This window comes from Magnolia sinica, chromosome 9 (genome assembly GCF_029962835.1).
Source record: "Magnolia sinica isolate HGM2019 chromosome 9, MsV1, whole genome shotgun sequence".
NCBI lineage: Eukaryota > Viridiplantae > Streptophyta > Magnoliopsida > Magnoliales > Magnoliaceae > Magnolia > Magnolia sinica.
The window spans coordinates 7191808-7263896 of record NC_080581.1 but is presented as its reverse complement, the minus strand read 5'-3'; the positions used below and the strand labels follow the sequence as shown (position 1 = coordinate 7263896).

The following is a 72089-nucleotide window of genomic DNA, read 5'->3' as shown; positions in this document are numbered from 1 at the left end:
CCAGCTGTGCATAACGTGTAAGAACCATGTATGCTAGCTGTGTTGTTAGATTTTTTCTAAGTTTAGAGTATTAGCTGGGTTAAGATAATGGTAGATATTTTCTGGATTTTTTCTTTCTTTACCAGCCCCTAGGAAGCATCTAGATGGGGATTTTTTTTGTCATTTCACGTAAGGAGAAAAGCCTATAAATGGCACTAGTGTAATCATTTCTATTCATTCAAAAGTTCAGCAGTTCAGTTCTCTTTCTCTTTCAGTTTTTGTTTTTTTTGTTTTATGGTGGCTGCAGCCACACATCAGCAAGAAGTGGGGTTTTAAACCCAACAAATTGGTATCAGAGCCGTTGATTCTTGGGCCTCATCAGCAAGAAGCAGGTCCCTGCACTCCTTGTTTTGTGTCTGAAAATACCCAACAACAAGCAACAACATTTTCAGCAGCAATAACAAGCAAATGAGCAGTAGCCTTCATCTGCAACCAATTTTCAAAATTGTTCAGATTCTTCTGTGAAAACAACATCTAATTTTTGAACGTTTGCAAGAACGTCACCTCCACCAACTACTTCTCCTCCTTGTTTTGGTTTTGAAAAACCCAACAAACTTCTTTTGGTTTTAAAAAACTTAACAAGCAAAAAAAAAAAAAAAAAAAAAAAAAAAAAAAACAAAAAAATCAGCCGTGAGAAAGAGGCTGAACTGCATTTCCTCGACACGGGTGCAAGCAATTACATGTGCGGCAAAAAAAAACCCTTTGTGGAACTTACAGAAGGAGTTCATGGCGATGTAACATTTGGAGACTCATCAAAAACGCCGGTGAAAGGTAAAGGCAAAATCAAAATCTTTCAAAAGAATGGTGTTCCAAACTATATCTCCAATGTATACTATGTGCCCAACATGAAAAGTAATATATTGAGTCTTGGATAACTCCTCGAAAAAGGGTATGTTATACACATGGAGAACTCTTCTCTTTCCATAAGAGATATGCATGGACGTTTGATTGTAAAAGTCCAGATGGTGAAGAATCATATGTTTCCTCTCCATATAAACACAATGCTTGAGAAGTGTTTTCATGGAAAAGCAAAGAATGATTCCTGGATGTGGCATCTTCGCTTTTGCCATCTAAATTTCAGTGACCTGAAACTTCTGTCCTCATCAAGCATGGTGCATGGCTTGCCTGCTATTGAAGCTTCAGAACATGTGTGTAAGGTGTGCACACTTGGAAAATAACAAAGGAACTCCTTTCCGAGTAGAGTATCCCGAAGAGCAAGAGAACCGTTGTCAGTTGGTTCACACTGACATCTGTGGACCATTAGAGCCAATCTCTCTTGTAAGTAATAAATACTTTATTACCTTCATTGACGATTTCAATAGAAAATTGTGGGTGTATGTAATCAAAGAGAAGTCTGCTGCTTTTACTATTTTTAAAAGTTTTAAGGCCCCTTTTGAAAAAGAAATTGGTCTTAAAATCAAAACCCTCCGATCTGACAGAGGTGAGGAGTACACCTCAAATGTTTTTCGAGAATAATGTAGAGAACATGGCATTAAGCAACAACACACTGCAGCGTACACGCCACAACAAAATGGAATTACGGAATGGAAGAACCGTGGAAGTGGATTGCATACTGAGTAACTCAGTACGGTAAGCGTATTAAGTAAACTCTGTGGGCCCTTGTGTTATTCATATATTATATCCACTCTGTCCATCTCTTTTAGCACATAATTTTAGAGCTTTATTCTAAAATGGAGTATATCCAAACCTTAAATGGACCACACCACCGGAAAAGTGTGAATTGAACATCTGCCGTTGAAATATTCTTAGGGACAATAGAAGTTTTAGATCAAGTTGATATTTGTTTTTTCCCTTCATCCAAGTCTTTCTGATATTATGAACAGGTTGGATGACAAATAAACATCACTGGGGGCCTTAGAAAGTTTTCAACGGTTGAAATCAATACTTCCACTTTTTCCAGTGGTATTGTCCACTTGTGGTTTGTAAATGCATCAATTTTGGTTTGAACCCATAAAATAATCTAGAAAAATGAATGGACGGCGTGGATAAACCACATGCATTCGCGGTGGGCCCAACTGAGTTTACTAAGTACGATAAGAGCGTATTGAGTAACTCAGTACGCAATCCGATTTCAAGAACCGCACCATCATCGACATGATGAGGACCATGCTGAAGGAGAAAAGTTTACCAAAAAATTTCTGGGCAGAGGCAATTGCATGTACTGCCTATCTGCTCAATAGGTGTCCGACCAAAAGTGTCAGATTCAAGACACCGCAAGAAACATGGAGTGGATACAAGCCGAGCGTAACGCACCTTAAGATCTTTCTCTGTGTCACCTATGCTCAAGTTCTAGAAGCGAGAAGAAAAAAACTTGATGATCGTGGCGAGAAGTACATCTTCATCGGCTACAGCGAGGAGTCAAAGGCATTCAAGCTCTACAACCCACTAACCAATAAGCTTGCAGTGAGTAGAGATGTGGTGTTTTGTGAGGAAGAAGCGTGGAAATGGAACGAGGGAAACTCGGCCAAAGAAAAGCAGGTCGAGGTTGAAGAATACGAAGAAAAGAGATATGAGAAGCAAGAGCAGACACCTACGTCACCCCTTTCAGATCGCAGAAGTCCAGGAGTATGTTCCATTTCTCCTAGAAGTACTTCATCAAATCAGAATTCAGTTAACACATCTTCATCCAATTCTCTTTCACCTTTGGCTCCTATTAAAATGCGAAGCCTCAATGGCATCTATGAAGAAACTGAGGAAGTGAATTTGCTCTGCCTGTATGCGGACCACGAGCCTCTCATATTCGAAGAGGCTGTGAATGAAGAAAGTTGGAGAAAGGCTATGGAAGACGAGATTCAAGCCATCAAGAAGAATCAAATATGGGATCTGACCTCACTCCCTAAAGGCCAGAAGACCATTGGTCTCAAATGGGTGTACAAAATCAAGCGGAATGCTAATGGTAAGATCGAACGATATAAGGCAAGGCTTGTAGCAAAAGGTTATAAACAGAAATATAGGGTAGACTATGAAGAAGTTTTCGCCCTAGTTGCTCGCCTTGACATTGTAAGAATGATTATCTCTCTTGCAGCTCATCACAGTTGGATGATCTACCAACTGGATGTGAAATCCGCATTCTTAAATGGAGTACTCAAAGAAGAAGTCTACGTTGACCAGCCTGAACGCTTTGTCATGCAAGAGGAGGAACACAAGGGGTAACGCCCTGAAAATCAGGGGTCGAGCAGGAGCCCAACTCCTGAGTCCCAAAACATCACTTATGCAACATATATGATGATGATTGAATGTTGTCTGTATTAGTGCATTAAACATGAGGGGGATTATACCAAATCAATATATCATACTCCAGAGGCAGTTAAATAACACAAGTGGAAGACTGAGAGATGTACATAAGCATATATGGAAAGTATAGACCATTGTCGGTCTCTAGAGTATGAATACATTGCCAGGTCAAACAATTACATGTATTAGTTCAAAATACAAAATATTAAATATAGTTCAACTACAAATGATAAGCCCTATAGCCCCCATCAATCAGGACGGTCTAAGTAAACCCGCCTGATAACTACATATAGGAGAACTCCTCATCGTCGTCGTAGAAGTCAGGCTCCGCCTCATACATCGCATCACCATCTGCAACTAAGACAGAGTCTGGTTGGTGTTTTAAACAGTCCCAGATGTGGGAGTGAGTGATCAACTTAGTGGAGCTATAAGGCAAAGGTTAACATATTATCAATTCAATCAAGCAGAAATGATAAAGCAGTACAACAATCAAGCCCTAAATACTCTTGTTAATGCAAAGATGGTATGATATGATGCATGCCCTCGCCTGCACTCCCTCTACGAACTTTATCTTACGGTCGCGGCATGCACCACTCCAGACACATGCTACTTCCTCACCAAAGCACCGTGCAATGCAATGTTATGATCATGTTAACCAAGTTCTTACTTAGTTTTATTCATACAGCATGGTTGGGAAGCTAAGGTACCTCCCTTATATCAATTCCCAAACAATGATCAATTCTAGGGTCGTCAGTCCTAGTAAATCTCATACAATGTTGAGTTTCTAGGTTACTACAAAGGGCTCGTCACCTGATTAGTGTAGGCCTAGTTTATACTCTAGTTACTACGGAAAGGCTTGTCGCCTCAACGCAGTCTTAGAGTATGCTCGAGGTCACTACAAAGGGCTTGTCACCTAATTAGTGTAGGCCGATAGCTCGAATACAGTGTCCCATACCATCGTATTCGGCTCACGAGGCGGTGTTACTCACTGGTCACTACGGGGAGGCTCGTTGCCCCAGCATAGGCTGATAGCTGGACCACGGTGTCCCATACCACCATGTCCGGCTCATGAGTCTTAGCGGATCAAGGTACCAAAGTTAAACAGGTTTCTACTGGTGAGCTTGGTACCTTAGATTCAAGCAGTAGCGTCCATACATGGTGAACATACATCGGGCCAATCGGGTTACTTGACAAGCTCGACTGGTACGAGTATACGTCGAACCGATCGAAATGGAGCGCGTAAGCACTCCGCATGGCCTAACCACTGTCGACTAGCAGCGTAGGACTCGGATTCCTCGAACGTGTCTAGTGTGGCGAAATAACCTCGGCCGCTAAACCAGGACCTGTTACCGATTGCCTGGACTATACCATAGTCCCAAACACAGTCCAAAACGATTCCATTCACATGTGATAGTCAAGTACAGCATGTGACGACCAAACCACATAGAGATCTCATTTGAGCATTTCAACAACCATATAGTGCACATGTTAACACACATATGCATTTCATCCATAATTCACGCCATAGTAAGATAGGTTACGTAAAGGAAACTATAACTATAGATTAGGAGATCAAGAATTCTATCTCAACACCCCTATATCATATATTTAAACAAGCATTTCCTCATTCAGACATTTTATCAAACACTTAGACTACACATTTCATCATACATATATTAGACTAGTTGTAACCTACATCCTGGCAAACGCTTTTTACAAAGGAGTTGCCACATACACAACAAGCATATATCCATAGTTAATAATCATGGCAAGCACAAATCCAAATTCCATACTCATTCAATCATATCAACAAACACATGGAATACACCATATTCAACATAGTTCATAAATATGTGTAAAGCGCGGGAAACATCGTATCTAAGCATGTGACAGCATTCAAGTCAGTCATAAATCATTTACTGACATTGAAAGCCCATAACCTAAACATTTATAGTCTGCACCTTTCACCGGTAGACACGTAACAAACTTTGTTCATTCTCTAACCCGTCGTCTACGGCACAACTGCAACCTACAGCGTCGTCTACGGCACAACTGCAACCTACAGTATGAAATAGATTAGTTATTTCATCCTTTACTCTATTTGAAACCCTAAGATATGTTAGGGTTAGGATTTCTTACCCGAAAATAGAACCAGAATTGCTAGTATAGCGATACGGTAGCGGTGATACAGTACGTAGAGCGGCAGGGAAGAATCTCTACAGCAAACCCTAACTTCCCTCAAACTTTCTCTCTCTTTCCTTCTCTTTCTTTTCTCTTCTCTCACCTAGGTTAGTAAATTTGTATGGAGTGAGAGAGAGGGGGTTTTAATCCTTTATATTGGCCCAAGACTGATGGAAATGGCCATAGGGCCAAGGTATACTTAGGTTATATCTAAAGGGCGTCTGTTTCAGTCCAACGGAGCACTTCTGGTGGCCTCCCTTCAGCATGCGGTCGGACTTAAGCTCCCTGACATTGGATATAGGTCAAGCTGAGTTTTCGGTCCGATCGGATTTACAGATCGACCGTGGCGGACTAGTTTCAGTTCAACGGTCACCGGTACTCGATTAGGGCCACAAGTGCACTGACATGAGTTGCAAAATTTTCCTGATCTGAGGATGTAATTAGGTCAAATTCTGACGGTCTGAATCCTTAGATTTGGCCTGCAAGCAAATAACTTAATTCACTTAAATCTGGGTTTGCTTTTTAAAGATATTCGCGTTTCTTACACACTTCGCTCCAGGCTCAAGTTGTGCATTTCTAGACACTTTTAGGACTTGATTTCTGAGATAATTGTCAAGCCTAGCAAATCGATCATATTCATATAGTTTCACGGTCATCGAACTTTCGACGTGCGGTCCAGGTCCGATACGGAGTTTCAACGTGCTCCCGAGAGCAATCGGGTCTAGAGATTGATTCTAGATTTCAGGGTAAAGTAGCGCCAATGATTCTGCACGTTTTGGGTCTTGCAGATCATATTTAAAGTGATTAGTGCTAATTTTATAGGTACTCTAGCGTAGTACTAGGTAATTCTCGTCTAATTTCTAAAGGATTTGGTCCCGAGTGATTTCTGCCTAAGGTGATACTCGAGTCTTTATACGAATTTTCTTAAGATGTTACACAAGGTGTATCGACTTAAGAAAGTCCTATATGGGTTGAAGCAAGCTCCCCGTGCTTAGAATGCATAGATCGACGGCTATCTTCAAGAGAATGGTTTTGTCAAATGTCCGTATGAGCATGTCGTCTACATAAAGAAGAATGCTTATGGTGATGTGCTTATAGCTTGTTTATATGTTGATGATCTGCTGTTCACTAGAAACAGCCAGGCAATATTTGAAGAATTTAAGCAAGCTATATTTAAAGAGTTCGAGATGACTGATGGTGGATTGATGTCTTTCTTCTTGGGCATTGAAGTGAAGCAACAAGTTGGTGGCATTTACTTATCCCAGAAAAAGTACAGAAAGGAACTTCTTGAGAAGTTTCAGATTGTTGACTATAAAGTTGTAAATACACCTGTTACAACAGGCCTGAAGCTCACAAAAGATGGAGAAGGAAGAAATGTCGACTCAACCCTATTCAAGAGCCTAATCGGAAGCTTAAGGTACCTCACAATCACTAGGCCAGATATAGTCTACAGTGTTGGGCTTCTAAGCCGGTGTATGGAAGCCCCAAAAAGTCACACTGGCTAGCTGGAAAACGAGTACTGAGGTATATCAAAGGGACTATTGAATTCAGTCTCTTTTATCCGTATGATGATGGGGCGATGCTGTATGGATACTCTGATAGTGATTGGGGAGGTGACCAAGATGAAAGAAAAAACACTACAGGCTATGCTTTCTATCTTGGGTTGACGACATTCACATAGAATTCAAAGAAATAGAGTGTGGTCGCTCTATCCACATGTGAAGCTGAGTATGTAGCACCTTCATCCATTGTATGTGAGGCGATCTGGCTAAGGAATCTACTAAAGGAGCTGAAGCATCCACAGGAAGAATCTACTGTTATATACGTGGACAACAAGTCGGCAATCGAACTTTCCAAACATCCAGTTCAACATGGAAGGAGCAAGCACATCTACACAAGATATCACTTTCTTAGAGATCAAGTAAAACAGAAATTGGTTAAGTTGGAATACTGTCACACCACTGAACAAGTGGCAGACATCCTCACCAAAGCATTGTCGACTGACATATTCAGGAGACTTAGATCAATGCTCGGAGTGAAGCCGGTTTTGGTTTGAAGGGAAGTGTTGGACATGGTGGTGGATTTGTGCAAATCCAAAACCGCGTAAGGATCTTATGAGCCAGCTGTGCATAACGTGTATGAACTGTGTATGCTAGCTGTGCTGTTAGATTTTTTCTAAGTTTAGAGTATTAGCTGGGTTAAGATAATGGTAGATATTTTTTGAATTTTTTCTTTCTTTAGTTGCCCTTAGGAAGCATCTAGATGGGGATTTTTTTTTGTCATTTCACATAAGGAGAAAAGCCTATAAATGGCACCAGTGTAATCGTTTTTATTCATTCAAAAGTTCAGCAGTTCAGTTCTCTTTCTCTTTTAGTTTTTGTTTTTCTGTTTTATGGTGGCTGCAGCCACACGTTAGCAAGAAATGGGGTTTTAAACCCAACATAAAGAAAGGGTAAGTAGCCAAAATCCCATTTTACACAAGATTGCTAGATTGGGCGGATGTTATTTTAAGCTAGAGTACATTCACCCATGGACTGATGTTATTTAATTAAGCTAGGATACAACTCCCACAAATGCATTTATTTCTAATTCTAACCGTTCTCCTCTTGCCACTAATCGATCTCAACATCCTCATTCCAACTATCTCATCCTATGAACAAGTTGTTATTTAACTATCCAACATTCAATCTATGTAAAGCACACATGGTCGTATACTTATCATCATCATCATCAGCTAAGACTTATCTCAACTAATTGGGTCGGCTACATGAACCCTTATCTCAACTAATTGGGTCAGCTACATGAACCTTTTTTTGTCTTTCTCCTTAAGTATTAAGGACATCAAATCTTATAGTTAGTTTTTATATTTTTTATTTATTTTATTTATTTTTTAAATTTCTTTTAAGTTAATTAGTGGTACATAACAATGTCATTTTATTCAGATTCATGATAAAAGTTATGACATAATTAAGTTTGATATTGACCGAAAACCTAATGCAATCCTCCTTTGCCTAAGCTTGGGACCGACAATGAGAGCACAAGACTCTCATAGGTGCAATGTAATATTAGACTATTACATAAGCTGATTACCATCAAGCGTTATCTAATAGTCTAGCACATATGTTGACCACAATAAAAAATGATCATGATATGTTTTTATTGAAGGTATTAAATAAGTTAATAATATGTAGGTTTATAACCTGTTACTCCTAATGTTCTTCTTGCTTCTCCTTAGCTCGGTGGCATGGATACACATTATTTGGAAGAACCCTATCCTGAATATTCGGATGTTGATGAGCCCTTTTGCTGTCTCGACGCATGCTTGGAGGAAGTATGGTTGAGTGATTTCATGGGTTTTGATTACGAGATGGAGTTTGCAAAATTTATCATGGCAAATGCTCGAGTGCTCAAGAGAATAACTATTGTAGGGGATGACCTTTGTGATGATCTCAAAGCTGCCTTAGAATCAATGCAAAAGGCTTCTTCATATGCATGTATAAATTTAAAATTTTGACACTTGGAAACTAGTAGATCTGAATCACGAAACCATGGGCTCCCAAGCAAAAGAATCTTAATGTGAATGAGGAAGGGGTGTATTACAAAATTCTCACTTTGTATGCTACACAAGCACCTTCTTTTATCACTACATATATCCATGTTTCCAATTCTGATAATCTTGACTATCAATCTATTTTCTTGGTGATAGTCATCCACGTGCAGTGGGATGCAATCAATCTGATGTTGGGATTGTACTTAGAGACAGTAGGTTTCACTATCTAGTCGGTTAATTTATTTGAGTTAGTGTATGCCACGTGTTCAATTTCCTAGCTCCAGCATAACAAGTGTGATAAACAACCAGAGAATCATATGACTCAGGCTGTCAATGGTCAGGATTTGGCCTGTCAAAATCAAGATTTTGAATAGGCCCAACCTGTTCTGAACAGTTTAAAATCCTGTCCAAGCCAAGGCCCGGTCCATTGACAGTCCTAATATTAACTCCTCTTTGAGATTTACAAGCCACTGATGTGGGATGCATGCTAGAACACAATCTACAATAGCATAGGGAGGGACTAAAGCTATTGGATTTCTGATCATATTTGGATCAAAACCATTTAAAAGATGGGCCATGTCCTTCATAGGGGATACTAATTAACGATGAAACTCTTCACTTGGAATAGTTTAGCACTTTAATTATCCAAACTTTTATATAGATTATGGACCGTTCCGTTGACGGTTGCTTTATAGCCATTGCTTTCAAGGTCTTTGATTTTCTAATCTTAAGATTTTTGAGTCAATCTATTTATGTGATGGAATTGATAGTTTATTCGTCGCTTGGCATGAATCAAGCTTCACAAGTGAGAAAGTTGGTGAGGTCAGTAGTCTATTCATCTCTTAGTAGAGACCAAACTTTGTTTGGGAGATGGAAGTTGGTTGATGGAACAACTATTATTTAGCACTAACAGAAAAGCTCTATAGTTTTTCATTTGAAATTGAGTGATTTTCCTTATGATTAGATGGTATGATTGTGGAATGATAAATTAAAGATAAAAGCTACGGATCATGCTAATGAGCGATGAGGAACTAAGATAAAATAAAATAAAAATATAAGTGTCCATGAGAGATAGAGATAAGCAGCAACTTTATACTAGATTTTATTGTTTTGACAAGAGAAGCCCCGAATTCTTCATTTTTCTTCTCTTATTTATAAACTTTATAGGTGGTTACTGGAGAATTGATTGTGTAACAATTTCTCGGCATGTCTTTAATTATCATGGTACGGTGCAAATTCCACTGCATTGGGCCATGGAGGATCATGTTGAACCACAGAAGGGTCTATCATGAATTGAGATTGACCCAGATCAAACGATCATATATGCCCACTTATTAAGAGCCTGTAAAATGGAGTGGTAAGATTGTTTTCAATCTTACCGTCCAGGTAGCAGATAAACAGTGATTCAGGACTGTATGTCTACTACTTATCATGGATGGACCAAGGTTAAAATTTTTCTCCAAAAACGGTTCCAAATGGGTGTGGATTAGGTGAAGCAAGGTAACAGCTTAGTGGGTGAGGCCCTGACCATGGGGCCCACCTCGATGCATATGTTGCACATCCATGCCATCCCTTCCTTTTGGCATGTCATTTGAATTAATAATTTTCTTTTTCAATTTCTCAGCGCCTGCATATCAGGCGTGCTACCCAATCAAAATCATGTAACTCAGCTGTCAATGGGGTTGACTTGGGCCAGGCAAAATCAACATTTTGATTAGGCCCACCTTAACTGAATAATTTAAAACTCCTAGCCAAAGCCAACTGGTTGGTTTGGGATCAATTCAGATGAAGTGATCCCCTGTTATATATATATATATATATAATCTTTTTGTAATTAGTTCATGAGCATCATGGTGGCCCCCTATTTTATGTAAAGGGGTGCCCAGCTGTAAAGGTGGGGATTTTTTTTTTGAAATGAACAAAGACAGTAACAAAATTTAATTTCAAAAAAAAAAAAAAAAAAACCAACTGAGGCCCAGCCCCGGCCCTTTGGATCAAGTTAATATTTGTGTTTTCCTTTTATATTATGAACACCACCTATGCTTTAATTATATAGATTAATTTGATAGGTGCATGGGAAGGTATTTAGCTCATAACGCCTATTCGTTTAGGTAGGATTGGAATGGTGGAAGCCGAAACTTAAAAGGATCCAATCTGCTATGAATGTTGATATCCTTTTTATTCTATATTTGGGTATGACACAAGTTTTTTGAAAAATGTATTTTTTCGTCTTCTTGTCTCATTATGCCTCATGTCCTTCTCCAAGGAGTATATAAATGAGAAGTAAGCCTCCCATAGTAAGGGCACTACTCTTTCAGAGGCTTTTTCTTTTCTTTGTGCATAAGAATAAACAGAACAACAGTCACAAGGTTTAATGTAGGTTGAACAAGATTAGCTTAGGTGAGTTTTCAGCAGTGGTTGTCATTATCTCTCTTATTTTGGAAATGGGCTTGAAGGTTAAGAAATTCATTGATGATGATAATTTGCAAAGCAATTTGATTTTGTCCTACCTATGAGCTTGGCCGAAGTCATCTGTTTCCAATATCGGGGTCCACATGTTGAATCGAACCAGATTTAATTTTTGGGAAAACAAGTAAAATGTCCGACCAACCTGATGGATGGATTGGATCTCGTACCTATGAGCTTTAGTGCACACATGTGTGCGCTTAGCAAAGCTCTTCTCTATATGTACGTGAAGCTTTTGAGAATATCCACTCATCCTATCCACAAACTTTTGAAAATTGGCCCATTATATTGAATAAGATCTAGCTTAGCATGTTAATTGACGCATTGCTAAATTGCAGCTTAACTAGAGGTAAGTTAATTTTGCCGGTCAGCTATGCTCATGAAATTCTCACACTACAGCAATTGGGAGTTTTACCAGCGCTCAAAAGCGCCTGTAAAAACCCCTAAAAGTGCTGGTTTTTCTATTACCGGATCTATTTTCCGGCGCTTTTATGAGCGCCGCCAATTTTAAGAATAAACGTCGGTAAAAGTCATTGCGAGCGTTGTTAAAAGTGGTTTCTGGACACATTTCTCATGGAAAAGCGCCGTAAGATTTCTACACAAGCGCCGGTAAAATCCTTTGTATGGATTTGAGAGGCCCTATCATGCCAGTAATTTTTTATTATTATATATAATTCAATCGAAACCTGTACTTTTTAATATTTGAAACATAAAAATGATGCAATACAAATAAAACTGAATATTAAACAAAGTTTATATTACTAAACAATAAAAAAAATATAATATTTATTACAATAAATTGAAAATGGTCTTGAATATAAATAAATAAATAAAAATAAATCCTCCATATGGTCTACTCCTAGTACTAGTGGCGTCAAAAGGCTGAAGTGATTTGAACTCTCACTGTCACTGACAAAATCTGCCACATGTTATAATGAGAACACTGTAAGCAACCATAATGGAAGCAGAACAGTGCATGTCTAAATACCACAAAATTTCATGATATTTGGTATAACCAAACACACCTGAATGCAGGAAACCTAAAAGGAAATGGTGCTCATGTATCATAAACATCTGCACTTTGGTTTCATAAATTTCAAGAATGAAGGAATAGTCGAAAGTTCTAAGGTATTCTGGAGGTTTGGAGTGCTAATAACGCTAATAGGGACCCAGGAAGGCAAAGATAAAGGATATCTTCTCGATGTTGTTTGAACCTTGAGTCCATAAGAGAATAGAAAAACTCAATTTATTTTACTATAGTTCACCTCTAACATGAGCTTACAGAGCACCTTGGTTTCATAAATTTCAACAATGAAGGAATAGTCGAAAGTTCTAAGGTATTCTGGAGGTTTGGAGTGTTAATAACGCTAATAAGGACGTATGAAGGCAAAGATAAAGGATATCTTCTTGATGTTGTTTGAACCTTGAGTCCATAAAAGAATAGGAAAACTCAATATATTTTACTGTAGTCTGCCTCTGACATGAGCTTACAGAGTATTAAACTATGAAACTCAATCCTACTTAAAGGTTGAAAACATAAATTTTTATTTTCAACCCTTTTATTATTTGTAACATATTCGTCACCTTTGGTTACTTTATTATTTTTATAATTTTTATAATAATCCATCATTAAACTTACCTTTATTTCACAAAATTTCATTTCATTTAAAGTTCCATAAGAATTATAAAAATTCAGGAAGTACTAGTTGTCTAAAACCAACGATTTTCCATTTGTCTGTAAAATATCATTACTTCTTGTAACATTCTTCATACTTAAACTAAATTATTTTTTTTTAAAATTTTTATTGTGATTCATCATTAAGTTTTAAAATGTTTATATTTATTGTAACAATGCTTATACTTTTAGTACTTGAATTTTTTTAAAATTTTTTATAATGATTCATCATCAAGTTTAAATCCATCCCAAAAATTTCATTTCATTTAAAGTTGAAGATAAATTATCAAAATTCTAGAAGTAACCACTGTCTGAAACAGATGATTTTTGGACAGTTGTCAAATCATTTTAAATTTAACTATATTATAATTATTATTTTATTTTTATATAAAACTAAACTTATTAAGCTTCAATCTAGCTTTTAAATCACCTAAATCGGAGTTATAACGAAGGAGATATGAAATTTTGAAATCGACCCAAAATTGCAGGAAATTTCGGCGGGGCAACGCCGAAAACTGGCTCCCCGGGCGGGGGCCACGTGGGCCTCTGGTCCTAGGTAGGGGCCATGCGAGCTAGGCGAGGGCCATGCAGGCCTAGCGGGGGTCCCTCTGGATTTGGCTATCTGGACTGTCGGACCTTACCACATCCATATCTCGACATGCTATATATGAATTTGGGATAGGAGAAGCTACTCTATCTAAATAACCCAGTTATTTCATAAGATTACATTATGTTAATGGTCAAAAATCTATTTTATTCACATTTTTACTATTTATAATAAATTTTTATTTGATTATAGCTTTTTATCCTTTGAGCTTTGTAGTTATGTCCAATTTAAAAGTACTTAGAGAAATTAGAAGGATAAAGTGGTGAAAAGTGAGATTTTTTGAAAAAAATGGGTTGGAAGGAGGAGTTGAGACTTAGGGATTAATTTTTATGAGCTTGGGAAGAAAATGGGATGATGATTGAGGGTGAAAGGGGTAGGATTGGCAAGAAATGACCATAGGGAGAAGCCTCTGGGGCCTTTAAGGAGCTTGGAGAGGCAATGAGGGGGTCCCCACGTGTGGGAGGGCCCCACCTATTCGTCGGGCCAGGATGCACTAGATGTTGGGATCGCACAAGCTACTTCAGCAGCTTGAACCTATCGCATTTAAGTCGGGTCGACTTAAGTCGTCCAACCTTCCAATTAGAAGTGATTTGGATCACTTTACACAGTTTAAGTCTTTCTATTTGTAAACCTTGACATTTTAGTCTTTGGACTTGCCAAATGGCATGATCCTGAGATCCTATAAATGTCTCTAAGTTCGATCGCTCCCTCCTAAGTTAGTGAATGCGTTATGGCGAGTTCATAATACACAGTCCAATTTAATCCAAACCATTGCTTTGATACCATCTGTAACACCCCGGGTTTTCAGGGGCCGTATAAGAACTCAGCCTCCAAATTCTCAGGTGTCGCTTATATCCTAATTATGGTGATTTGTATATAAATCAGTTTAAATGAGCAATAAAAGAATTGGCTGGAACATAAACCACTACCACAACTAATCTACTGAAATAAATGTGACTAAGAAATACAAGTTTATAAGAATATCAAATAGGTCACACAAGGCGTCGCCCGATAAAATTTACATAAAAATGCCCAAAAAAATGGTGCGTTAGATCCCTACTCAACAACCCATAAATAACTCGCACAATCTACGATGATCCATCCATAAGCTGGAAGTAAGAAAGCTCTTCTTTCCTATTTATACTCACCTTGCTCGGCTCGTCGAGCTCTGCCTCACCTGTATCTAGTAAAGGGTCTGATTAGTGTTTTAAAACACCATCCCAGAGTGGAAGTAAGTAGCTACCACAATGGGTGTCATTAGCCATAAGTTACATCAAATAACAATTTCATGGTGAATTTAATGAAAATCATAAATTCATAAATCACTAACTAATCTTTGTTAATGCGTATGCATGAGTTATGTATGATACATGACCTCACCCACAACAATCCCTCGAGCGACTTCGTCTCATGGTCGCGCATGACCAACATTCCCTCATTGCGACCTCAACTGTTGAATCGCCAAATCCTATCTAATGCGATGCGTGAATAATATTAACCAAGTATTTAGTTAATTTCGTTCATCCAGTAGGTTGGGAAAACTGGTGCACCCTGGTGATATCAATGCCCTTATCTCTTTTTGTGAGATCGTGACCCCTCAACGTGCGAGGCCAAGGTCCCACGATCCTTGATCCCATCGGGTTCCTCACCCTCGAATACAAGCATGTGAGGAGTGCTGAAAAGCAGGACGCTTACGGACCACCATGGGGAGGCTCGTCACCCCAGCGTAGGCCAACATCTCGGACACTGTCCCATTCCACCATACCTGGCTCACGAGGCTGTGGATCAAATTACTAGTCGTTATTAGTGGGTGCCAGTGGGCTAGGGGTGTTTCAGGTTCCAAACAGGAGTGAGCAAGCATGGTTAACAAACACGGTTGGTCAATCAGTGGACTAGATTGCCTTAGTTTAGGCGAGCACGAAACGCACGACATCGGGTGTAAGCAACCCTTATAGTCCTACCACTGTCGCCCATTCGCATCCGCCTGTACCAGTTAGTCTAGTCATAGGGCGGCTCAACTAATGGGACTACCCTTACAAATCTCGGATTCCTGACCAACCTAAAAGGTGGGCTATATTTAATAATATTCTAAGCAGTCAAGAGTTTATCTTCAAGCGCAGAAGGAATAAAACGTAAAACAAATCCACGCATAAGATTTTAGGATATTAACATGCATGTGACTACTCTTAATAGCATAAATTAGATGTGTGCGGGTGGTGTTGAACTACCTAAGAAGCAAAGATCACACATTATCCATAGTACAAGAAATTACAAGAAAGCATACAACATAGAACAACGTGTAAAGATGTTAGATGCAAGAAGGTACACACAACACGAATCTCATGCCCAAAAAATTTGAGAATAAGATCAAACAATCCATTTATCATTTCATGCATGTTGGGTGTACTCATCATATGGATTCCTAATTTAGGATTTTTCCTTAGATTTTGTATGTTCATCAATCTAGCATCCAAAATCATTAAATTTAGCCTAACATTGGTACTTAGCCACCTAAGGATAATGGTCCGCACCTTGTGACGAACCACTCGATTCATGGCGCCTGTAGGGTTAGAGTGTTAGGAAATCATCGTTGAAATGCTTAAATAAGCATACAAGCTTGTAAGAATTAGAAGGAATTAAACACAAGACCTAAACCTACAAATATAACTTAATAGTTACCTTTAATCGCTGCCGAATCGACACCAATGAATGACAATGTTGCTATAGAGGAGATGAGAGGGTGAAGGTGCACAAATTCTCATGCTTCCAAGCTCTCCCTCTCTCTTTCTCCTCTTTCTCTTCTCCCTTTCTCCTTTTTTTTTCTTATTGAAATTTGTAAAAAAAAAAGGTCCTTATATAGTGTCAGATTTTGTATAAATGGCCCCAAAGGCTAGGTTTTTACTATATTAACCCTATGAGAGGGTCTTTCTAACCTCTAGGGCCCACTATGGGGGGTACATGTCGATATACACCATAGGATAGTTAGCCCTAATGATGATCTACGTATGGACATGTTCGGCCCGCCATTTGGATGTGTCAATCGACAGATATGATTAGAAGTCTGTTCAACGGTCATCGATGGTCGATCGGGGCCCCGGCTATACGGATATGAGCAGAAAAATATCCTTACTCCATGTATGGAGTTTGGTTGTAAACCGACAATTCGAAATCCTCAACTTTGCATAAGAGTGGACGACCCAATTCACTTAAGTTTCAGCTTCTTCCTTTAGGGTATTTGCACTTCTCATACACTTGTCCCTCGGCTCAAGTTGAGCAGTTCTGGACACTACCCAGGTCCAACTCTCGCGATGGACATCGAGCCTAGTAAGACAGGCATTATTTTATAGTTTTGGAACTAGTGGCCCACTAACGAGTGGTCTAGGACTTGTTCGAAAAATAGGGACATTTATAGAATGAATTAGGTATTGAGATTTATCGTGGGTAATGATTAGGGTTTAGATTAATTATATTCATAGTGTGTCCTATTTATAGGTAGTGAAAGTGGAGATTTGGTTATGATTACTCTAAACCGTCAATTTTAGGCTAAAAGAGTAACGGGGTTGATTTGGTCTATTAGTTAAGATCCGGGCCTTATCCAACTCAGCTTCGGTTAGATCTTTAATTTAGTTATGATTGTCTTGATTAGTTAGCGATAGGTCGATTAGATTTGGGTCCTATGTGAGTAAATCATGGGGCTAAACTTGATGTTCAAGTGATCAGGCGGATTCGTTGGCCTCCCACGGTTGATTAATCTGACTTGTGCGGTTCTTTACTGGTACCACCCGTGTATAAACTAATATTTAGTGCTAATAATCAATAAGTGATATTATAAGTTAATTACAAAAAAAAAAATTCAAGGATTTTTAAAAATTCAAAACAATGAAAATCCAGGACGTTACAAAAATCGAGATCCGTGGGAAGCCCAACTTGCGAACTTTAGAACCAGATTAAGACTCTGCAGTAGAATCAGCAGACCCTTGCTCCGACTGCGGTAGAAGCGATGATGGAAAAAACTAAACCTCCATTCACCAGTGATAATATGAGCTCGACAATGCCTCCGAGGTTCAGGATGCCCCCTATCATTTAGTACTCAGGGTCTGGGGACCCAACAGGGCACGTGGAGTCTTACCGCTCGTGGATGCAGATTTAGTCAGCATCAGAGGCGATGATGTGCAGAGCTTTCTTAATAACCCTTACTGGAGCCGCCAGGAATTGGTATCGATAGCTGAAGCCCAAGTCAATCAGCCCCTTCGCCGAGCTCAGTAGATCGTTCCTGACGCAATTCATCGTCGGAAAGAAGAGTTGGAAACCATTAACTCACTTACTTGGCCACAAGTAAAAGAGCGGATAGTCATTGAAAGATTACATCTCTAGCTTCAATGAGGAGGCTTTACAGGTGGATGACTACTCCGACAAGATGGCACTGTCTACAATGATCAGCAGGCTCAAGGAAGGGAGATTCCTCTTCTCGATAGGGAAGAACCCACCGATTACTCTAGGTAAACTCATCAATTGCACCCAAAAGTATAGAAATGTTGAGGAGTTCTTCAGCTCTCACAAGAGCAACCAAACCTCGGAGCACTCATCTAAAGAGAAGAGGCGGTAGAGGTGAAAGGATGAAGTGCCTCAACAAGCAAACAAAAGGAGGTTGGACGACAATGCCTCCCGAGACCGGAGGCCAAGCAGGAGGCCCAAGAGCAAGTTCAGCTCGTACATTCCCCTCAACATGTCTCCGGATCCTTCTGGATATCCAAGATCAAAAGCTACTGCATTGGCTGAGTTGCATGAAGGCGAAGGCTGGATAGCGAGATAAATGCAAATATTGCCGCTTCCATCGCGATTATAGGCACAACACCAGTGATTTTGTCGACTTAAAGGAATAGATTGAGACCCTCATTCGCAAGGGTCACTTGCGTCAATATGTGACGGAAGAGAAATAAGCTTGGAAGGATGACCAACCAGGCAAAATTGCAGACGAAGCTACGGAGATCCGAACAATCTATTGTCGTCCGTCCAAAGGCGGTGACTCAAATCGAGCTCGTAAAGCCTATTCCCGAAGCATCGACCCCGAGCACTATGTCTACTCAGCCGATGGACAATGGAAAGAACTTTGAGTAAGTTCATGCAGCCTAACATTTACAGAGGATGATGCATGGGGAATTCAGCATCCCCATGACGATGCCTTAGTGGTCGCAATGACAATAGCCAACCACAAAGTCTATCGTATCCTAGTTAAACCGGGAGCTCGACTGATATATTATACTCAGAGGCGATCGACAAAATGGGGATAGACAGGTCGCGCCTCTGACCTGTGAAGACACCGCTGCATGGATTCGTGGGTGATAAGGTGATCTCCGAGGGCGCGATTTCTCTCCCAGTCATAGCAGGGGAAGGGCAAAATCAGGTGACCCTGCTGGTAGACTTCCTGGTGGTAAATGTATCATCAGTCCATAATGCCATCATTGGGCGAGTGTCCCTTAACGCCATGAGGGCAGTCATGTCCACATACCACTTGATGATGAAGTTCCTTACTGACGGAGGAGCAGGCTATGTTCGAGGAGATCAGCGAGAAGCCTGGAGGTGCTATTCGATAGTAGTCAGAAAGGGCTCAGCGAAGCAGGCCCTCACAATAGACGTGCTCGACCCAAGGGGAGATACTTCCGCAGAGGGCTCCCCCATCGAGGATCTTGTGACGGTTCCACTCAATGACTCTGACCCAAGTAAAACAGTTCAACTTGGATTATCATTGAATGCCGAGCATCGAAGCCAGATGCTGACCTTCCTGCGACAACATGGAGACGTCTTCGCATGGTCCCACCAAGACATGCCGGGTATCTCTCCATAGGTCATGATCCATAAGTTGAATGTGGACCCAGCGTATAAACCGGTAAAGCAGAAAAAGGAGAGCTTTAGAACCCGAAATGTACGCGACAATAGCCGACAAGGTTTCTAAACTCCTCGCCCGGGTTTCGTCAAAGAAATCCATTACCCTGACTGGATCGCGAATGTGGTCTGGTAAAGAAGGTCAACGAGAAATGGCGGGTTTGCATGGATTACTTAGACCTGAACAAAGCAAGCCCCAAGGTCAGCTTCCCCCTACCTTGGATTGACTAATTGGTTGATAGCATGGCTGGTAAAGCAGAAAAAGGAGAGCTTTAGAACCCAAAATGTACGTGGCAATAGCCGACGAGGTTTCTAAACTCCTCGGCCCGGGTTTCGTCAAAGAAGTCCATTACCCTGACTGGATCGCGAATGTGGTCTGGTAAAGAAGGTCAACGAGAAATGGCGGGTTTGTGTGGATTACTTAGACCTGAACAAAGCAAGCCCCAAGGTCAGCTTCCCCCTACCTTGGATTGACTAATTGGTTGACAGCACAGCCGGACACAAGCTTCTCGCTTTTATGGATGCATACTCTGGTTACAACCAGATAACAATGTATCCTCTGGATAGACAGAAGATGACCTTTGTCACCGACAAGTGGCTCTAGTGCTACCGGGTCATGCCCTTCAGCCTAAAGAACGCTGGTGCAATGTATCAGAGGTTGGTCAACCAAATATTTGCCCAACAAATTAGATGGACCATGGAGGTCTATGTCTATGACATACTCGTAAAGAGCGTCAAAGCATCCAACCACATCACAAACCTCGGAGAGACCTTCTCAATCCTGTGGGTGTATTGTGTGAAGTTGAACCCAGCCAAGTGCGCCTTTGGTGTAGGATCAGGTAAATTTCTTAGTTTCCAGGTTACTCAGAGGGGTATTAAGGCAAATCCCGACAAAATCAAAGCTCTACTAGACATGAGCTCACCTCAAACGATGAAGAAAATCCAGTGCCTCACGGGAAGAGTCACCGCACTCAGCCGGTTCATATCCAGAGCCACCGATAAGTGTCTTCCCTTCTTCCAGCAGTTAAAAGGTCACGAGAAGGCTGAATGGACCTCGGACTAGAGCAATCTTTTAGAGGTTGAAGCAATACCTAGGGTCACCATCATTGCTGTCCAAACCCGAAGAGGGGGAGCCCTTGTTTCTCTACTTAGCAGTTTCTGCCTTAGCTGTCAGCTCGGCACTAATCCGAGAAGTTGAAGGAAAATAATGCCTTGTCTATTACACCAGCAAGGTTATGGTTCTAGCTGAGACCAAATACCCGAGTATGGATAAACTAGCCTTAACTTTGGTCGTCTCTGCACGGAGGTTGCGCCCGTACTTCCAAGCTCATTCCATCATCATTGTCATGGATTCACCCCTCCGACAGGTACTCTAGAGGCCAGAAGTGTCCGGGCATCTGACCAAGTGGGCAGTGGAACTCGGAGAGTTTGATATTCAATATCGACCGAGGACTGCGATCAAAGGATAAGTCATGACTGACTTCATAGCTGAATTCACTGCCCTAAACTGCGGGATCGGGGACACCAGCTCAGAAGCATCATCAAGTTTGGAAATGGGCTCTGTTATTCCCCCACCCTTCCTCTCCTCAAGAACATCGAGGCGGAGGCAGGAGGTGATAGATGGACCCTATTCATAGATGGGTCATCTAATTCGAAACAAGGAGGAGCAGTGATCATCCTAATCGCGCCCGACACGACCACCATTCAATACGCAATCAGGCTTGGTTTCAAGGCATCTAACAATGATGTAGAGGATAAAGCCCTATTGACCAGACTCAGACTAGCTACTAGTGTGGGAGTCTAGTTCCTTGATGTGCGGTGCAATTCCCAGAATGTTGTGAACCAAGTATCAGTCGAGTACGAAGCTAAGGAAGCAAGGATGATAGCTTACTTGGCCGAAGTTCGGAAGTTGTAACACCCTGGCTCTCATAACCCGAGGATAGCTGCTCCTCATTGAGAACCCGAGTATTACGTTATAAAATGGACCATCATACAACTAATAAATGGTAATTCTCATGACACAAAGTGAGGTAATTGCTATGCAAGCTAAGGATATTATGAGAAACAACAAGGGAGTTACATACAAGTAAAGGAAAGAAAAATGAAATCTCACAGTAGGGAATTATTATTATAATTCAAGCAAATACAAAATCTAAAGTACAAAAGCAGGTAAATCCTAGAGCTCCACTGGCTCAACTACATTCACATAGTGTACTTCCTCGCTAAACTCATACTTAGCCACCCCTGGGATCCCGTCATAGGGGTCTCCACCTGTCATCAAACATACGTCTCTTTGGTGCAACCGCACGATTGGGTGGGTGAAAACTCAGTGGTAACTTCCCGCAAGGATTTATACATTCCATGTCATTCCAAAACAGTTTAAACTAGACATAATCAATCATATTAAAGACAATGTGAATTTAAATATAAATATATGGATGTATAAATGTATGCTCAAGTCACAGATCTAGGGATGCACATCTAGCTGTCAAAATAAAGGGTCGCCCAAGGCAAACTAGTCACCAGGAAAAATACTCATAGATACGCCCAAGGAGAATTAGCCATCCAGAAAGACAATGTGGGTGAGTGCGCCCAAGGATACCTCCTAAAAAAATACATGGATCTAGGGATGTATATGGATGTATAAATGTATGCTCAAGTCACAGATCTGGGGATACACATCCAGCTGTCAAAATAAAGGGTCGCACAAGGCGAACTAGTCACCCAGAAAAATACTCATAGGTACGCCCAAGGAAAACTAGCCACCCAGAAAGAAAATGTGGGTGAGTGCGCCTAAGGATACCTCCTGAAAAAATACACAGGGTATGCCCGAGGAGTGTCTAATCCCGAAAAAGCCTCATGTAAAGAAAGAGCACCTAAAGTGGCACAATTGCATAGGTTCTGTGAGTTAAATTAAAGTGTTGGAACTTTCAGTAAATCGAACAGAGTGTGGCTTACATTGGGCACTCGGAAAAGCTCATATGTCATGCGTGAATGTCATGTACCATGATGCTCATGCACATTCCATAGGATTAACCAGATTTCCCTCATAAACATCATCAATTCTTGAGGTCTTTTAATCAGATATCAAAACATCAAACACAAGTTCAATCATAAATCCTAATAATTCCTCTAGGCTCAAGTAAAGGCCCAAAAATGCGGTATGTCAATCTCAAGTATGGTTAAACAAGTTGAAATATTTAAAAGTCCATTCAACATCTCTTACAAAAGAAGACATTGTAAGTGCGATGTTTTCTAGCTCCTTTGTTTGTCAATTTTTGTAGTGCTAAAACCTATTGGAACTCTTGTCTTGTCTAGCACCTCTACATATTCAGGTCTGTGCATCTTATGTACATGAATGCAAGTCAAGTTCTTTGGTGTCAAGCTTCAATATACATCAAGTGAAGATAGTTCACTCCTTCAAGTTTTGAAGTACTAAGTGTCAAGGCTTCGTCTAAAGGTAAAGCTCAACTCAAGCTCAATCTTCAATGAATGTCAATTTCAAGCTTTAGAAGTCTTAAGTTCAAGGTTCTCTACATGACAAGACATCAAGCTTCATAAACCTCAAAGAACGACTATCATCTGAAGGAAAAGAAGTTCTCAATGTTCATACTTCACTAACAAGGTATGAATGACCTTATATTGACCTTAGGATAGGTCATTTTTGTTGGCGTGAGCTGTCATTGTAAACAACCAAGAGGTTGTTGGCGTGAGCTGCTATTGTAAACAACCAAGAGAGATTTTAAGCATTTGAAATTTGTAACATCCCGTAAATAAGGGAGTGTAGCGTGAGTCTAGGAGACGGAATTGTATAGTAAAAAAATAGGTTTTTAGTTATTTTTATTTTTATTTTTTTGAAATGTATATAACCTATGGCTAAACAATAAAATGGAGATGAAAGAGACAATTTGTGACATGGTATCAAAGCCAAACGAGTTCTGACTTCCTGTATTGCACCCTAACCATACCTCCATTCATAGCGGACTCTGATAATCCGAACTCCTTTGGCGACACATCCAGTCTCTCTGACTCTATCCTTGAATTGACTACAAGGATGACCGAGGTTTTGAACAGCGCTCAGACCCCGACCATCACCACTGAAACATCCACTACTCCGATCGGCATTAAGTTGGATGGTTCCAACTATGCACTATGGTCCCAAGTTGTCGAGATGTATATCTCTGACAAGGATAAACTGGGGTACATTAACGGTGACTTTCCCCCGCCGCTACCAACTAATCCCTCCTTTCGTAAGTGGCGCACCGATAACGCCATTATTAAAGGTTGGTTAATTTCTTCCATAGATTCATCCTTAATTGACAATTTTATTCAGTTTCCTACGGCAAAAGCGGTTTGGAATTCCATTGCAACTACCTTCTTTGATAGTAGTGATACCTCACAAGTGTATGATCTTCGACTGTGTGTGACATGACTGAAGCAAGCTGCTGGCTTGCTGGAAAAATATTACACTGAGTTGTAGGGTTTATGGCATGAAATTGATTTCTGCCAGCTAAATCCTATAAAATGCTCTGTTGATATTCAGCACTATAATCGGATCATCCAGGAAGACCATGTTTATGTGTTTTTGGATGGTCTTGACGATCGGTTAGATAAAATACTGGCTGATGTTTTACAGATGAAACCGTTTCCTACTGTCGAATAAGCATATGCACATGTTAAACAGGAAGCTATTCGACAGCAGGTTATGACTTCTCATGACACCAATGGCCTCCAGGGGGTTGTCTTGGCTTCCAAAGCCCTTGCGTTAAGTACCTCTGCCTCTGGTAAATCTTCCAAGACCCGGAATTCTACTGATGCGAAAAAATGTTCTCATTGTGGAAACCAAAAACACACATGTGAAAACTGTTTTAAGTTGCATGGGTACCCTGAATGGTGGCATGATCTTCAAGCCCATAAACGTCCTGATGGAACCGGAACTAATGGAAGTTCAGGCACAGCTGTTGCTGCTACTGCAGAGCCCCATCTTTCTCTTATACAACCAGCTGTAACGTCCACTGATGCTCCTCCCAACTTGAACTCAGGTACCCCTGGCCTTGCTCTTCTTACCTCCTGCAGAGATGTGGACTGTAGTGCATGGCTCCTCGACTCGGGAGCCACTGACCATATGACCTTTGTTACCTCGGACTTCGCTCAGACCTCTCTTTCGCGATGCACCAGCATAGCTAATGTAAATTGTGTTATCTCACCAGTCACTGGAGCTAGCTCTATGACCTTATCTCCATCCTTGCATTTATCTAATACTTCACTTGTTCCGTCTCTATCCCATAAATTGTTGTCTGTAAGTCAGCTTACTGCAGACCTTGGGTGTGTTGTACTTATTTATCCAAATTTCTGTCTTATTCAGGATATTCTCACCAAGGAGATAATTGGATGTGGTACTAAAAGGGGGGAGGGGGGGATTATATTATGTGGAAGATATCAATATCGGCTAGGGCAATAACATGAATCATCCGCGTGCTGATAAAGAGACACAACTTTAGTTGTGGCATCGACGCTTGGGACACCCATCTTTTCCTTATTTGAAACATATTTTTCCTGATCTGTTTAAGCATTTACAGACATATGATTTAAAATGTGACACTTGTATTTTGGCTAAGAGCCATCGCGCTACTTATCCATTAAGCATGACTAAAAGTGACACTCCATTTGCATTAATTCACTCTGATGTATGGGGGCCCTCACCTGTTACTAATATGTCTGGCTTTCATTGGTTTGTTATTTTTGTGGATGATTGTACCCGTATGACATGACTCTACTTGATGAAACACAAAGATGAGGTTCTCAGTGCCTTTGAAACATTTCATGCTATGGTTGGTACTCAGTACGGTGCCACCATGAAGGTTCTCCGCTCTGATAATGGTGGTGAATATGTCAATCAGCACCTTAAAGCATACTTTACTGAACATGGTTTAATTCATGAAACTTCATGCTCACAAACACCTCAACAGAACGGTGTCGTCGGAGGAAGAATAAACATGTTTTTGAGACTTCTTGTGCTTTGCTTCTTGGTGCTCATATGCCCAAACAGTTTTGGACCGATGCCGTCTCAACTGTTGTCCATCTTCTCAATCGAATGCCTTCCAAGGTTTTATCTTTTAAAACACCACTCTAATGTCTTTCTACTTATGTGTCACTACCTACCGCACTGATGCTTCCTCCTCGCGTCTTTGGGTGTGTTGTCTATGTGTATCTCCACAAGAACCAGTGCACTAAACTTGATCCGTGTGCATGTTGGTGTTTGTTTTTGGGCTATGGCGTCCATCAAAAAGGGTACCGGTGCTATGATCCTACCACTCGCAGACTCTATGTGACTATGGATGTCCAATTCTTGGAGACTGATATGTTTTTTTCCTCTTCGGCACCTACTTCTCTTCAGGGGGAGATACATAATGAAAAGTTAAATTTGTTCCAACATGAGATGCCGAATGAGTTTAATTGGTTCAGACATGAGGGGCCACGTGAACATGAGGTGCAGAATCATGAGAAGCCGCAAGAGCATGATGGGCCAAATGATAACTCAGGCGTTGTGAACTGTGAAGCCGAGATATATCCATATGAAAATGAGGGGCAGAATTATGAGAAGCTGCAGGAGCATAATGGGCCGAATGATAACTCAGGCGTTGTGAACTGTGAAGCCGAGATATATCCTAATGTAGAGCATGCAACATCTGAGACCGAACCTATATCCCCTCCCTCTGAAGTGTCAGCCGAATCATCTTCTGAGAATACTCTTGAGGTAAGTACTGTTATTACACCCTTACATACTGATGATATAGATGCTTCTGCGAGATATGTCTTACCTCACAGGTACAATCGTGCCAAGCCACCTAATAGATACTCTCCAGATATTGAAAAATGAAGGTCGAGGTATTCAATTGCTAACTATGTATCCACCAAGGAACTCTCTGAACCTCTCAAGAAATTTACACAGGAACTCTTCATATGTTGGATTCCTATCAGTGTTCATGAGGCATTGGCAAATCCAAGATGAACTCGAGCTATAGAGGAAGAAATGGAGGCACTACTTAAAAATGATACATGGACTCTTATTCCATTACCTGAAGGAAAACAAACCGTGGGGTGCAAATGGGTGTTCTCCATTAAACACAAAGCAGATGGATTTATTGAACGGTACAAAGCAAGACCGGTAGCGAAGGGATATACACAGACATATGGTATCGATTATCAGGAGACTTTATCACCTGTAGCCAAGTTGAATATAGTTAGAGTGTTATTGTCTCTTGCAGCAAATCTTGATTGGCCTTTACATCAATTTGATGTAAAGAATGCTTTTCTCAATGGTGATCTCCAAGAAGAGGTTTATATGGATGTTCTTCCAGGTTATACAGTATCTTCAAAGAATGGAGTAGTGTGTAAATTGTAGCGAGCATTGTACGGACTGAAGCAATCACCACAAGCATGGTTTGAAAGGTTTAGCTTGGCAATGAAGAAATATGGCTTCCAAAAAAGTAACTCTGACCATACTTTGTTCTTAAAGCATCAGTTGGGCAAGGTAATTGCTTTGATAGTCTATGTAGATGACATGATTATTACAGGAAATGATGAAGAAGAAATCTCTCTGCTTCAAAAGCAATTAGTAACTGAATTTAAGATGAAAAATCTGGGAGGACTCAAGTATTTCTTGGGAATTGAAGTTGTCAGGTTTAAGCAAGGTATATTTCTCTCCCAATGGAAATACATATTAGACTTACTAATCGAAGTAGGGATGTTGGAGTGTAAACCTGTAGACACCCCTATGGTTCAAAATTACAAGCTTGGAGAATACCCAGACCAAGTACCAACAGATAAAGGAAGATACCAGAGGTTAGTTGGTAAACTCATTTATCTCTCCCATACTCGTCCAAATATTGCATACGTTGTAAGTGTTGTAAGTCAATTTATGCATAATCCAAGTAAGAGTCATATGGAAGGAGTGATTCGAATACTTCGATACTTGAAGTCATCCTCGGGCAAGGGGCTTATGTTCTCAAAACATAATAATCAGTTGATGGTTTATGGATATACGGATGTGGATTGGGTAGGTAATATCACTGACAGAAAGTCCACCTCAGGATATTTTACATTTGTTGGGGGAAATCTTGTAACCTGGAGAAGCAAGAAACAAAAAGTGGTAGCTTTGTCAAGTGCTGAAGCTGAGTTTAGGGGAATGGCTAAAGGTCTTTGTGAACTCCTTTGGCTAAGAAAGCTACTCACTGAAATCGGGTTTGCCCCCACTTCCGAGATGGATCTCTTGTGTGAAAATAAAGTTGCAATTGCCATTTCTCATAATCCTATTCAACATGATCACACTAAACATGTGGAGGTAGATTGACACTTCATCAAAAAGAATCTTGAAGCAAAAATAATTAGGTTTCCGTTTGTGAAATTCGAAGATCAGTTGGCAGACACCCTTACAAAAGCTCTATCTAGTAAGGACTTTTACAACTCACTTGACAAGTTGGGCATGCGAGACCTCTATGCATCAACTTGAGGGGGAGTGTTGGCGTAGCTGTTATTGTAAACAACCATGAGAGTTGTTGGTGTGAGCTGTCATTGTAAAGAACCAAGAGAGATTTTAGGCATTTGAAAATTGTAACATCCTGTAAATAAGGTAGTGTAGCATGAGTCTAGGAGACGGAATTGTATAGCAAAGAATAGCTTTCTAGTTTTTTTTTATTTTTATTTTTTTGAAATGTATATAACCTACGGCTAAACAACAAAATGGAGATGAAAGAGACAATTTGTGACAATTTTGTATACATAAGTCAATTGACTCATTTTATAAGTGAATAGTCTGTTTTTCGACTAGTCTTGAACTCTGTTCAACTAGTCCTAGCACTGGCTCGACCAGCCCAAGATATTCCATGACCAGTCCTAAGTTTGTTGCAAATTTTTAAAATTTTTTGTTAAGCCACGACAGTCCTGGAGACTGCTCGATCGGTCGTGTGAACAGTACTTGACTCGTTCACAACCAGTCCTATAGTTACGATTCAAAGTTTAGCAACTATTTCAAGTTCCACACGACCAGTCGTGAAGGTCCCTCAACCGGTTGTGGAGGGCATACGACCAATTGTGGAACGGCTTTATCTTATCGCGCTCAAAATTTTAAAAATCAGTTGGTCCTACGACTAGTCGTGGTGTCCTCATGACCAATCGTGAACGTAATTTCTTCACCTATAAATAGAGCACGAATTTTAGAGTTTTTCATTTAATTCAAGATAAATCAATACGCCACTCTGAGAGATAAGTTAGTGTTCTTTTTAAGCTATATTGTGCTTATTTAATATTCTCTTAATTTAGCTTTTCTATATTTGATTTTGTATTCTTTATTCCAATCATATTTGAAGAAGGGATTGAGGATTACCCTTTTCTTGGAATCAAAATCAAATAGAGCTAGCCCAACTTGATTTAATTTAAAATCAATTTAGAACCTAGAACCATTTCATAAGTGAGTTTGGATATTGAACTTTTACGCTGAAATTCTACTCCGATTTGGTTCTTCCGGGTGGCATCAAAAAGAGAATATCTAGGTATTTTACATTATTGTAAATTTCTGTTTTGGTTTTTGATATTGTGCTAGAAAATTCTCTGTTTTGGTTTGTCTAAGGTGATCCAAAAAACTCAAAGTGTAGAGTTTTTTTGAATTGTGTAAGCATAACTAGTACATGTAATCAAGTATTTACAAATGAGGCATAAGGAGTGTAAGTGCTATAGTTTATATCCCTGTTTGTTGTCAAATTTGTAGTACCAAAATCACTATTATACTCTGTTATACATAACCTGCTTAAGTGAAGCTCTCTCAAGGATCAACATACATGAACAAGCTAAGCTCACATCAAGCAAAGCTCTCAAGTACAAGACTCAGGATCTTGAATGAAAGAACTGATCACAAGACAAGACTCTTAAATGTAAGAACTGCTCACAAGACTCAAGCTGAAAAGAAAAAGAAAGTACAAGGCAAGACTCAAGCTGAACTCAAGACTCAAGTTGAAAGTCAAGCTGAACTCAAGACTCAAGCTGAAACTCAAGCCACTTTCATGATTGAGCTACTTCAAGGTTTAGTCTACATCAAGACTTCAAGGCTCATTCTTCATGGTCTCTTGTTTCAATGTCCATACTTCATGATTGAGGTTTGTTTGACCATAGGATGACCTTAGAAGTAGGTCATTTCGGATACATAAGTCGAATGCTATTTTACATGTGATTGGTCTGTTCTTGACCGGTCTTAGGTCTGCTCGACTAGTCCTAGACTTGCTTCGACCAGACTAAGAAATTCCTGGATCGATCGTAAGTTTGTTACAAATTCAGGATAAAATCTATTAGCCTTCGACAGTCCAGGAATCTGTTCGACCGATCGTAGGAATAGTGTCGACTCTTCGACCAATCGTAGAATCTACGACTCGAAGTCTAGCGAACTTTTGCAGGACCTACGACCGGTCGAAGGAAACCTACGACCCGGTCGTAGGTGACTACGACTCGACGTAGGACTACGAGTCGTAGAACGGCGCGCTTATCCCGCCTAATCTTTCAAATATTCTGTTATGGCTTCGACTAGTCGAAGAGCACTCTAGACCCGTCGAAGAACTGATCTTCTCACCTATAAATAGAGCACGAATCTCAAGAAATCATCGATTTAATTATAGTATTCAAGCCAATCTTCGTCGAACTTCTGAGAGATAATTCTGTGCTCCATTTAAGCTAAGTGTGCTTATTTAATATCTTCTTTCCTTAGCTTTATTTTAATTGATTTTGTTTCTGCTATTCCAATCTGATTTGAAAAGAGGAATTGTTATTCCCTTTCTTTGGAATCAAAATCAATTAAGGCAAGCCCTATTTGGTTTAATTTAAAATCTATTAGAACTAGAACCATTGTAATCGAGTACTGGACATTGAACTTGGACATTCAATCATCTACTTTGATTTGGTTCTACCGGGCTGCTACAACGAAGAAGATATTCAGGTATTTTACATATTGTAAATTCCTTTCTATTATTTTGGTTTCTTTCAAGATTTGCCAGAAAAATCTTGTTATATTGGTTATCTGAGGAGAGCCAGGAAAACTCAGAAGTGGGGGTTTTTTAATTGTGTAAGCCCACATACAAAGACACAATTGTAAGGGTTTTGGGTGAACCTGGGAAAACCTATTTTTAGTGAACGCTAATATCCCCTGTGTGAGGATATTAGGAGTGGAGTAGCTTTTTGTGTGGCTGTTGGATAACAGTTGGTGAACACACAGGCGAACCACTATAAATCCTTTGAGTTGTGGTTGATTGATTTACTCTTCTAATTTTTATTCTTTTTGTGGGATGTATGTATGGTGGTGAATGTTGTAATTATTTCAAGCTTTGTGAGAATGTTGTAATAGCTTAGAATTTACTTTCTACTATTCCTTTATAAGCTTGTTTTTCAATTTCATTTTGAAAGTTGTTCCAGCAAGGTTGCCCTGCCATTTTTATGGTGTATGGCTGTCCCTAGAACAATACATCTTTAATTACAAGTTATTTCAATTCAGTTCATATTTGTTTTTGTATTCCTCTTCGATTTGAGACTTGATACAAAGACCTTTCTAGAAATAAGGTTGTCCTACCATAAACTCTGTTTTTGGTGTAAGGTTGTCCTTAGAATAACGTTTGTATCAACCTCTCAAGATCTGAATTTTGAGGTTGTTTTTCTTTCCTGCATTATTATTTAATTTGGCTATCATTTTCTTTATTATTCCGCTGTTATAAGTTTTTATTTGGCATTGTCCTATTCACCCCCCCCTCTAGGACATATAGCTTGGCCTTTTCAAGTGGTATCAAAGCCTAATAGCTCCTTTTAATTCTTGGATTTAATTCCTGAGCTAACGATTTAAGCTATTTAAGATGTCAAATTTTGATAGCCTTTCAGTCACTAGGCCTCCACCCTTTGATGGCTCCAACTATGCTTATTGGAAAGCCAGAATGAGGATCTTCCTCAAATCAATGGATGAAAATGTGTGGCAAGCCACAGTGACTGAATGGAATCCTCCTATCATGGAAGTTACTGGGATTGATGGTTCAAAATCTATGAAAGACACACCATATTACCAATGGACCACTCTTGAGAAAAGTGAGAGTAGTGCAAATGCTAAAGCACTAAATGCAATTACTTGCGCACTATCACCGGATGAGTTCAAAAGAATCATTTCCTGTGATACTGCAAAGCAAGCTTGGGATACATTAGAAATGACACACGAGGGTACTACAATTGTCAAAAAATCTAAAGTCCAACTCCTCACAACCAGATTTGAAGAAATTCATATGGAGGAAAATGAGATGTTTATGGACTTTTACACTAGATTGAATGACATTGTAAACTCAATGTGGGGTCTTGGCGATAAAATCCCAGAAAGTAAAGTATGTGCAAAAATATTACGCTCACTTCCTGAACGGTTCAATTCTAAAGTAACCGCAATCCAGGAACTTCGTGATACGGATAATATGAGGGTTGAAGAACTAGTTGGTTCTCTACAAACCTACGAGTTAAACTTTAAAGCTCCTAAAGGTAAATCTATCGCTCTAAAATCTTCTAAATGTAGTTCAAAAGAAAATCTGATTCAGAAGATGACATGGCTCTTTTAGCTAAAAAATTTTACAAAATTTTCAAAAGCAAGAAAAGAGTTGATTTTCAAAAATCAAATGACAAAAGAAGTTTAGACCCAAATCTCGAAAATCTTTGAAAGATAGTCAATGTTACAACCGTCTAGAATATTGGCACATAGAAAAAAGATGTACTAAAAGGGACAAACCCAAGAAGAAGGGTATGTTGGCTACATGGGATGAATAATCAGATTCTGAAGTTTCTTCTGAATCAGAAGATTCTGAAACCGAGTCGGGCAATGAGGTCAAAGCTCTTATGACTCTAGCCAAATTCACATTTTCAGATAATGACTCTACAAGTGAAGAAAATCTGAATAGTGAATGTGAAAATGAAGATGATCTTCAAGATGCTTACAATGCCCTATATAAGGAAAGTTGTAAAATTGCTGTCAAACTTAAACTTCAAAAAGAAAAGTTTTCTAAACTCAAAAATTGTTTTGAATCGCTTGTCTTAGAAAAATCACAAATTTCAGATAATTTTGAAAAATCAAAATGCGATTTGGAATTTAAAAACTCTCAAATTGTTGATTTAAAATCTGAAATTGAGAAACTTAAAACTGAAGTTTCCTCTCTTCTGAGTTTAAAGGACACATGGAAATATGCCCAAGGTGATCCAAAGTTAGAAAAATTGTTATCCGGATCAAGAAAATGTGGCGATCGATCCGGGTTGGGCTATGATAAAAATCAACCTCCTAAACAAAAGTATACTCCTCCTATGTTTGTTAAAGGAGAGTCCTCAAACTCAAAAGGGAAAAGTACTTATCAAGATTTTTCTAAAAATTCAAAAACCTAGAAACAGCCATGTCAACTTTAATCAGAATCGAAATCCACTAGCTGAAAAGATAGTTGATTTACTCAAGGAGCTATTAAAATCTAACTCTATAGGTCATTCCTACAAGTATACACAAAAGAAGACAAACTATGTTCCTAAACCCAAAACAATTATGAAATGGGTTCCTAAAGTCACCTGCTTGGTTGCTCACACCGCTTTCAAAGCAACAAGTCATTCAAAGTGGTACCTAGATAGTGGATGCTCTAGGCATATGACAGGTGACAAAGCTTTATTCACCGATCTGAAAGATATGACTGATGGGTCAGTCACATTTGGTGATGGTAGCAACTGCAAGATAATAGGCCAAGGTACGGTTCAACTTTTTAATCTTCCTGTGTTTAAAAATGTTTTATATGTTGAAGGCCTAAAGCACAACTTGCTTAGTATATCACAAATATGTGATAATAACCATAATGTTCGGTTTTCTAATCAAAGCTGTGAAATATTAAATAATAAGGGTTCTGTAATATTAACTGGACGTAGAACGTCTGAAAATTGCTATATTATTAGTGAATCCAGCTCATCTAATCAAACATGTTACATGGTCCATACAGACGAGACTGATTTATGGCACAAACGTCTTGGACATGTACATTATCGAAATCTATATCGATTGAGCAAACGAGAACTTGTAAGAGGTTTACCCAAACTTCAGAAATTAGATAAAATATGTGGTGAGTGCCAGATAGGCAAACAAACAAAGAACTCACACAAAATGGTGAATGCAAATACCACATCAAGACCACTCGAACTTCTCCACATGGATCGATAGGACCTGCAGCAGTAAAGTCGAGGTGGGAAAAAGTACATCTTGGTAATAGTTGATGACTTTACAGATTCACTTGGGTAGTCTTCTTAAGGGATAAATCAAACCCTTGAAGAAGTAAGAAAAGTTCTCAAAAGGATTCAAACTGAAAAATCCTCTCAAATCAGTAAAATTCGTAGTGATCATGGATCTGAATTTGAGAATAGCAATTTTGAGAAGTTCTGTACCGACCAAGGAATATTACATGAATTCTCTGCTCCCAAAACTCCACAACAAAATGGAATTGTAGAAAGGAAGAATAGGGTGCTTCAAGAAATGGCTAATGTCATGTTGAATAGCATGAAGCTCTCTAAAAATCTTTGGGCTGAAGCAGTCAACACAGCTTGCTATATTATTAACCGAGTCTACACAAAAAAAGATAATAATAAGACGGCTTACGAATTGTGGTTCAATAAAAAGCCTACTGTTAAATACTTTCGAGTTTTTGGCAGCAAGTGCTATATTTTACGTGATCGTGAAAATTTGGGAAAGTTCGATACGAAGAGTGATGAAGGTATTTTTCTAGGATACTCTTTAAACAGTCGAGCTTATAGAGTCCTGAACAAAAGGACTGGTGTGATTCAAGAATCCGTCAATGTTGTCATTGATGATCATTTAAACACACCAACTTCTAATTCAGATAATGATGAAGTACTAATCATTGATAAACCCGATACTTCATCGAATCAGACTGATTATTAAGGACTGTTAAAGATCATCCAACAACACAAATTCTTGGAAACCCTCTCACCGGTGTTCGCACCCGTAGACAACTTGAGGATATATGTAATTATGTATGTTTTATATCCCAAATTGAACCATCTAACGTAAAAGAAGCGCTTACTGATGAGAACTGGATTGTTGCGATGCAAGATGAACTCAACCAATTCATAAGAAATGATGTTTGGTATCTCGTACCAAGACCTAAAGATAAACACATCATTGGAACAAAATGGATTTTCAAAAATAAGTCTGATGAACGTGGAAATATAATTAGAAACAAGGCTAGACTGGTGGTACAAGGTTATACTCAAATTGAAGGGATTGATTTCGATGAAACCTTTGCACCAGTATCACGTCTTGAATCTATCAGACTATTTATATCCATTGCATGTTTTAAAAATATAAAGATCTATCAGATGGATGTAAAAAGTGCTTTTCTAAATGGCGATTTACATGAAGAAGTCTATGTTGAACAGCCAATGGGATTTGAAGATTCCAAAAATACTGATTATGTGTATCGGCTTAAAAGGCACTTTATGGATTAAAACAAGCACCTAGGGCATGGTATGAGAAACTAACGAAATTTCTTTTAACTCATAATTTTCAAATGGTATCTGTTGATAAAACTCTGTTTGTTAAAAAACAAAATGATCATATCTTAATAGTACAGATTTATGTTGATGATATCATTTATGGATCAACTTGTACTGACTTGACTACTGAGTTTGCAGATTTGATGAAATCACAGTTTGAAATGAGCATGGTTGGGGAATTGACTTATTTCCTTGGATTGCAAGTAAAGCAACAATCTGAAGGAATATTCATTTCTCAATCTAAGTATGCCTTGAATCTAATCAAGAGATTTGGATTTGAGAATGGCAAGCATTTCGATACTCCTATGAGTATTACCCTGAAACTATCAAAAGACTCTAATGGTAAAAATGTTGACTCAAAACTTTATCGGAGTATGATTGGTAGTTTGTTATATCTAACTGTAGAACTGATATTTCTCTAAGTGTTGGTATTTGCGCAAGATATCAATCGATCCAAAAGAATCTCACTTGATTCTTTGTCAAGCGAATTATTAGATATGTCGCAATTTATTGTAAATCTCGGTCTCTGGTATCCTCATGAAACCAATGTTCAATTAGTTGGGTACTCGGACTGGGATGGTAATCTAGATGATAGAAAATCAACCGGTGGTGGTTGTTTTTTATTGGAAATTGTCTAGTTTCTGGTTTAGTAAGAAACAAAATTCTATATCACTTTCAACAACTGAAGTGAATATATTCGTTAACCATGTATGTACACAGCTTGTTTGGATGCAACGAATGCTAAGTGATTATGGAATTAAACAGAATTCTATGTTATTACACTGTGATAATTCCAGTGCGATAAATATTTCAAAAAATCCTATTCAGCATTCTCGTACTAAGCATATTGACATTAGATTTCATTATATAAGGGAATTAGTAGAAGAAAAAGTTATATCTCTAGAATATATTCCTACTGAAGATCAACGTGCTGATATTTTCACAAAACCTCTTGATAAAAGCAGGTTCAAAAAGATGAAATTTGATCTTGGCATGTGCATTTTAAATTGATAATTTATGCCTTCTTGTATAATATTGTATATATTTGCTAGATTGAATTCCTATTTTTTATTTAAATTGCAAGTAAAATTGAATTTTTGGGGTTTATACGACCAGTCGTGAGTATACACGACTAGTCGTACTACGACCGGTCGTAGATACCCACGACCAGTCGTGGAGCACGGGTTTCACTTCAAATGGTATCTATGCTATCTCAAATGGTACTCAGATTTGTTTGCCATCCTTAATCTGTCATTTCATTCTTCAGTTTCGACTCCATCCTGGTCATAGTGACATTCCATTTGCATACTTTATGACTGTATTGGCTACTCATATGTTAGTCGATATGCCTATTGATGAAGCACCAATCCATCATCTGATCTTCAACAATACAAATATTAATAAGATGAAGTTGGATCTGCTTCCTGAACAAGGTGGTGGTGGTGGTGGTCCTGAAGAAGCTGGTGTTGATATTAATATGGATGATATTTTTGAGGAACTGGATTCTGACTCAGCTAATGATCTAGATTTTGTACCATCTGATGTTGATGCACGTTTGAGTGCATTAGAAGGTAGAGTTGAGAATATTAATGTTAAGTTGGAGAACATGTCTGTTGCTCATGATTTGCAATTCAAATACATGCGCAAATATCTTCGGCGCTTGAACAAAGGCATGCACCAACTTGATCCTTCTATTCCTGCTCCATCTTCAAGTTCTAATTCTGACTAGTTTCTATGAGACTTTTGGTATGTAATAACTTTATTACTTTGCTCTTGTTTGATTGAGTTTGAGTTGGATTCTATGCTGGATATTTGTTCTTAATGTAATATTTATGCTGGATATCTTTGATGCTATCTTGAGTATCTCTATGTCTCTTTTGCTATACTCTATTTCCTCCTCATGTTTACTCTCATTCCTTTATTTAGTTCTCCTTTGTCATCTTGTGATAAAAAGGGGGAGAATGGTTTGTTGTTAATGTGATTGTGAGAGGAGTAGCATTGGTTATGTTACTCAGGGGGAGTGGGGTGTCAAGAAGAATATATGTTTAATCTTGTTGAATGTTGAAACTGGTTGAATGTTAAATGTTGATTATTGATTTGCATGTATTAACTAGTTGTTTTACTTTTGTTTGGTTATGTGTTTTGTCACTAATTTGACAAAGGGGGAGATTGTAAGTGCTATAGTTTATATCCCTGTTTGTTGTCAAATTTGTAGTGCCAAAATCACTATTATACTCTGTTATACATAACCTGCTTAAGTGAAGCTCTCTCAAGGATCAACATACATGAACAAGCTAAGCTCACATCAAGCAAAGCTCTCAAGTACAAGACTCAGGATCTTGAATGAAAGAACTGATCACAAGACAAGACTCTTAAATGTAAGAACTGCTCACAAGACTCAAGCTGAAAAGAAAAAGAAAGTACAAGGCAAGACTCAAGCTGAACTCAAGACTCAAGTTGAAAGTCAAGCTGAACTCAAGACTCAAGCTGAAACTCAAGCCACTTTCATGATTGAGCTACTTCAAGGTTTAGTCTACATCAAGACTTCAAGGCTCATTCTTCATGGTCTCTTGTTTCAATGTCCATACTTCATGATTGAGGTTTGTTTGACCATAGGATGACTTTAGAAGTAGGTCATTTCGGATACATAAGTCGAATGCTATTTTACATGTGATTGGTCTGTTCTTCGACCAGTCTTAGGTCTGCTTCGACTAGTCCTAGACTTGCTTCGACCAGTCTAAGAAAATCCTCGACCAGTCGTAAGTTTGTTACAAATTTCGGATAAAATCTGTTAGCCTTCGACTAGTCCTGGAATCTGTTCGACCAGTCGTAGGAACAGTGTTTCTGCATCTTCGACCAGTCGTAGAATCTACGACTCGAAGTCCAGCGAACTTTTGCAGGACCTACGACCAGTCGTAGGAGGGCTACGACCAGTCGTAGAACGGTCTGCGCTTATCCCGCCTAATCTTTCAAATATCTGTTATGGCTTCGACTAGTCGAAGAGCACTCTAGACCAGTCGAAGACCTGATCTTCTCACCTATAAATAGAGCACGAATCTCAGAAGAAATCATCGATTTAATTATAGTATTCAAGCCAATCTTCGTCGAACTTCTGAGAGATAATTTTGTGCTCCATTTAAGCTAAGTGTGCTTATTTAATATCTTCTTTCCTTAGCTTTATTTTAATTGATTTTGTTTCTGCTATTCCAATCTGATTTGAAAAGAGGAATTGTTATTCCCTTTCTTTGGAATCAAAATCAATTAAGGCAAGCCCTATTTGGTTTAATTTAAAATCTATTAGAACTAGAACCATTGTAATCGAGTACTGGACATTGAACTTGGACATTCAATCATCTACTTTGATTTGGTTCTACCGGGCTGCTACAACGAAGAAGATATTCAGGTATTTTACATATTGTAAATTCCTTTCTATTATTTTGGTTTCTTTCAAGATTTGCCAAAAAAATCTTGTTATATTGGTTATCTGAGGAAAGCCAGGAAAACTCAGAAGTGGGGGTTTTTAATTGTGTAAGCCCACATACAAAGACACAATTGTAAGGGTTTTGGGTGAACTGGGAAAACCTATTCGTTAGTGAACGCTAATATCCCCTGTGTGAGGATATTAAGAGTGGAGTAGCTTTTTGTGTGGCTGTTGGATAACAGTTGGTGAACACACAGGCGAACCACTATAAATCCTTTGAGTTGTGGTTGATTGATTTACTCTTCTAATTTTTATTCTTTTTGTGGGATGTATATATGGTGGTGAATGTTGTAATTATTTCTAGCTTGGTGTGATTGTTGTTATATCTTAGTATTTTCTTTTTGCTTTTCCTTTATAAGCTTGTTTTGCTTGTTCATTTGATTTTTGTTCCAGCAAGGTTGTCCTTCCATTTTTATGGTGTATGGCTGTCCCTAGAACAATACATCTTTAATTACAAGTTATTTCAATTCGATTCATATTTGTTTTTGTATTCCTCTTCGATTTGAGACTTGATACAAAGACCTTTCTAGAAATAAGGTTGTCCTACCATAAACTCTGTTTTGGTGTAAGGTTGTCCTTAGAATAACGTTTGTATCAACCTCTCAAGATCTGAATTTTGAGGTTATTTTTCTTTCTTGCATTGTTATTTAATTTGGCTATCATTTTCTTTATTATTCCATTGTTATAAGTTTTTATTTGGCATTGTCCTATTCACCCCCCCTCTAGGACATATAGCTTGGCCTTTTCAAGGAGTATAATGCAAATTCTTGTAAATTAAATTAGAGCAATATGGTTTAAACATTAATTCATGATTATCAATATCAACTAGAGCTTAAATAAAGTGAAAATCAATATTTACACTATTCTAAAATTCTCTACTCTTTAGGCTTAAAACCAATTTGGAATTCAATGACATGAAGGAAGCAATGTGGGATATTCCTCACCTTAAATGGGTGTTGACCTTGATGAGTTCAAGCATCTTGTTCTTGGAATTGATTGATGGGAATTATCTTCCAAGGTGGACAGTTGAAATCAACACCTGAATGAGACGTTACTAAATCTAGTGAGTCACGACTAAGTTGACTCGGTTGGATTTCTCAACCCACAACTAATTGTGTTTCAATTCAGGAAAACTACCTGTTGTGGTAATCGACTATTGGGATTTTTTTTGGATCTGTGGTGATAATCCAGATCGCTAGTAAAGGATATGCCCTGGTTGTGTTATTTCAGGGGTTTATTACTGAGTTAACTCAGTTAGGTACCTATGGAATTAACCCGTTAGTGAGTTAGTTGCAAACTTACAACAGAGATGAGTTTGATTATGATACCTGCACTGGTGTTAGTCCTTTTTGAAAGCACCACGAGGGTCAGGTCCTGATCAGTTCAGGTTGAGTCTAAGGGCCATGACTCGGCACTCGACTGAGTCACTTGTAGGAGGTTGATTCGAGGCTCGCTTTCAGTTACAACTGAGTCGGAGGTCTGAACAGGGGTGTTCTTGACTGCTGGAAAAGGTGAGACGAGTTTTCACTCATTCAGGGCTCGACCAGGTCACGGGACTCGGTCATGGACTCAGTTCTGCAACATGCTCGAGTTGAGCTAGTGCGGTGGACATCACTACCCAACTTTCTTCTTTCCCTTCCTCTTTTTTCCTAACTCTCCTTCCTTTTTTTCTTCCCATCTTCTCCTGTATTCTACCGTTGGGAGTTCAGTAGTAGGAATCAGCCGAACTCGGTTTGATTCGTCAGTGAGTCCGCATACACGGTGCAACAGAGGTGCATCCTCACCTTCTCTTCTCTCGTTTTCTCCTTCATCTTCTATCCTTCTCTTTCCTTTCCTCTCCCTCCATCCTTCTTCTCGGCAAATGGATGGCCAAATCCGATTCTGGCCTGACTTTCGTTGGGACTGAGTTGGGTCACTGCTGGAACTCGTTCCAACGGCCATTTCCCTCTCTCTCTCTCTCTCTCTCTCTCTCTCTCTCCCCTTTCTTTCTTTAGTCTCCTTGAAAGGTGCCCTAATTCCTGGCTATTTATAGCCTCTCTATTTCTAGATCTTTCTATGGGAAATCGTGGTGATTAGCGCCTGTTTAGTCATAAGGATGCCAAGGGAAAAATCATCATCAGGTCTTTGCAACGATCAGATCATACGCATGGGGTCGTGATTTTCCCTGATGGACTTTAGGTGTGGTGGGCCATATGATGAATGGCTTGGATGTGTGAAAGGGTTGGTTCTATAGAAGGTGGGTTTCTGGCCATATTGGAGAGGATGATCAGCTGATCATGTCATTTTTACAATGGTCAGTTGATCTATCAATTTGGTACGTTCAACAGGTTTGGATGTTGTCAAGGAAGCATGTGTGGTCCAGCTAACGGTGTAAGGGGAGTCGTTGATTAAGAAAACTTGCCGTATCCGAAAATCGTTGTGCCGCTTCAACTTCTCATCATTTTATCATCAACTTCTCAGCAAGTTACGAGATCTCTAGCAGCCCTAACGTCAACGTCCGAGATCTGCCTGTGAGAGGTTTCTAGAAGTTGGGGAATGGCTAGGATTTCGCCAGCTCTCGGAAAGGAAAGATTCCTTCTGCACTTTGGTTGATGGCGGAAGTATTTCCCTAAATGGGATGGTGAGTTGGACTATACACTCCATGTGGCTGGAATTTCAAAAAATCCTGGCCGATTGGATTTGCTAGTGAAGTAGGGATGTGTGGAGTTTTACGAGCCTTCAAATAAGTGGGTTGTTCCTTCATTCGTGTGCACGTGTGTGCTCTGTAACTAGAAATTTGGTCATGGTTTTAGCTAGCGGTCCCAAACGAAGGAGATGGGCGGTTCGGATCATCGATCTGAGACCTAGTGTGGGCCATGGATGATGTCAGCAGCTGCTGCTCATTTAAATGCCCACGAGCGGGAAAAACGTGAAAAAAAGAGAGTTTTCTCTTTCTTTTGAAAGTTGTCGGGTCAAAGCAACTTTGACCGGGTTCCTTAGTTCGGTGCACTGCTATTGTGCACAGTTTGTGCACACGCACCCTTAAGTGTGGGGCCCACGTAGATGTTTTGAGAAATCTACTCCGTCCAGTGGGTTTTTCAGTCCCTGAAATGGTATCTGACCCATGATGAGGAAAATCAGAAAGTCGGGCAGGCCATATCAAGGAATTGTGGTCCTGCCGTGTTGATTTCCATCAATCTGACGGTCAGATTAGCTTCATTTGATTATTAATGGTCTTAGGGATTCTAAATTCTATCTTGACGAGTTTTTAACAGTTCAGTTCAGAGCTAGATAGTCATGATCCCTAAGTTTATGGTTAATCCACAACTCGTGAAACTCCTATGGTCGATTCGTTTCATAAAACAAATTTCTCGATGATTTAGGATTTAGGACTAATTATACAGAATTTAATGGCTAATATGGGATTGAATAGTCCATTTGTTACATTAGGGTGGGGATTTTATCTGCTCAGATGTCACTAACTAATGGATGGTGGATCTGACGATCTGGTTCCCAAAATTAAGTTCACATGGCTTCGTCAATCTATCAAAGTTTCAATTGATGTTTTATCTCTATTGGGTTCCTAGAATTAGGTCTTTTGTGCTTCGGTGTGAATTCTTTGATGATGTGATAGTTCTTCTTGTAAATTAACGGTTAGATGGCTCAGTTTAAGGATGGAGATGGTTCATAATGATCTGATTTATGTTAAAATGAAGTGAACACCCAAATGAGTCGGGTTTGTGTATTCATTAAGTTAGGTTTTCATGGTAACACCCGAGTACAGTACGGGGTGTTACAGAAGTTATCAGAGAAATTTAGGGACTGCGTCATCAGTCAAATACCAAGGACTGAGAACTCTTGGGCCAACGCCCTTGCAAAGCTTTCCTCAGCAACTGAGGGGAAGATCCCGAGGATCGTTTTGGCAGAGTTCCTTGAAAATCCGAGTATCGATCGAGTCGAGCCAGAAATGATCAACCCTGTGCAAACAACTACGAGTTGCATGAATCCTATCGTCAGATACCTCACCACCGGCGTGTCCCTCAAGACTGGTTGGAGACTCAGCGTTTGAAGGTCATGGCAGCGCGATACGTGATCCTGAACGACACATTGTACAAGAAAGGATACTCCTAGCCCTACCTTCGATGTCTCCGACCGGACGAAGCAGAGTACGTGATCCAAGAAATCCATGAAGGAATTTGTGGGAATAATTCCGGGGGTCATGACTTGGCTCAAAAAGTACTTCACAAAGGGTATTTCTGGCCAACGATTCGGGAAGACTCCAAAAAATTTGTCCAAAGGTGCGATAAATGCCAGAGATTCACTGCCGTCTCAAGGCAGCAAGTGGAAGAGCTGACCCCTATGAGCGGACCATGGCCATTCGCTCAGTGTGGGATTGGCATCATCAGGCCTCTGCCTCGCAGAAAGGGGCAAACCAAATTCGCAATAGTGGCAGTGAACTACTTTACCAAATTAATGGACTGAAGTCAAGACAGTGGCGAAGATCATCGAGTGGAAGGTGACGGACTTTGTGTGAAAGAACATCGCATGCCGGTTCGGAATCCCGGGCACTATCGTGTCCAATAATGGGAAGCAATTCGACAATGACAGGTTTAGGGCCATATGTCGGGGGCTTAGCATTTCCAACGCATACTTGTCATCTCGTCATCCACAGTTCAATGAACAAGTTGAAGCTGTGAATAAAGTTATCAAGCATCATCTCAAGACAAAGCTGGAGAAAGTCAAAAGCAACTGGGCCGACGAGCTCCAGTTTGTCCTTTAGGCCTATAGGACTACGACTCAGTATGGTCCATCTATAGTTTGAATCATCTGATCGTGTGGCCAGGTGGGCCATAGATCACATTCTGGATTAGGGACACTTGCAAATCAGATAGTGATTCTTCTCTGTTAGAAAAAACTTCTTTTGGATACACCGAAAATAAAAAATAGAAAAAATAAAAATTATCACTAGGCTGAATCACGTATAAAATATGTTGTCCTTAAAGCGTAATTCGTCCCCTTATCAACTGCTGATGGGTTACAGGCGAATTGCTTCCAGGATAAGACAAGCCTTATTTAGATCCAGCGTGCAGCAATCACGATAAGTCCACTCTGGAATGATTTTAACACAGTAGATTTATTCTGGCAGACTTAGACAATGGAGATGATAACAGTATTCTAGTATGAAGCTATGGACTGTATCTGATTTGATGGGAGAGATGGTGTATTGAGATGATGAATTCAGACTGGAATGGTCCAGTTTATATAGGCCTCAGGTTTAAACCCCTTGCTGTGTGGTATTCAATGGTCCAGAACGTTTGAAAAATATTTCTAGCCGTTGTCCATTAATCCCTATAGATCTGACCGTTGGATCATTTTGGCCCGTTTGTTTTCGGACTGTTGTGGCTTTTAAGGTAGCCATCCGTTTAAGAAACGGCTGGACGTTTCGGATTTAAGATCCGACCGTTCTCAGTCACTTATAAAATCCAGGCTCATTTCCAATATTTCAGATCCACACCACCCCAAGGCTCTGACCAAACCCATCGCACCGCGATCGCACTAAGGTCGCATCGTCTCGTGCCGGTTCGCGTAAGGTTGCGAGGGAGTGACCACTCTGCGACACGATGCGCACATGCAAAGTGTAAAGTGCGTCATCTAGCACTACTACAGCCACACTGCCTCACTGCCCACGCCCTCGCCCTCGCCCACGCCCTTACCCGTGCCCGTGCCCGAGCCCGAGCGCTAGCGTGCGTGCGTGCATGTGTTCCAGTGCTTCGCACTGGAACACGCAACTCGTGTTTCATCTCCTCCAAAAAGCTCCAAGTAAGAATACCCTTCTCAACATCTCATATAAACTACAAAACTTTTCTTTGCATTTCTGATGTGGGACAAAGCACACACACCACACTTTTTAATTTAAAAATTCAAAAAAGTATTTTGACGGGAAAATCTCGAAATTTTGAAAATTTTGAATTTTTATTTTTATTATTTTTTAAACCACTGATTTTCAACAATCTCCCGCTGGTTTTTAAAATAATGAAAACTCTGCCAGAATAATAACAGTTATTATGCATAAAGAAAGATATCTTGCGATTTGAATCTTTTCTTAGTGTAAGCATTTTAAAGTTATTTTGAAATTTTTTATTGCTGTTGCATTGAACCAGTTATTCCTTTATGATATAACCAAAAATACTATACACATAATAGCTTATGCGTTAGGTGTTCCTTTATAATCTTGCTTAGCACTTTTAATGGCCATGTGCTTATCCTGTTTCATGAACAATCCCGAGATAACTCTAAGTCTCATGAGAAGCGGCACCACTTCTACGTTCACATAGGTGAAATCCTTCCAGTGTTTCTGTTTAAAACACTTGTCCTGTTTGACTGGATTTCATTAAGAGTTCAATACTCATCCCTCTTTATAACGGCCAGTACTATCATCCTGGATGAGGTTATCAATTTATTTAGTGCTGAAACTTTTTACTTATCAGTGAATCGTTGTTACCCATTAAACCCAATATTTAGAGATTTTCTAATTTAGGGTTGGGTTTCTTTCACTGGTGAAACTTTAAGTAAAGAGTTTCAACCCCATCCATCTAGATGTTGTCCTTACTACCTCTCTCGTTAGAGGTTTAGTAAAAGGATCAGCCAAGTTATTACTTGATTTTATATATAAGATTATAATGATTTCATCTTGAATTAATTGTCTTACATAGTCATGTCGCAAACTTATGTGCCTGGACTTCCCATTATAGGTACCACTATAGGCTCTTGCTAGAGTAGCTTCACTATCACAATGAAGTGAAACAGCTGGTATAGGCTTCGCATAAAATGGAATTTCTAAAAAAAGATCCATTAATCACTCAGCCTCTTTGCCTGTAGCAGCTAAAGCTATGAACTCAGATTCCATAGTTGAGTGTGTTATGTAAGTTTATTTCTTGGATCCCCAAGATATAGCTACACCTCCTAGGATGAATATCCACCTTTTAGTAGACTTGTTGTTCCCTGCACTCGATATCCAACTTGCATCGGTATATCCTTCCAACACTGCTGGAAATTCTGAGTAAAATAACCCTAGTTTTTTGGTTTCTTTAAGATAACCTAGAACTCTACTAATTGCTTTCCAGTGTTCAATACTTGGATTACTTGTAAACCTACTTAGTTTACTCATAGCGTATGCTATATCCGGTCTTGTGCATTACATTGCATACATAAGACTACCTATAGCACTAGCATACTCTAGTTGTGCAACTGCTCTTCCACTGTTTTCTTTTAACTTGATACTTGGATCAAACGGGGTCTTTGCCTCTTTAATTTTCAAGTGATTAAACTTGTTTATTATTTTCTCAATATAATGAGACTGGCATAATGCAAAACTCCCACTATATTTTTTAACTTTGATACCTAATATGGTATCCACTTGTCCAAGATCTTTCATTTTGAAAACTGAAGAGAGAAACTTTTTGGTTTCAGTTACACCTTCCATTTTATTACTGATTATTAACATATCATCTACATATAAGCATATGATTACAACATAATCATTACATACTTTTGAATATATGCATTTATGAGCAATATTGTGTTCAAAACCATGAGACAGAACTTTAGAATCAAATTTATCATGCCACTGTTTTGGTGCTTGCTTTAATCCATACAAAGACTTAACAAGTCTGCATACTTTTCTTTCATTTCCTGGTAGAACAAACCCTTCTGGTTGCTCCATGTAAACCTCCTCATCGAGATCACCATTCAGGAATGCTGTCTTCACGTCCATTTGATGGATATAAAGATGATGTATGGATGCAAGAGCGAATAAGATCCTAATCGATGTTATTCGAGCTACTGGTGAATAAGTATCAAAATAATCAATTCCTTCTTTCTGTCGAAAACCCTTAGCAACTAATCTTGCTTTAAAAGTTTAAATTGTACCATCTGTGTAATATTTTTTCTTAAATACCTACTTACAACCTATTGGTTTAGAACCTGGAGGTAGATCTACCAATTCTCATGTTTGGTTAGATATTATAGAATACATTTCATCATTAATGGCTTCTTTCCAAAAAGCGGAGTCTCTTGAAGACATAACTTCACTAAAGGTTTTAGGTTCATCTTCTATAGTCAAAACCATACGTATTTTCCTAATCACCTTCTCTTTATCACCCTCAACTAGATGAAAAGAGAGTCGTTGAGAGTCTATTTGATCAGGATCAAGACTCTTTTCTACTCTTGCTCTTTGACTCCTACGAGGTTTACTAGGAGTTTTCTCTTCTATTTGTATTTCTTTTATATTTTCATTAGGAGATTGAATCTCAGCATTCTTTTTCTCCGTGAATACAGAATTCTCAAAGAACTCTACATCTCTAGACTCTATGATTACATTGGAGTCTAAGTCTAGGAGTTTAAGTCTATGTTGTGCATATCCTACAAGGATGCACTTGATAGTTCTTGGTCCTAATTTAGTTCTTTTAGGTTTTAGAGTTCTGCAATATACAAGACATCCCCACACTCTAAGATACCCTATGTGTGGTTTTCTTCCTTTCCATATTTCGTATGGAGAGGTCTTGATTTTTTTAGATGGAATTCGGTTTAAAACATGACATGCAGCCAACAGTGCTTCTCCCCATAAGTTTAATGGCAACTGTACTTGTATTAGCATTGAGTTGACCATTTCTACTAACGTCCTATTTTTTCTCTCTGCTACACCATTTTATTGTGGTGTATAAGGTGTTGTGCACTGATGTATTATGCCGTGTTCTTCACAATAATTAGAAAATTTATTAGAGAAATATTCTCTTCCTCGGTCACTACGAAGGATTTTAATATTTTTATCTAATTGATTTTCTACTTCAATTTTATAGATCTTGAATGCATTAAATGCTTCATCTTTTGATTTTAACAGATATATATATATATATATATATATATATATATATATATATATATATATATATATATACATATCTCGAACAATCATTTATAAATGTTATAAAGTACCTTTTACCTCTACGGGTAAGAACGTCATTTAGTTCACATATGTCAGTATGCACTAGGTCTAATATTTGAGATGATCTCTCAACGCTAGGGAATGGTTTCTTGATTATTTTAGACCGTATGCATACTTCACATTTATCTTTGTCACTATCATTGTATGATATTAGGCCGTTTTTAGCCATGAGTTTTATGGTACTGTAGCCGATATGGGCTAGTCTACCATGCCATAGCGTTACAGACTCAATCATGTAAGCAAAAGAATTCTTTTCATTTAAAGAGAGTTTGATCATCTCATTACAAGCGTATCCCTTACCCACAAAGTTTCCATTTTTAGACAAGATCAGCTTGCCTGATTCAAACACAATCCTAATCTCAGGCTTGCTTAAGAGATCCCTTGAGACAAGATCCTTCTTATGTCTGGGATATGCAGTACGTTGGTCAGGATTACTTTCTTTCCAGAGGTAAAAAGTAATTCCCCTACAACTTTCGATCATCCTTCATTTTCCATTTGAACCTCTTGACCATTGGTCTCATCTTCATAGGTTTTGAAAGCAGATCGATCATTGCATACATGGACTGTGGCACCTGTATCATATCAACAACCAGAGATTTTCTCTTAAACTAGGTTCACTTCTATGACCATGGCTACGATTTTATCGTCTACCGCATTAGCTTCTTTCTTAGGCTTTTTTCGCTCCCTGCAGACTCAGGCGAAATGCCCGGTCTTGCTGCATACATAGCAAGCTCCCTTAGGTTTGTCGTTTTTCTTCTTTTGGATTTTTTTGAATTTCCCTTGATCTTTGTTAGGCTTAAGGGAATCAGTCTTTTCATAGGTATTATTTTGGGATGTCTTTTCTACTGCGTTCACCTTGGATGAGGATGCACCATTAGCGTCATCCTTTTTGTCTCGGTTACGAGATTTTTCTTCAATGCGAAGATGTTTCTGAATTTGTTCTAGGGTGAACTCTTCAAATTTATGTAGTAGTTTCTTCCTGTAGTCTTTCCAGCTCGGAGGCAAGTTTGCGATAATAGCTCCGACTTGAAAGGATTCAGGAAGATCAATTTTTATGGCTTTTATTTTATTTACAATAAGCTGCAGTTCTTGGATTTGGGCAAGCAGCGGTAGATTGTCTACCATCGTGAAGTCGAAATACCTGACAATTAGAAATTTCTGTATACCTTCCTCTTCAACCTTGTATTTGTATTCCAGTGCGCTCCAAATTTCTTTCGCTGATGTGGTCCCCGTGTACAAATCGTACAATCGATCAGAGAGAGCATTGAGGATGTGACTACAACACAGCAGTTCATCTTCTTGTCACTTAATCCTAGCAGCGATCTGTTCGGGAGTGTCAGTGTCCTTTGCTTCAGGCAGAGGCTGGAGAGTTGGGTCCAGGATGTGGAAGATCTTTAGAACGGTCAGCAGGAATTTCAGCTTGTCCTGCCATCTAGTGAAATTTGAACTATCGAATCGGTCCAATCGAATCAGATCTTGGTTCATCAGTTTGATTGATGCAACACTTTCGGTGTCCATAATCACGCTTTAAGATTGTTAGAAAAAACTTCATTTGGATACACCGAAAATAAAAAATAGAAAAAATTAAAATTATCACTAGGCTGAATCACGAAGTGCAAAGTGCGCCATCTAGCGCCACTACAGCCACACTGCCTCACTGCCCACGCCTATGCCTGTGCTCATGCCCGAGCGCGCGCATGCATGTGTTCTAGTGCGAACATCTCCTCCAAAAAGCTCCAAGTAAGAATACCCTTCTCAACATCTCATATAAATCACAAAACTTTTCTTTGCATTTTCGATGTGGGATAAAGCAGACATACCGCACTTTTTAATTTAAAAATTCAAAAAAGTATTTTGGTGGGAAAATCTCAAAATTTTGAATTTTCATTTTTATTATTTTTTAAACCATGATTTTCAACATTCTCTATGGGAGTAAAGAAGATCTGCTGGGCCCACACACACGCACGCAGACAAATAGTTATATGAACGTAGCCCATCCCGGAATTTAAGTAGTCCGGCGAGCCACTGACTGGCAAGTGGAGGCGTACTACGCACCGTGCGTATGATAGAAGTAAATGTACGGGACCGCGAATGCAAGCGAATGAACGTAGCCGCGAAGGTGGGAGTGGTTCGACTTCCGCTTGCAAGCAGAGTTAAATGATACCGAGGCATCGTACGACGCTTGATACGCAGGCACTGAGAACTTGTACACGTGGTACATATTAAATCAAATCAAACCAACTAATTTGTGTAATTTTCTGTGTCTAAGTTACAATACCAAAATCAGATTGTTTAAACAATCCATACCATTGATTCTTCGACACTCGTTTGTTTAAACAAGATCATCCTATTTTCACCGTTCAAATCAATGTCACAAATCTGTTATTAGGATAATAAAATACGTTTTTATTTCTTTTCATGATACATCTAAACTGATAAGTAAATTGGAAGGCGTAATTTAACCTACTTATATGCAAAGTATGCCAATTTCCAAGTGACTGTGTATCATGCAGCGCACTCTGCCAGAGTAACAAGGTTTTTCTCTTCCACAAACCACCAACCAAGACAGAATCCCGATCTCGTGGTCCGCGGATTACTAAAATGAATTCACAGTCCGCTTGTTGGACGTGAGTACGGACGATCTGGTCCATTAAAGAAGTGGGTCCCACCACGAACAGCTAGGGAAAACTGTGAGTTGCCACAAACAATATCATCCATTCGATCCATGTACCGTATATTATAGAACAGCCTTTTCAACGGTTAGGATCGTAGTCGTGGAAAAGGGTGAGCCGTCATTGATCAACGATAAGGGCATAAGGCCCACCTTCTGAGATCGGTTTTACACTGACCCACGTGTAAGCTGGAAAAACTTCGGACCAGGACTTTAGTAGTCCGAGGACTACCTGCCTTTTACCCAGTGACCCAAGGGAAGAGATCGTGCACCTCTGGAGACATGGAATTTTCGTGCTCTCAAATCGTTTTCCCGTAAATGTTGCATACGTGTGTGACGATCCAAACCGTGCGTCCCAAAGGCTCAACCATTGGCTGGCTACAAAACAGAGGATCCTCACCATCCAATGAACTTTTTTCACAGAATGTAAGATATTGCTGATATGTAAGCAGAGATTAAAGGACTTGGATCACGAAAACAATGTTGTTTTACTTATATGGTCCATTCACTATTGGACCTACTAAATGAATGGCTCTGATCTCTTCCATTATTTTCAGCGTCCATCCAATTTGAAAGATTTGATTGGTCCAGCTCACGTGTTGGGTGGATCAAGTACCCAAGCGGATTGGATGAGGACAGATAACATTATTGAGTTTGGTGCAAGACATTTGGTTCGTATTATTACTACTTCAGCTAATGTATTACAGCAACAACTTTCAAACATGCTTTGTTTAGTTGTAGCTAATTAAATATTACTGCCTTAAGTTCTTTTAGAATCCAATCGGATTGTGTTTGGACAATAAGTCATCTTACCAAAGCTCCTGCAGGGTCCACCGAGATATATCTAATTACTGCCATTTATTCATTTTTTCTCTTATCATTTTAAGGTGTAAGCTTTAAAATAAAGTAGGTTCAATGCTCAGATGGATCACACCAGAGATGACTCTTGCATTTAATACGCATCTTACTTTTAATGCAAATCAAGTTTACTACTTGATGTGGTCCACTTGAAAGTTCCAACTACTACATTGTACAACTCATACCTTAAAATAATATGAGAAAATAAATAGAAGACATCGGTAAACAAATGCATCATGGTGTGATCCACGGGGAAGCAGATAGGCTAGTGTACCTCACACCAGCTAAGCTATATAGCCCTTGCATTGGTGTTAGGAAGTTTTGTGGGTTTGATCATGAAGTTTGTGTTATATCCATACTGTCCATTCATTTGACAACCTTGTCTTAAGTCTTGAGACAAAAAATAAGATAGATCTAACCATTAATTGAACCACATTGCAAAATGCAGTGGAGGATTGAACCTCTACAACTGAAACCCTTTTTGGGGTTACAGAAGTTTTAGATCAATATGAAATTTGTTTTTCTTCTTCATTCAGGTCTTTATGACCCTAAATAGATTAACGGTGTAGATATAATAAACACATTACTTTAGGGGCCATGTAACTTTGATCTCCTTTGAACTGTTCATACAACTCAAAGCTCGAGGAACATCATACGTACCTACATCAGCTGTATAGGTGGTGTACAATACACTAGCCAATCCGCTTCAATCTGTGGCAGCTTTGGTCGGACAAACATGGGACACAATCCACCTCCTTTAAGAGTCCCGTACATAATGGTAGGCCTCTCAAAGTCTTAGCTTGTGTGGACCTTAGGATAGGGGGTGTACTACCCCATCCCCATCCAAAAAAATAGTTCTTGATTAAGTAAGAACGAATGATTGTGAGAAAATAATTGATGGCTTATAGCTTAATTGAAGTTATGGCCTTTGATAAAGTGAAATAGTAGAAAAAGATTTGTGTAGCCAACTCAAAACTAGAATAAGGTTAAGATGATGATGATGATTTTCTTTTTTGTTTTTCAACACAATTGGTACTAACAACCCATGACCTTGGGTTGAAACTCTTGTGAGTCTACCACCAAGGCATGAGTAAGGATTCACATGATGATAATGATTAAATGAAAAGGAATTCAATCCGTCAATTGGTGGGCAAGAATAACTAATAGTCCGAATCATCTAAGATATGGCAAAAATTTCAACATATAGCTAGAATGCAACCATCTAGGCATCTTTGGCCCATGGGCCATCCATGACCTGCATAAATCCATAGCATGTTGTTTTATATGCAGCGAAGGACTTATTTTGGGTAACTCATAAGAATGTACAAGTCAGCTAATACACACACCACCACATATGCTAGCTAGGTAAATAATTGCAATATCAAATAAGGCTGCCACCATGGAGATTTCCTATCCCAAGAATCAGGACACTCTAATAAGAAGTTGGGCCCCAGTTACTTGAACCGGTAGTGAAAAAAAAAAAAAAAATCATCCCAAGTTTACCAACCCATCAAATTATTTTGAATAATATGGATCACCAACTAAAATGGACCACCTAATTATCTTTGCATAGTAGCTTCTGCAACGTTAAACTCATCTTGCACTAGGGTACCATACTAACATGTGTGGGCTGTACATGAACCCTGTTGTACACACAAGTGCACTTAAGGGTCATTTATATGGGAGTAAATGCGGGCAATTGGGAGGAATTGGGAGATGCGTTTAAATGGTAGTAAATAAAGGTATGAAATTGAGAATGAATGGGACTGATTTAAAATCCTAAGAGCTTATTTAGAGCATGAGATTAGCTATTAGATGGCATAAAATTACAATTGATCCAATGTAAATTTCACCTAGAGTTTGGAAAAGATAAAAAGGATTGAATTAAGTATCATATCATCATGTCCCATAAAACCTACCCCGTTTTTTTTTTTTTTTGAATTTCAAAATCTGCCAGATCCGGTCATATATATATATATATATATATATATATATATATATATATATATATATATATATATATATATATATACACATCCATGCAGCATTTACACATGACAATTGAATTGCATATGCATACAGGTGATGGGCATCAGTTGTGAAATATGATATGTTGATTACAATTTCATGGTTCACCAAACACAAATTTCCATGGTATTTCTAGACCTAAGCATGGGATTGAATGACCAAAATGCCATGGTATTTCTAGACGCAGAAACATTGTGCACCTAATGCAATCGATACCATTTAATCATGCATTTTAGATGGTCCTCATCCGAAGTGCATGCCACATTTTGGATGGTCTGGATAACAATACATTCTTGCACAATTAGGGAGCATAAGCCGCATCTTGAAAGTGGTGGTGAACTAGCATCAATGTCGTCACGTTTTTTAAAGGAAGATGGGTCCATATTTCACCACCATTTTAAACCATACATGAATTGCTCTACGTGAATCTGAACCATTCAAATCGTTGACCCAATTGTAGATGCTGCATAATTCAAAATTAAAATAAGAAGTTAATAATAATCATCCAATTTGCCCTTGCACACCCAATTAAATGAGAACGATTTCTCAATCAATTTGATTTTCAAAATATCTTACATCCATCACCTGAACGGCGGTGATGACCGCAGAGGATTGGATTTGACAGAATCTTACTAACGCCATTCAAATTCTTCCTAGATTAATAGAGGCACATTAAGATTCCTGTACACCCACATGCATAGCTCAACTGGTGGACTGAGTGGAGATTCCTCGTTTCAACGCTTAGAGTTCTTGGTATCAATCCCTAGCGGGGGTAGCTAACCTGGGGTGTATAAAAATGATATTATACTCACTCAAAATTACAACAAAAGTTATCCGTAAACTTACACTAAACCACCTAAATTGTGGGAGTCACTGTTACTTAGTCACATGCAAAGATCAGACCATTGAATAATCCTATATTCGTGGACACTTGTTTTTTGAAACATAAACATTGGTCACTTTCATTTTTGGCACAGGAAGGACATGGGGTCGAGCACCCTTTCCTCGGGGGATAAATGTTCCAATTCCAAGAAATTTCTCCAAACTTCTCAAGGAGAAATCTCAAATCTTTGATGAAAAAAATAAAAATAAATTTTAGAAAATTCATAGTTTGATTGATGAATGAAATAAACTAGTTGATAACCCTTTAAATTGGAATATTAAGTCACGGGAGAAGTTTCATAATCAAACTACAACTCCTAGAAATCACGACTTACCATTAATGGTAAACTTACTATTTATAGATGGTCGTGATCTCTACCAGTGCATATGATTTTTGGCCAAAAATAGTAAGTGTCATATTTAACCGAATAATGACATTTTCCTAATTACTTTAAGCACTTTTCATGTTGGGCACAACTCCTAAAGCTCAGCGGATGAAGAGTTATATTTAAACAAAAACTTATTATAAATAGTAAAAACAAAATTAAAACAAGATTTTGACTATCAGTTTAATGGTATTTCGCAAATTCAATGTACGCAACCCAAAATAGCTAGGTTGAGTAGCTAAATTAGCTCGTCCTATCCCATAATCATATATGGCATGTCGAATAACTCATTTCAGTTTGCGAGATACGCCTAATTTAAGGTCCTAGTCTGAATCACTTTTGCTTGCAATCAAGCCTCTTCTAGTCCATCTTGGCCAGGAAATTATCTGTGACCTAATCTACATTAATTTTTAACGGCTAGTAAAATGTCCACCAATCTGATATTCAATTATCAAATAAACCTAATTTTTGGTTAATGATATATCTAAAATCTCGGTTCATAATTTAGATTTGATTGGAGATAGTCACGTTAAGATTCACGTGCCATAAAAGGACAATTTATTTGATAATCTGATAGTGCACGACTCCCGATACTTAGGCTCTTGTAAATACAAGAAAAGTCGTCCGTTAACTTACAACCTACTAATTGTGGGATTCATTGTTACTTAGTCACAATCCTAACATCAGATTGTTGAATGATCCTAGAAACAGAATGTTGATGACTTTCATGTTTAACCGTCCAATAAAATGTCCACCAATCGGATACTCAGTTATCAAATAAGCCTAATCTCTTGTTCATGATATATCTAAACGCTGTCTATTTTGGATTTACATTATTTTTATTCCACGTATGTAATTTTTAAAGTTATTTTTAAGTGCATGAGTATCAACCATAAAACTGGCCAGAGTACCAATCCCTTTCTCGAAGAAGAGAAATTTACGACTGTACGACCCATTCATGGCCCATTTACGAGATGAATCCCACCTCATTTTCCCTTACAAGAATAAGCCCCAGCTGTACGGACGACTTGCCAAAGGTCGAAAATGCTCCTGTTTTTCGGCTTTTTGATAAAGCTGGGGGATCCCTATGGCTACGGATTATAACCGATATTGAGCGTGTATGTCAACCTGGTCAATGCCGACTTCACGGCAAAGCAGAGGGGTCTTCGGATCAGCGAGGAGCGGACAGTTGTTGACGGGTCTCCCGAGTATCCTCTCGACTCCATCCAGGTCCTCATTGCAAACGTGGAGTCGAAGTTCGCCAGCGCCTTATCCGAATCCGGTTAAATCAGAGTGGAGGGCAAGGTGAAGGACAGGGTTCCGCACCTCACCCGTGTGGGGCCTTTCAGTGTGGACGTGAGCCTTGAAGGGAATGTGATACTTTGCAGACAGTTCGACCAGCCCGGCTTGATCGGGCGAGTCCGGAACATCCTTGCAGAGAAGAATGTGAATGTGAACTTCATGAGTGTGGGTCGGACGGCGCGGTGGGAGCAAGCTATTATGGCCATTGGTGTTGATGAGGAACCTGACAAGGAGACCCTCAAGAAGATTGGTGAGATACCGGCCATTGAAGAGTTTGCGTTCCTCATGCTATAAGGAGAGGTAGAAGAATCACTAAGAAGAGGATTCTCCTTTTGCATTCATTCGGGAAAAACCGAGTGAGTTGCAATAAAATGCAGCTAGGAAGCTGTTTGGTGTGCTCGCATCAATGCTGGAGAGTAGAGAAGGTGAGGAAGTTCATTTTGTTGTTCTATAGCAGACGGCATTGCCCTGCAAGTTTATTGATGTTGTTGTTCTATTATGTTGGTGCTTCTGTAATCGATAATTCTTCAATGTATTACTGTCTTTTTTTTCTTTTTTTTTTTTTTTTTTTTTTTTTTTTTTGGGCATTGGCTTGGATTTGAGCTTCTTATCTTTATCTGTTTGTACTTAAAGCCACTGGTCTGTTCCCAGTTGTAATCTTGAACAGGAGTTTTGAGGCCGGTTTGTATTAGAACAGTTCTGTTGAGGTTTCCTACATTTCATGGGATGTTTGTGTTCTATGGCTAGAACTACTGTAGTCATGGTTTTCATGAGCAGGAAAATATTCTACAACCGGGCATCTTGCCCAACCTGAAAATTTCGTTTCTACTGGTTTAAAATATGAGCCCACCTGATGGGCCATTCTGATGCGTATGTGAAATTCACTCTAGCCATCTGGTGTGTCATCACACTTAGGCCCTGGGCCCAAAAATCAGAGTGGCCTGTAATTCAGTAAGCAGCGCCAAAGGCAATGGTATGGAGGGTGGGTGTCCCTTATACACTATTTCAACTCATATGTCCCACCTGAATCACAGACCAGCCTATTTTTGTCCCTATGCCTAAAATAGGTGATGCATCGAGCAGATTTCACATACACATCAAGGTGGGACCCACCCAAGCTCGGCCCCACTTTGCTCTCAGAGCAGCTCTCAGGATACTGATGTGGTGTGTATCTAGATCATGTTTTGCTTCTTAAGGCCGTGTTTGGATAACACAATCGAATTAAATTGCAAATATTCAGGTTAATCATGGAAATACATGTGAGAGCCATTTCCCGAGGTGATTCGAAACACAATCCTGGGTGTTTTAGGTGCCATAATAAAATGGGCCTCATTAGTTTTTCTCTGCCAACCAACGTCACATGTTAGAACTTGTACCAATGGCTAAGATTATCTCAAAGCATTAACTTTTTTTTTTTTACACACGCACATACACCCCACACGCTCACACCAGTGGAATTTCACCACATATGGATACTCGAACCCTTGACCGCGTGTTGAAACTCCTGAGAGTCTACCACCAGCGCAAGAGTAAGGATCCTCTCAAAGCATTCACTTAAGAGGCCTGATTTCTCGCCATAAAACTTACTATGATCTGATTGAATTTTGGATGTGTGCCATTCATTCTCACGTATCTATGAGGCGGTGAATCATGGGCACCTTCAGAAATAGGTGAGGGCTCTTTCTCTAGCATGTCACAAGAACGACGGGACCATAATTTTGGAGGGAACGAGGCGAGCTGATTAGGTGTTTCCCAGTGACACTGAATTTAGTGAGGAACCTACGTGGCATTATTTTATTGGCTTGCAAAGGCTTGTCAGAGAGAGCCCACTAACTTTCAAGAGATTATTAGGTCGAGTACGCACTCCATCCTTCTCCAACAAGCATCTGTGGGCTAAGGATTTGCCATTAGCAACATTGCACATCAAAGCACACAAACCCGCAAATGGGGCGCATGCAGGAGATGAGGCATTTAAATTACTCTTTTGATAGAAGATAGTTGTAACTTGTAAGTAGGGTGCAACTTCGGGAGGTTAAGTTAGGCTTATGCCCAATCTTAGATTCAACCCAAGTTTCTGAATACTCTAAAATAATATGAGTTGAGTTAACATAATTCATTTGGTCAATAAATTAATACATAAAATTAAACATTCAGCCATAAAATAATAATAATAATAATAATGGAGTTGGGCATCGAGTCGAGTCGTACCGAATTATCCAGTTTTGAAATAGTCATGGCCGAACTCGGTACCGAGTCCTTCATGCCTGACTCGATCCGAGTCCGGGTCTGGCCTGGACTAATCCAGACCAAATCCAACCCGGTCACAAGTACCGAGTCGGGTCAAGTCGGCACCGAGTCCAGTCGGGTGCAGTGGGTATCCACATGCTTCAATCACAACTCAAAACCTAGATTCACTTGCCAAAATTGTAGCCTCTTTATCAGTTACACATCTCAGATCTAAAACGTCATATCTAAGTTACACACACACACACACACACACACACACACGCACACACGAGTCAAGTTTCGAATCAAGTCAATTTAGTACCGAGTTGGAATTCAAGTCGAGTCGAGTCGAGTTATTGGGTGACTCAAACTCGAATCGGTTTAAGTTTAGATTGGACGAAGTCAACTCGATTCGGATCAACTTACTCACTCAATTTGAATCGAGTCAGATCTGAACAAGTTGAACGAGTCGAGTTTGCCCAGACAAGTTGTCCCATGCCCAGCTCTAAACAACAACATTAAAATAATACTTCTTATTGTTAAAATACCAATAGCAAATTAAAATATACAATCATCATTAATAAATAAATAATTAATTAATTAGTGATGTTTGGAGAGACCAGTCAAAAGATATTAGACCACTCATCACGTGGGCCTAGGTCCGATCTGATAATGAACACTATTCCTCGTGCATTGATAATCTAATAAAAAACCGTAGATGGCAGAGAGCCCGTGACATGGACAATTCTAATCACAAAAATTATTTTCCATGCAATCATGATCATATATATGAAAATGTACTATACCAGGTCAACCTCATGGAAGCTTCTCATGAGGTCCAGCTCTATGGCCCCACCGTGATCTTTGATGGAAATCCATGCCTTGCATTTGGTAGGTCATCTGTAGGTTATGTATGTACCAAAAATCAACCCTATCCGAAACTCAGTGGGCCACACCATCTAAAACTAAGGAAAACAATGCCTAAAACATCTAAGATTTTGGAACCTGAAATTTGGTCCGACTCCCCATCCAAGTGGGACACACACAATGGATGGGTTGCATGTCTAAATCATATGTCATTGGCCTGAAATTTGGTGTGACTCCCTATCCAAGACAAGTCTGCACCATTTGAACGCCCCTGATTTGTACACGTGCGGGATAAACACCTGTGTGTGTTTATGTTTGGAAAGATGAAAAATCGACAGCAGATGAACTTTTTGCTCCAGTATCCGATGATCTAGACCGTTCAACTAGATCTTATAGCATATGGTCCATATGGAAACACGTCACCTGGGCATCAAAGGTGATGATCTCTGATAAGTGGGGTTCTTTCCATATGAACAATTTATGGTGGGGACAGTTACATGAACGGATTGGATCGTTACAAGGTGGGGCAGAAGGAGCCTCTATGGAAGAGGCTTGCGAGCAAATATGTTCCTAGTGGCATGTCATCCATGGCTAGAGCTAGCAATGGGCCCGGCCCAAGTAGTTCGCAATCTGGCCGTAGAACACTCAGGCTGCTTGATGCCACTAGGGCATCGGGCTTTTCGATCTAGACCAGTAACATACAGATGGGTGTAAAACATAAGCCCATGGCCCGGCCCAATTTCATCAGGAGCTCTTCATTCCAGCCCAAGCCCAGTTCATTAAGCCTGTTTAGGGTTTCAAGGGTAATTTTGACATTTGTTGTCCATGATGGGGGCACAACTAATGAACCGCTCAGATCCTACATAATGACTTGAGCCTGCTTGGGTCTATTACTTTGCCCATCATGGGCCCAGGCCAGGCTCATCCCTAGGATTTACAATGTGGACCAGGCTTGGAAAAACATAGGTCCAGCCCAATGATAGCCCTACTTGCTACCCATAGGTCTATTCACAATGTATATCCTAATTAGGAGTGCTCTTGGTGGCATAATTGGACGGTTCTAGCAGGTGGGCCAAATTCTATGGACAAGCAAAGATTGCTAAGCTTATCGGATTAATGTGGACCGCGTGCCTAGGCCAAGAGTCTGGTTGGTTAGCTCATTTCCTCTGTTACAAATGTGTTATGTACTTAATTTATTAGAGTTAACCATTAAAAAAGACCATTGATTATTAAATTTGAAATTAACCAAATAAAATAATAAAATTTTATTTTAGTTAAAATTTAAATTATTTAATTACAACAGCTCCATCATGAGTATAAGATTTGCACCATTTAATGGTGGTCCATCAATGACATTTGATCTAGACCATCAAAATAGTGGATCAAAATCATCAATATGCCACGGATAACCTTTTTCATAATTTTTTAATTTTATAGGGCAAAATGAAAGTCTCTCTCTTATCTTTATGAGTAAGAATGAAAGGAAAAAAATAGTTTATGCTATTAGAAAGATCTAATAGTCATTGGTTTCTCCAACCTCATGGAAGTTAAGCACAGGGTGCTGTATGTTTAAATACAAAAGGGAACAAGTTATTTGGTAATATTCGAAAAGAGAGAGTGTTGTTTGGCCTTATGGTAAAAGGAAGGGTGATGAATGTGAAAAACTCATGAAATATAAAACCAGTGTACCTTTATATCAACGATGCAATCCATCCCATTTTTTTCGACTTATATTTATGGGATGCAAGAAATGAAGCAGATTTGAAGCTCAAGTGGACCACACCAGACACCACAGGTAATTGTGGTGATTGAACGCCCACTATTGAAAACTTCTTAGAGGCCACAAAATTTTTGAATTGGGCTGACATTAGTGCTTTTCCCAATTGACAAATAAACATATTATAGTGGTTTAGAAAGGTTGCAACTGTGGGTATCAGTATCCCCAAATATCAGCTTGGTCCAAAACTTTTGTGGTAGGTAGGAAGTTTTTAATGGTCAGTCATCACTGTTTCATCCCATTAAGATTTGGGTCCACTTCATTTTTGGCATCATGCTCTATAATGAGTTGTGAAAACTGATGGATGACGTGCATGTAAGGCACATACATCAAGATAGTAAGGACCATACATTTAGAAATATAAATAAATAAAATTGGAATTTAATTTAAATTCAAATAAAATTTTAGAGGTCGAAACTCTCCCTCTTATCTCTCATCCCTCCCTTGTATCTCTTATTTTCTAATGACTTCTCCTTCTTAAGGAGACATTTGTAGAGAGTTCAACTCTAACTCAAAGAAACAAAACAAACATCCTACAAATTAAGAGAGAGAGAGAGAGAGAGAGAGAGAGAGAGAGAATCTTTGATGAAACCTTAAGCCTAGCTAATCAAGTTGGTAGATCAATTCTCTTTACCTTGCTTTTATCCTAAATTAAGGTTGTTTTGATGAATCTATGCAATGAATGGGTTAGATTAGCCGCACATTTGTTGCATCAATCTATTCGACATATATAATACATAAGCACCACTTCTCTATGCAATTACTTTTGCGAATTTGGGTAGAGAATATCGTTGGTCCTTAATAACTTAAGGTAGGTGATCCTTACAGTCCATCTTTTTTTTGAGATTGAAATGTGCAAGGATCTGAAGGATTGAGTCAAATCCGATCATCTGATAAATCACATTGATGACTGGTGGATTGATGGATCTTCTTTTATTTTTAGTAATTGAAGTTGTTTCTACCATATTGATATAATGAAGATCAGGCTAATCCTTCATTCATTGAATTGGTGTGATTAAATTATATACCAGAAAGTTACAATTCTTTGCGCAAGTACAAGTGTGCCTTGGCACATAAAATCGTACTAGGCTATCCTAACGCGTGTGATTAGATCCACACCGATCATCGTATTTCTAAGGACTAAATATTTTGGGACTCAAAATTTCGAGTCGATCGGACAATTATATGGGTCATATCGATTTAAGGAAATTATAGATAACGAATCATGTAATGTCTATCATGTTGGAGCACCCAAAGGTGTGAGATTCGATCTGATCTAGACCATTTATCCAATTTTTGGGATCAGACTACATTGATATTCAGGTTATTAGATCGATATGACCGTCTGGTGGGCCGCACTGATTGGATGATGGCATTTATCCAAAATTTACGTAGTTTTGAATAAGTGGATCATGGGTGATTAGATCAACTAATCAATGGACATCTTTCCCTTTATTGATCAGGAGATAGCCAATGATTGGTTGAGACTTGTCCAAAAGACTTAATTGGACATTAAATTATTAATTATTAAAAAAAAATCAATTTTTCGATTCGATTTGTCAAAAATAGATCGAATCTAACTCATGTTGATTTGACTTAATTTCGATTAGAGTCGATTTAATCGATAAGGTCAAAAATTGTATATTCATCTATGCACCATTTACACATGACAGTTGAATTGCATATGCATACAGGTAAGGGGCATCAGTTGTGAAATATGATATGTTGATTACAATGTCATGTTCACCAGACACAAATTTCCATGGTATTTCTAGTCCGGAGCATGGGATTGAATGACCAAAATACCACGGTATTTCTAGAGGCATAAACATTGTGAACCTAATGCAATCAATGATTCAATACCATTTAATCATGCATTTTAGATGGTCCTCATCCGAAGTGCATGCCACAATTTGGATGGTCCGGATAACAATACATACTTGCACAATTAGGGAGCATAAGCCGCATCTTGAAAGTGGTGGTGAACTAGCATCAATGTCGTCACGTTTTTTAAAGGAAGATGGGTCCATATTTCACCACCATTTTAAACCATACATGAATTGCTTCACGGGAATCTGAACCATATCAAATCGTTGACCCAATTGTAGATGCTGCATAGTTCAAAATTAAAATAAAAAAGATAATAATAATCATCCAATTTGCCCTTGCAAACCCAATTAAATGAGAACGATTTCTCAATCAATGTGATTTTCAAAATATCTTACATGCATCACCAGAACGGCAGTGATGACCGCAGACGATTGGATTTGACAGAATCTTACTAACTTCATTCAAATTCTTCCTAGCTTAATAGAGGCCAATTAAGATTCATGTACACCCAAATAGCTCAATTGGCAGACTGAGTGGAGATCTCGTTTCAACACTTGAGGTCTTGGTATCGATCCCTAGCGGGGGTAGCTAACCTAAATGGTCCTATAGTTGTGGACACTTGTTTTTTGAAACATAAACATTGGTCACTTTCATTTTCCGCACAGGAAGGACATGGTGTCGAGCACCATTTTCCTCAGAGGAAATTCATAATTTGATTGAAGAATGAAATAAACTAGTTGACAACCCTTTAAATAGGGATATTAAGTCATGGGAAAAGTTTGGGAATCAAACTACAACTCCTACAATTTACAACTTGTTATAAATAGTAAACTTACTATTTATAGGTGGTCACGATCCCTACAGTGCGTATGATTTTTGGCCAAAAATAGTAAGTGTCATATTTGACCGAATAATGACATTCCCCTAATTATTTTAAGCATTTTTCATGTTGGGCACAACTCCTAAAGCTCAACGGATAAAGAGTTATATTCAAATGAAAACTTATTATAAATAGTAAAAACGAAATTAAAACAAGATTTTGACCATCGGTCTGGTGGTATTTCACAAATTCAATGTAGGCAACCCAAAATAGTTAGGTTGGGTGGCTAAATTAGCTCATCTTACCCCATAATCACATATGATATGTCGAATAACTCATTTCGATTTGCGAGATACGCCTGATTTAAGGTCTTGGTCCGAACCACTTCCGCTTGCAATCAAGCCTCTTTTGGTCCATCTTGCCAGGAAACTATCCGTGACCCGCTCTACATCAATTTTTAACTGCCAGTAAAACGTCCACCAATCTGATATTCAATTATCAAATAAACCTAATTTTTGGTTCATGATATATCTAAATTCTCTGTTCATAATTTAGATTTGATTGGAGAGAGTCACAGTAAGATTCTGCCATAAAAGGACAATTTATTTGATAATATGATAGTACATGACTCTCCATTATCTTGTAGATACGAGAAAAGTCGTCGGTTAGCTTACAACCTACTAATTGTGGGATTCACTTTTACTTAGTCACAATCCTAACATCAGATTGTTGAATGATCCTAGAAACAGAATGTTGATGACTTTCATGTTTAACCGTCCAATAAAATGTCCACCGATCGGACACTCAGTTATCAAATAAGCCTAATCTTTTGTTCATGATGTCTCTAAACGCTGTCTATTTTCGATTTGAATTATTTTTATTCCACGTATGTAATTTTTTAAGTAATTTCTAAGTGCCTGAGTATCAACCATAAAACTGGCTAGAGTACCAATCCCTTTCTCCAAGAAAGTTCGTTGGGTGGAGACCGGAGAGTTTCAAAAGTCACTGTACTAATGTAGTGTCGGTGATTTACGGGTGATTTTAGATTTGATGTTTTCTCGTGATATTATCAGAAAAAACCAGTCCAAATTAAATTCTAAAGATATTCACTATCAATTAATAAATCATTTAATTTTATATAAAAATGTAAATGATTTATTTAGCCTTTTAAATGATTTTTGTTTTTTTTTTTTTTTAAAAAAAGTAAAATGGGGAAAAATTAAAACATAAGAGATTTTTAAAAATCTCGAGATATTATTGCGATGCTATTGTTTGGTTCTATCACGAGATTTTCAAATTTTCGAAGATTTATTTCCCAGTAAAGAGTAGGTGGTAGAAAACGACACATGGAGTATCTCCAAGATCTCTGTATTCTTTCTGGACGTGGCCCGGTCTCCCGGTTGACACATGACATGATCTACTTGGTTCGATTAGATATGATCAGTTTCGTTTTCTTTTTCCCCAAGGAGGTTGGTAGAGACCTTTTTTTTTTTGTTTTTTTGTTAGCTTGCTAGTACACCCATGGTCAGATCACACTTCGCCATCCCTACTAGGGATAGGATGCCAAGACCACAGTGTTGAAACGAGGTATCTTTCACCCAGTCTACCAGGAGACGTAGGTCTTGTTTGTTAACACTTAAAAACGCCCGACTCCAGGACGCTTCTTAATAATTTAAGAATTTTTTATTTTTTATTTTTGCCGTTAAGGAATTGTCCCATGCATATTACTCTCAAAATAACTTTACTTCCAAAATTACCTAATTTGTCGTAGATTTTCTCTTTCTAATTGGGCAATACATGACCCAAATATGTAAAAACTTCTCGAAGTCCCATAATGATTTATGTGATAGATCCATACCATTCATCAAATTTTCCAAATCATTAATTTCAGAGCATGAGCCCAAAAAATAAACACATTCAAAGCTCATGTGGACCAAACTTAAAGAAAGTAGCGGGAATTGAATGACTATCATTGAAACTTTCCTAGGGTCGACTGTGAAGTTTATTTGCCATCCAACCTCTTCATAGGGCCACACAAACTAGATAAAGGGAAAACACAATTATCAGTTTGATTAGAGCCTTCCTCAGTCCAAAGAAGTTTTCAACGTAGGCACCCAATTCCCACTATTTTCTGTGATATGGCTCACTTGAGTTTTGGACTTACATCAATTATTATTATTATTTAATTTCTTGTCCTAAAATGAGCATACAAAACTATTGAACGGGGTAAATTTCCCACAAACATTGTTTCCTGTAGTATGGTCCACCTGACATTTGGATGTGCTTCATTTTTTGGATCATACCCTAAAATGAGTTGTCAAAATGGATGGACGATGTGAATATAAGGCACATACATCATGGTGGGCCCCACAGTCATAGATCCCTCCCACCTCTCCAAGCATTAGAAAGGGTCAAATATATTAAATTAACATATTTTAGACATTTTAGACGTTTGTTAACAAATTGATTGTTTCAAATTCTATACTTAATTTTCAGACTTTTGCAGTTCTTTTAGATAGTTACCAAACAGGCTTTCAAACTTCAGATTCAGACTTCGGATTCAAATTTCATGTTCAAGCTTCAAACTACAGATTTAACAAATAGGCCCTTATTATGGTGTTCTTCTAGCTTACACAGTTCAATTTACCCTAATGTGAAGGAAATTTGTAAAATTGCATTTGTCATGCACATAGTCATTATCTAATCCCTCTACTATCAAGGCCATCCACCTATGATTTAAATCACATACTAATCATCAAGTGGACTATCAAATCTAGGCCATCAGATTATCATCTAGTGCAATCAAAGTATTTTAATGGTTAAAATAAACCTTTAATAGTTGAAAAACTTTTAAAACTCAATTAAAACCTTTTAAGTGTTGAGCCTACCAAAAAAATTACTTCATGCATGACTTCCTTATCCAACTAGTTCCAACCCTAAACAAGTATGATGGTAAAACCATTGGATTCTTTTTTACCAATGTAAGAATCAATTAACCTTGATGGGCGTACCTAACATCACCCACTTTCAATAGCATCTATAAAATCTTGTCAAATAAGCCAAAATTGTCTAGTTAAGATCCAAGACCCTCACATCCTAAGGTCTAAGAATTGATCAATTAATGTGTGCACTCAAGTCTCTAATCACATGATCACGGTCTTGGTTAGTGGGCTCCTAGACTATTGACTTGAACTTCGATCACCAATATGAGTGTTTAAGGACTTATATTAAGATCCCATATCTATGACACAATTACACTCCTGCATAGGGTAAGGGAAAAGGCACAACCAACTCTAAGTTGGTTCTTGTGAATGCTGGAAATAGCGCCTATGCGTTTTTTCTTTACTTTTAGGCATGTGGGCTAACTCGTATTAGTGGTGTAGTTAATTTGGAGTCGTCACTAGCCAATTAGCTCAAAATTCTGCAGTTGGTTATACCCTACAAAATATATGCAAGCTAAAGAATCTAGAGACTCTCACTTAAAAGTGACTCCTAATATACGACTTAGGATTCCAAGTAAGTGACCTCGGTTACAAAAAGGGAATGTGTTAGGCACCCTTTCTGCCTCTACTAGTGTACAACCTCTACTTCATGTGGTTAATGATTTTCTAAAAGATGAAAAATAGGACTAGCCATACTTGAACTTTTAATATAACAGGATCCAAAATTTCAGCAAGCCACAGAATATACGTCCAGAGATAGCCTAAAAAGGAAAGGGGATTAAGAGGAGATATAGTGATGTGTAGAATAACATGTAGGAGGACTAGGCAACCATGAGTTTCTGATGTGACAGGATCCGAAATTCCAGCAAGTTACAAAGCGTACACCAAATGGGTGCACCTTAACATTTAAGTACATGTTTAGACATTTAAAGTTGAAAAGCATATTTTAAGAATTTAAAATGTGGCTTAAGTTTCACTGACAAAAGTCCATGAATAACTTATTTTTATTTATAGAAATCTTGAGCGCTGTTGACTTTCTCTCTCCCCTAACTCTAGTATTGATTTTCTCTCCCCTAACTCTGCCCCTTATGGATGTAGCCCGTTAACCACTATTAGCCCCATGCAACTTCATTTAATGAATGGTGGAAATTCCATTTGATGCCATTATAATCTGATCTTTAAATAAGGACATCCACATGCTGGGATCTATATATGCGATGGGCATTCGGGACTTAGTATACATGTGTAGCATTGAAACATGAAATTGCAATTCATGGAGATGGGCGCAAGAAGTTTGCTCAAAGTAAAATGCATGTGGCATTAGGTGGTAAGATGACATCATTCCTTAATTAAATTTGGTTCCATAACCCCAGAGGTAACTAATAAGGAAGATAAATTTGAGCCACAACACAAATTTTGAAACCCAAGAGTCATTTCTCTATGGGATACTAAATTGACCAACCTAACAATTCGACATGCATGATTTTTAGGGTAAGCCTTATTAGACTTCTATTAGGCATGTAATCTTTCTACCATACTTTTATGTTCATGATATATGTCATTAAAGTTGTTGGTATTAGTGACTGTAATTTGTCTCACATAAAAATAAAAATAAAATAAAATAAAAAAACACTAAATATTGTGATGACTATCATAATCAAACATTAATGGTCTCGATGGACGGGATGTAAGAAGTGTTAATCATATTATTCAATGATAGTGTTTTGTAAAATCTAGTGAGTATTCATAAGGAAGTTTTAAACAATTGTTTTTTTAATATTTTATTTTCTTTAATTGATCAGTATGGTCAATTCTATTAGGTGGGCTTCATATATATGATCAATGACTTAAATAATTCAACCATTGGATATTTAGATTAAACGTACTGGTAACCTCACAATAGTTGTGATTGGTTTAGATATGTAATGGGGTAGTATGCCCATACCGTGTTATATATACATAATACTTTAATTGAACATGAACTCTACCCAGTGTGGAGACTCATGAGGGAGGAATATAGGTATCCCTTCCCTCGCATGTACAAAAAGCTCCTAAGTACCATTAGAAAGAGTTTTTAAAATGGTGTAAGGTGCAAAAGGCCAAGTTCATTGATTCACATCCAAAAAATCTACCCCTATTTAGGTATGCGTTTAAGATTCATTTTTATGATATCTATGATTGATGCATTGACGATCGTACATTATACAATTTCAGTCTTATAGGCCCTACATTAGCAATAATGTTTAAGCATAAAGCTTTTATATCAATTGCTTTAAATCTGATGTAGGAATGAATGTGATGAGGTCGATCACCGTCTTCCTAGGGGGTAACTACTTCGAATCCACAAAGCTTCTCTGGACTCCTCATAGAGACTTCTTGAATCCATGAGAAAAAATAGAAACTAGAAATAATTCTAGAAAGTTGAAATAAATTTATTGAATATTAATAACTGAAATAAATGAGTTTACAACCCTTTAAATAGGGATACCAAGATTTGGAATAAGTTTAAGAATTAAACTATAACTAAAACTCCCTAAAATTCGTAACTTACTATAAATAATAAATTTACTATTTATATTAAGTGTCCTATGTGGCTTAATCACGTTATTCTCCTAATTTTTATAAACACTTTTCATGTTGGACACAACTCCTAAAACCTAACGGATGAAGAGTTATAATCAAACTAAAACTTATTAAAAATAGTAAAAACGGAAATAAACACAGAATTTAACCGTCAATATGATGGAATCTCACAAATTTAGCGTGGGTAACGTGGAATATAGCCAGGTTTGTTAGCTAAATTAGCTCGTCCTACCCCAAAATCATAAATGGTACGTCGAATAGCTCATTCCGGTTTGCGAGATATGTCTGTTTTAAGGTTCTGACAGTCCTGATAACTTCTGCCTCTAATTGGGCCTTCTTTGATCCATCTTGGACATGAAAGTGTTTGCGACCTGCTCTACATCAGTCCCCTCCACTTCGAAAGAACTCGTCCTCGAGTTCTCGTGCTGCTTCGGTTCTTGATACTCGGTCCGGTGCGCCGTAACGATACCTAGATCAAAGTTATGATCAATTTACGGTCCGCCTTCTTTTGGTCCAACCATGCTAGGAATGTATCTATGAAACGTTCTACATCAAACCCCTCAACTTGAAAAAAACTTATCCTCAAGTTACTCGAGGAACTTGGCTCATGATTCTGAGATAACTTTGATGCTGATATTTATTAGCCCTTTTCTTGTACTTGGCATTGAGCTGACATAATACATGTACTCATGCTTTCCTTGACTTGACTAGTATCGATCAGTTCCTTCACTTATGCCTTTAAGATCTCATATTCTTTTTGATAATGTGGGCATTTAGATAGACTTGCCCTTGAGACAAGATCAATGTGGTTTTTTATATATTGCATGAGAAACAATTTGTTAGGGAGTTCATCAAGCACAACCACCTTGAACTCCTGCAACATTGGTTCTAAATCCTCCGGGATGTTCATATTTTTCCTTTTCTACTAATGCACTTCCATCTCATGTTTTCTCAAATTATTTTATGAAATCCTGTTTGGGTATGAGAGATTGTTCCTCAACTTTAGAAGTCTTGGGTTGGTTCTCCGCTCTCATAGGGAGGAAGTCAATCTTTCTATCATCGTTACTAAATTTAAATACGTTATCTTGACTTCTATGCGTAGTAATAACATCAATATTATTTTGCCATGGTCGACCAAGTAACATATGACAAACTTCCATGTTGATTATGTAATAAAGTACTTGATTATTATAATTTTTACCAATTGAAAACGAGACAGTGCATTATTCGGTTACCTCTGTTTTCTTGACCTCCTTAATCCATCCAATCGTGTACGGAGATGGATGCTTTTCTATTTTCAGTTGCAGCTTTTCCACCATTATTTTCGGCACGAGATTCTCACTCTTCCTGACATCAATGATCATATTACAAACTCCTTGGCTTACAGTGTACCTCGTTCGAAAGATATTGTCTTGTTGTAGATCTATTTCTACCTTCAGCATGTATAACGACTTCCTCATGATCAAAGTGGTGGCCTGCAATTTACCATCATCTGATGGTGCTCTACAGAAATCAGGGTTGTGTTGTACAACGACTATGGGTGGTTGAGCATCGCTTTGAGCTCGGGGCAGATTAACGCATCTGCAATACAGTTGAGGGTTGCCTGCAGCCCTTGCATGGTCAATTGATTCTCCTGGTGGAAAGTTTCCATCCTTTTCGAAAGATAACGAATCCTTGGATCACCATCCACAGGATTTTGGCTCATACATTCGTTGTTTGCCATCGGCCCGAGAGAAATTCTCGCCCTGATACCAATTGACGCAGGGATGAACGTGATGATGTCGATCACCATCTTCCTCAAGGATAACTACTTCGAATCCACGAAGCTTCTCTAGACTCCTCACAGAGACTTTTCGAATCCACGAGGAAAAAACGAGAAAATAGAAATAATATTCATGAAAATTTATAAATTGATTGATTCATAATAAAAACGAATTTACAACCCTTTAAATAGTGATACCAAACCTTGAAAGAAGTTTCGGCATCAGACTCCAACTCAAACTCCCTAAAATTCGTAACTTATTATAAATAGTAAATTTACTATTTAACCACATTATTCTCTTAATTTTTCTAAGCACTTTTCATGTTGGACACAACATCTAAATCCCAATGGATGAAGAGTTATAATCAAACCAAAACTTATTAAAAATAGTAAAAATGGAAATAAACATGGAATTTGACCATCGATCTGATGGAATCTCGCAAATTCAACGTGGGCAACCTGGGATGTTCGAGTTGGTTGGCTACAGTAGCCCATCCTACACCAAAATCATATATGGTACGTCAAGTAGCTCATTCCGATTTGTGAGATATGTCTGTTTTACGATCTTGATGACTTCTTCCTTTTGTTGAGCCTTCTCTGATCCATCTTGGACACGAAAGTGTCTGTGACCCGCTCTACATAAGTCCCCTCTACTTCAAAAGAAATTGTCTTCGAGTTCTCGTGCTGCTTCGGTTCTTGATATTGGGTCTGGTATGCCGCAACAATACTCAGATCAAAAGTTATGGTCAAATTACGGTTCACCTTCTCTTGGTCCAACCATGCTAGGAATGTATTGGTGCCACATCCTACATCAAAATCTAACCATCATGTGAGCCTCCACCTGAAGGTTTTTGAGTGGTAATTAATTTATTCTATGTCATGGTCCACATTAATTGGATTGACTTGCTTTTCAGATAATCTGATTTGAATTTTATATATTTATAGGGTTTTGTTGATGTGGGCATGCTTATCACTAGAGTTAGCAACATCATCAAACCTAAGTACATGGGGTGATCTATTGTTGATTCCAATCATTCATTCATTCATACTACTATGACCAAGCCATGTTGCAAAATTTAGATGATCCCAAGCTTTTGATTAGTAGCATAAAAATGTAGAGTCAAGATTAACCGAAGAAACAAACGAATACAATAATCATATGGAAACATAGTAGATAGATCTCACTTTTTATTTCTCTTTATTTTAAAATAGTACTTTGATTTAATGATTATAACCATGTAATTTATGGTTCGTAAACAATGGATGGTCGTAACAAATTTGCCCCATTTAAAGGTAAGGATTGGATCCTTACTCTTGCTTGAGTGGTAGACTCTCACTAGTTTCAACACCCGGTCAAGGGTTCGAGTATCCATAGGTGGTGAAATTCCACTAGCGTGAGTGCGTGGGGTGTGTGTGTGCGTGTTTTTTTTTTTTTTTTTTT

At 38.7% G+C, this 72089-nt stretch overlaps 1 pseudogene; it reads left to right on the top strand.

Annotated features, from left to right (window-relative positions):
* Nucleotides 1-26689: 26689 nt before the first annotated feature.
* LOC131256378 (D-3-phosphoglycerate dehydrogenase 1, chloroplastic-like) lies at nt 26690-56399 on the top strand (annotated as a pseudogene).
* The last annotated feature ends 15690 nt before the right edge of the window (nt 56400-72089 follow it).